Source organism: Bidens hawaiensis, unplaced genomic scaffold (assembly GCF_021521415.1).
Source record: "Bidens hawaiensis isolate Kalapana, Puna unplaced genomic scaffold, B.hawaiensis_p1.1 tig00041188_1, whole genome shotgun sequence".
In the NCBI taxonomy this organism is placed as follows: domain Eukaryota; kingdom Viridiplantae; phylum Streptophyta; class Magnoliopsida; order Asterales; family Asteraceae; genus Bidens; species Bidens hawaiensis.
This window is the reverse complement of record NW_027505704.1, coordinates 1-60,351: the sequence shown is the minus strand read 5'-3', so window position 1 is coordinate 60,351 and position 60,351 is coordinate 1. Positions and strand designations below refer to the sequence as shown.

General features: G+C 34.8%; 4 protein-coding genes and 1 pseudogene across 7 annotated transcripts; 3 read left to right on the top strand and 2 right to left on the bottom strand.

Annotated features, from left to right (window-relative positions):
* Positions 1 to 14,857: 14,857 nt before the first annotated feature.
* LOC143614830 (putative F-box/LRR-repeat/kelch-repeat protein At1g11620) lies at positions 14,858 to 17,924 on the top strand. The gene is made up of 3 exons (XM_077088150.1): positions 14,858 to 15,349; positions 15,457 to 15,585; positions 17,790 to 17,924. The coding sequence occupies exons 1-3, from the start codon at positions 14,858 to 14,860 to the stop codon at positions 17,922 to 17,924; spliced, it is 756 nt and encodes a 251-aa protein (XP_076944265.1).
* Positions 17,925 to 23,764: 5,840 nt separating this feature from the next.
* LOC143614829 (enolase 1-like) lies at positions 23,765 to 28,436 on the top strand (annotated as a pseudogene). Its single transcript, XR_013150359.1, has 15 exons — positions 23,765 to 23,791; positions 23,893 to 23,940; positions 24,050 to 24,136; positions 24,625 to 24,705; positions 24,800 to 24,901; positions 25,572 to 25,652; positions 25,751 to 25,825; positions 25,920 to 25,982; positions 26,238 to 26,315; positions 26,402 to 26,594; positions 27,138 to 27,188; positions 27,259 to 27,347; positions 27,442 to 27,493; positions 27,579 to 27,635; positions 28,083 to 28,436. The product of XR_013150359.1 is annotated as an enolase 1-like (transcript).
* A 3,083-nt stretch (positions 28,437 to 31,519) lies between these two features.
* On the top strand, positions 31,520 to 35,803 carry LOC143614838 (splicing factor U2af small subunit B-like). Of its 3 annotated transcripts, none has more exons than XM_077088159.1 (6): positions 31,520 to 31,798; positions 33,228 to 33,314; positions 33,396 to 33,477; positions 33,557 to 33,683; positions 33,778 to 34,113; positions 35,202 to 35,803. In XM_077088159.1, exons 1-5 carry the CDS (start codon positions 31,562 to 31,564, stop codon positions 34,088 to 34,090), a joined length of 846 nt encoding a protein of 281 aa, XP_076944274.1. In that variant the 5' UTR covers positions 31,520 to 31,561; the 3' UTR covers positions 34,091 to 34,113; positions 35,202 to 35,803. The 3 variants fall into 3 exon arrangements, with proteins under 3 accessions (XP_076944274.1, XP_076944275.1, XP_076944273.1); XM_077088160.1 differs by lacking the exon at positions 35,202 to 35,803 and adding an exon at positions 34,278 to 34,463; XM_077088158.1 differs by lacking the exon at positions 35,202 to 35,803 and having other exon boundaries at positions 33,778 to 34,453.
* A 1,437-nt stretch (positions 35,804 to 37,240) lies between these two features.
* LOC143614828 (uncharacterized) lies at positions 37,241 to 37,924 on the bottom strand. Its single transcript, XM_077088149.1, has one exon. It carries the CDS (start codon positions 37,922 to 37,924, stop codon positions 37,241 to 37,243), a length of 684 nt encoding a protein of 227 aa, XP_076944264.1.
* LOC143614839 (histone deacetylase HDT1-like) lies at positions 37,915 to 41,810 on the bottom strand. The gene is made up of 10 exons (XM_077088161.1): positions 41,756 to 41,810; positions 40,157 to 40,227; positions 39,855 to 40,078; positions 39,697 to 39,713; positions 39,565 to 39,606; positions 39,296 to 39,474; positions 38,681 to 38,749; positions 38,505 to 38,592; positions 38,311 to 38,440; positions 37,915 to 37,962 (listed from the first exon to the last, which is right to left on the bottom strand). Exons 1-10 carry the CDS (start codon positions 41,766 to 41,768, stop codon positions 37,926 to 37,928), a joined length of 870 nt encoding a protein of 289 aa, XP_076944276.1. The 5' UTR covers positions 41,769 to 41,810; the 3' UTR covers positions 37,915 to 37,925.
* Between the last annotated feature and the right edge of the window lie 18,541 nt (positions 41,811 to 60,351).

Here is a 60,351-nt window from a genome sequence, read left to right as displayed (position 1 = left end):
TAAAATGAATGGATATTTGTGTAGGTTGTGGCTGCCATTTTGTAGAGATAACCTATATTCTGTGATTTTTTTTTGTTTTTGGTGTAGTTAGCCTATACAAATTCATGTGTTGTCTACACAGATTTATGTATTACCTACACATATTCATATACAATATTAGTGGTATTATGAATGTGTACGTAAAAATGTTACATGTGTAGTTTATTAGTATGTTTTCTCATTTATTATATTTTGTTTTATGTAAAAAAAAATTATTTTGTTTTGTGTAGGTTTATTGTAATGTGTAGGAAATTTATGTAGTTTGTGCTAATCTTATTTAAAGTATGAAACATGTTCATGTGGGTTGTGTAGGTAATGTTGTGTTTGCAATATGTACAAGTTTAATGAAATTATAAAGGATGACTTGCTTGTGTAGGAGCATCTTCACATGTGTAGGCTTGTGTAGGTTGCCAAGTTTATTGTTTTTATTTGGTATTATGTGTAGGTAATGTATGCGTAAATGATTTGAATTATGTGTAGGTAATTATGTATTATGCGAATATGAATTATGTGTAGGTGGATATTAGTAAAAAATAACTTTATGTTTTTAAACTTAATTAAAATATAAAGAAATTAAAAGAAAATAAAAATTTGGTTAATGTTATTTGTTATGATAATCATTAATTTTGAAGTCAACATGATCTTTATAATTTTAAATGTAACTATAGTTACCAAAATAAGAAAATTAATAACTTTACTAATATGTCCTTCAAATTAAATAATCATAAATTGAAAGAAAAATAATGTGATTGGTCAGAATCATTTCTCACAATAACTTGACTTCTCTCTTGAACTTAAACATATATATATATAGTCTTGTTAATTAATATATTAAAATACATAATATACCTAATTATTTTACATAATTATTAAGTGTTTTATAAATGGTTTTATTTTATATAAATTATTTATTGTCTATTAATTTTTATTTATTTATTCACACTATTTAATTTAAAAGAAATCTTTATAAACATTTACTTAAGTATTTTTATATAACTTATAAAATTAAATCATACTATTTATGTTAAAACTTTGATAATAAAATTTATATTAAATTAATGAGATAAATAGCTTTGTAAGATTTCACCCGGTCATCATCGAATTCCCGATTTCTATATAGTTTTAGCTTCGTTATACAATTCATATTTATCTTCCATAAATATTTGTTACTCAGGATTTCTCGTCGATAATTCCCAAAGAGTGTGGTTTACCACTTCTCTATCTAATCATTTCCCGCTTTGCTTAATTACTATGGTGAGTATTTCACTCCCCTCTTTTTAACTCATTTTTACCGTTTTGGGGACATATGCGTAACTAGATATTTTCGATTATATAGTGTTCAACTGCAACGGTTGTGTGCATATCAGTTTGTCTAACTTGCTATTTGCTTACATGCTTTATTTGAACGCATTTTGGTGAAGTTCCACATTATAGTATGATCATACGACTATCTTTGGCAACCAATGTCCATTTTTATGGCAACGATTTAGTCCTTGCTTGTTAACCAATGTCCATTTATATGGAATTGGTTGAGCCATTTCTTTATGGTTTGATTGATTGTTTATGTGTTATGGCTTAACTGTTTATCTCACAAGAACAGTTTGCACTTTTATTTATTATTAATATAGTGTCTTAAATCTGGTGTTATACTTACTCAACCTAGTATTAACAAAACCTATTGTATCTTTAGCGCATATGCAAGTTGTTTGAAGATACTTAGGATTGTATGCTAGAGAGAAGAAACAATAACTTAAATTATATTTTATTATTATTTGTTCTATTTATGGAATCATGTACTTGATTATTAAATTAAATTTAATAGATATTTCACTTTTAATATTGCATGATATTACCTTGAGAACTATGAGCAATCAGCTCACGGCTCGGCATTTTCGTCTTAGGTTGGGGTGTGACAAAAAGCAACTTACGTATGTATTGCACCTTATGTGGACATGTTTATTACTTTGGTGCCTATGACTTTCTTCCATCTTTTGTGTCATAGCCCGACCAAAGGCGGCTGAACATCCCGGGATGCAACGGATAGCTAAAAAACACAATGACACTAATAAAGTGACAATATTTACTCAACTCATTTATTTCAATTAATAACTCAAATACAACTTGTTCAAAGATGAAATACAAACAATTACAACAACACTAAGTTCATTAAAATATCCTAAAGGTATAATCTAGGTGATGAGTCTTCAATCTTCATAAGCAACCTAAAAGTAAACCTGTAGCATGCATAAAAATAGTTTTGATCAACACGGATGTTGGTGAGCAATACACTAGTTTTTGTTGTATATATATATATATATAACGAGTCAAAAATCACAATTCATGTGTAAATAGAATAAAGCAACAACCATTGTAAATGTAAAGTATACAACTGAGGATCCTTTCTAATTGGTAACAACCAACATACTCGGATAATGAGGCCCTATTCTACTAACACAAGGCTAGAGTAGTTAGGGGTGCGTATGATCATACTTAATGAGGTTCAACAACAACATTAAAATAAACACTCGTGCACGTAATCAGTTTGAGGCATAAACAAAGATCGAGCAAATATTCGTATAAACACATAATGTTGAATTGCGGATTTAATAATGAGGTCATAAAACATGTAAGTTTGAATATGATACGCATGTCACCCCCAAAAGTATAAAAGCGTAAAAAAGGGGAGTGTGATTACTCGCTCGGTTTTTAACAAGTGAATCCGAGAAATCAGTGAGTTTAGGATTGAGGATGTGTCTAGAAGTAAATATTAAATAAAAGTAAAATAAACTAAACTTGAATTCAAATTGGAGTTTTATTTGTAGAATTTTGAGTTTAAGCGAAAGTTCGGTTTTGGTTCGGTCCATGACTCGGTATGAGGCCGAGGTTAGTTGCCACATATCCAAAACATGAGAACTAACAACAACTAAAATAAAACAGAAGCTTGAAAGAAAATACAAGAATTGGTTGCCTGAAACACAACTTGTGTTTTAAGAGAGTGATTTGGTTAAGGCGGGTTGCTTGGTTTATTTAATCCGGGGCTTGGTTTGAGACGAATTCCAGTACCAAATTTCCTTTAACATGAAAATAACTACAAAACATTAGCCAAAAATGGTCAAGCAAAAATATATCACATCTAAGGTGTGAAAACAACCAAAAGAGTATAATCAGTTTTTTATAGAACAGTCTTTGATTTGAATAATACTTAAAAATATAAATAAATTTCTAAAAATTATAAACCTATGCTTAATGGGGGTGCTATAAACATTTTTCATTTAGAAACTTTTCCCAAATTATGACTCGAGATAGGCTGAAACAACCGGTTTCTCAATAGGTAAAGATCTGCATACTAAAACTAAAACAGTGATTGTAAAGCCATACGAATGAACTAAAATGAATTTAAATAACCATTGAAACCAAAACTCAATGAAGTTAATCATAGGCTTTGGCCTTTCACCATTCCAGTTCTTTATGACTAAGATATGGCCCAATCTTTGACGACCAAAATCTATCCATAATTGAAACACCATTAGAACCTATGTTCTTAATGTTTTGAAATGGTTTTTGTTGAAAAAAAATTATGGCATTCATTGAGTGATGTTATTACACGTTTAACATCTTATTACACAAATCCTCATGGTCCAAGATTCAACAAAGAAGTAAAATAAAAATCAGAAACTTTAAACAAGCCAAATCCGAAAGAAGGTCAAACTAGCCTTTAATGAGCAAAAGCATGCCTTAGGATGACATAAACACCTTAATCAACAAAGGTTGAAGATGGGAACAATGAATCATATATATGAGACTAAAAAAACTGAAAACATCCCAAAACATTACTCAATTCGGATTGAAAAGCAAGCAATTGTTATGTTTGACTTTTAAAGTCAACTTAGGCAAGAACACTTTAATTTGCTTTCACAAATCCAAATATTAGAGAGAAAGAAAGAGATGAGCATTTGAAAATGTTGATAGGTTCTGGTATTTGTAGGCAAGGATGAGGGGACAAGTTTGCATGAATGGTTGGACATTAAATCATCTTAGAACCACTTTGCATTCAATGTGGTTGGTTGGTTTTTAAAATAAATTAAATAAATAAATTAATTAAATTAAATAATTAATTAGATATTATTTAGAGGTTGATGAAAATTTTGGTCTTTGTCAAAAATGGTCCTTGTACTTTGGTTTGGGTTGGTTTTGAGTATAAAAAAAGTGAATTAAACACCGTTAAAAATATTAAAACAACATGACGAGTGTGGGACATGATTATAACATGAAGAACATTCTTTTAAAAGATCCGAAATATAAAAAAGTTTAAAACTGGACAGATTTACCGTACACATAAATATGAATCAAACCGAAAATGACGAATGTCACATTTTGTGCAATGGTTGATGTATGCATCAACAATGATTCAAATGTTATATAATAGGTATGGTAGTTGATGGTTAGCTGCATAGTTGGTTATTTATTTTGTGTAGTGGGTCAAATGTTTCCTATATTGGTGCATGTGAATAAGTGTAGTAGTGGGTAGTTACATGCATTTTTGAGGTTATTTCGTTTATATTGAAACTATTATTATGTAACAGCCACCCATAACCTATAAAAGTACACAAGTTGATTTTATTTTGTGTTTTTATGGAAGTGTTAACATAAACAGTTATCAAGGAATGAAAAACATTGAAACAATCACTAATTGTAAATTCAAAAAAAAACATGTGTTACATGTTGTAATCCACCCCGTAAATCTTAAAGCCCGCATCCACATCTATAATAAAAAAACATAAGTTGACCTGTTTGAATTCTATATAGATAAATTTACATGACCTAAATCGGCACGTTGACTGGCTTATACAACATGTGTAAATAATAAACTTCGATTATATGGGCTAAACATTAATGGGGATCAAATGGGCTAAACATTAATGGGGTACCGGTCATGTATTAAAATGGGTCGTAAAAACTGGTTAAAGTTAACTAATGAGAATGGACCATAAATGGATGTTTGATTAAAATTAAGTTATAAAATGATTATAATATCCTTTTAACTATTATAACAATAGTCTCCAAATGTAATATAAGAATATAACAACAAACAAACAAACAGTCAATCATGAACATTAATGAATGATTGTTTGTGGTATCTTAAAGACAAAATGGAAAAAGACATCATTTATGTTTAATCGGTTTTTCAGTGGACGTCCTTTATCAAAACAAATAGCAGAAAACATCCTTTGCGTTTCAATACTCTATCACGTTATGTCCTTTGAAACTAACCGAGTTTAATTTTTCTTGTTAAATCTGGTCATTTGCAAATCATATAAGGGTAAATTCGTCTTTTACTCAATGAGGGACTATTTGTGTAAATAATCATCTTCTTCATCACCATCCAACCCATCACTACCATTCAACACTACCAACTCCGGCCACCACCATCCTCTCTCTCTCTCTCTAAATCCGTCCAAATTAATCCAAATCGGTCCACTTAATCCCTTAAAAGACCACCACCAGCCACTGCCGTATACTACCACAGGCCACCACCGGTTGACCACTATGTATGCTTCATGTTTCTTCTGGTCACCAAACCCATCGTTTTTTTCCAGATCTCGTCACACCCAACACTAGGCCACCGTAACCATTCAAGTATTCCACAGTGTCGTCATACAGATCTGGTTCGAGCCCTAATCCATGCCCACACCATCCTTTTAAAGATCTAGTTCAAAGCCACATTGAAGCCCTAACCCAACCGGGGAAGAGTTTATGTTCAGATTAGGTTGTTTACACACCCTATCTGCATAAAAATCGACTAGGTAATTGGGTTAGGGAACTCATTCAAGTCATTTTTGGTGGTGGCGGCGACGGTTAACGATGGTGGTGGTGGCTGTCAACGCTGGCGGTGCTCACCGAAGACCTGCGTACTGGGTCTTTTTGAGAGAGAGAGAGAGAGAGAGAAGACGAGGAGAATGGTGGAGCTGAAGATTGTGGCAGGCAGAGGAGAATGGTTGGTTGGGGTTGCTGGCTATGGGTGGAGATGAAGATTGGTGGTCTTAACAGCATGTGATGGGTGGTGATGGCAGCAAAAAATGATGGCGGTGGTGGTGGCATGTTGTGACACTCGTCAATTTCAGGTTAACTCCGTTAATTCAAACTCCGTCAATTCAAACTTAAGAATCACTTGATCTATAACGCACATCTCATTACATTTAAACTAGGGTTTTAAATGACGCTTGACAATCACTACACATGTAGTCTTTCGGGATTGCACCGAAACGCAAACGAGTTGACGCAAACCATTGGTGAATAAACGACAAACATCCAAACAATAAGTATTTGAGAATTATGTGTTAGGTTTATGTGTTATTTGATATTCATATGTAAAACATTAACTCAAGATGCAAAAGTCTATGTTATGCTAGAAATTGATTAATTAGAAGCTTAAGGGGGTTAAGTGTAACATAAGTATATATATAAACAACATATTAATAACCTAAACCCTAATCCCCTCTCTCCATCCCCTCTCACCTAGCGGCAGCCCCCCTCCCCTCTCCTCTCTCGTCGACCGAGCCACAAGGCACACACACACACACGTATACAAGTCGGTTTCAAGCTTGATCGAAGAGTTAAGAAGCTAATTAGGTAATATAAACACCATATCTAATCCATTCTATCATTTAATTGTATGATTAAACCTGTAATCATAAACCCTAAGTATTAAATATGTTGTTTGTTGATGATTTAGGGTTACATGCATGATTGTTAGTTCATAGGTTAATTGTTTATTGAGTTTTGATGAAAACTGATGCTGGACAGATTATTGAATTCGTGTTTGGATGGCTGTAACTCGATGTTAATGTTATGTTTTGATACTATTGTTGATTCTACAGTATACTAGGTCGAGTCTAGTTTCTGAAAAGTCCGAGTTTGTAATTTTTGGACGTATAAAAGTCTGTTTTTATTATTTTACAAAATTGTTATGCAAGGCTGATTTGGGAGACCTGCTGTTAGGCTGTTTTGAGACTAAGATATCTCGTAAACTACAAGACCAAATGGTTCCACTTCTGGAAGAAAATACATTGAGTTAGGAACCTAACCCAATTGGTCTTGCATTAATTGGATTTTTCATTTAATGGGAATAACAAATAACATTCTGTTGCGCATGATTCTGACTGCTGTGAGTTTACTGTAATGTTTTGACCATTGTGAGAAATCTATGTGGAATAAAAATACAATAAAAATAGTTATGGAAACCTAACTCATGTGTGCTTTTGTGAAGATTTTTGGTGAATTAATTGATATGTTATGATCTGTTGAATAGAGTAATCTTTCAAGTAGAAATCTGTCCTGATAGAACTAGCTGCTGAACTATATGAAAATACATGAAACGTGCTTGTTGCTAGATAATTGCCATGTTTTTGACTAAATTGCCCTTGTGAGGAATAATTACTAGTAATGTACACTATTAATACTTGACACGTAAGTAGTTGTTCACACATGTAACGTATCACAAATGTGTTTGTTGAGACACACACAATTCACAAACGAAACATGAAACGTATCTTGTGCATAGGTGTTATGTGCCGAGTCTAGAGACTCGATAATAGTTCCAACACTTAGAAAATCTCATTGTTGTTTTAGAACGCTAGTGAGGATTTTCTGTGACGCGCATCACTTGGGTGACTTGTTTTTGAATTCTTCGCAAACAGTGAGTTTCACGTTCCCCTTTTAACTCTTTTAAACGCTTTTCACTTGGGGGAGAATACATACTCCGAAACGCTTTAGATTTTGTTATTTAGTTATATATCACTTGTAAAGGCTAAGTGGCAAACGAAACAACTAAAGTCCTTCACAACATCGAACCGTTTAGTATTGGATAATAGCGAGTCACTGTTGAGTAGTACTACTGGGTTTGACAAACCCCACCCAACACTAAACTCGACTGGAGGTCGAGTGGGTGTAATCTTGGCTAACACATACCATGGTCGGGATAGACATGGTGGCAAGGCAAATGATAAACAGTCAGCTTCGGTGTCGAACACTTAGCAATACTTGCTTTATAGGCTAGCTACCTATAGATATATAATTGATTTAACATTATCTGGTAACGCAAAACGCAAACACAAACGCTTTATTTATATAAACTTGTGAACTCACCAACCCCGTGTTGACACTTTTAGTATGTTATTCTCAGGTAGCCGAGGCGGGCGCGCGGTATAGGATCATGCATTACTTTGAACTCTATTGTTTATGCAAACTTGTTTTTAAACTGTTATTAATTGGGTTTTTAAGTCGTCCTGCGTGACGCAACACTTGGTTTATGGTTTTACGCTTTCGCACTTATTTACACTTAAATGTTTTCGTGGTTTGAAAACTTTACTTATGATGTTTGATTATAACCAATGATTCCGATCATGTTAGTTCACACCCTCTGACGGTAAAACTCCGTTAGTGGATTTTGAGGGTGTGACACATGTGGTGGAAGATGGTGAATGTTAAAGAGAGAGAATGAAGATGGTGGATGAAGAGATTAAAATGTTTTTTAATAAATTGATAATAATGACCAAATTACCCTCATGTGCAAGATACATGGGCAGATTTAACAAGAAAAATTATCTTCGTTGGTGACAAAGGACGTAACATGATAGGGATTTGAAACTTATAGGATTTTTTTTATCATTAAGTTTGCTAAAGGACAACCTTTGAAAAAACGTGCAAACAAATAAAAACTTAATAATATAATTATATTGGTTATGAGTTTGAAAATGCAATAGTGACAAAATTCAATATTAAAATGTAACGGTTACAAAGCTGAAGCGTCAAACAAAAAAGCAAAACATGCATGATAATTGAAAAAACTGATATAAAAACATAAGTCTAGTTACATAATAATCGTACTTAATAACCGCAATATTAAAATATTAAGTGATACGGTCCTCAATTAAGATCAACTCGATTTGCAACACGAGCATTGTTAGTCCTCCTTTTAATAGGCACCCAAACCTCTTCTGACTCAGAACTTGCAATCTCTATCACATCCTCCCATTTCCACTTATCGAGTGCGCGAGACCATTTCTTAAGTCGTTCAACATTGCGATTCTAAGACAAAATATGTTAATCAACTATTAGGTAGTACCCAACGACCATTTATCATTTTTGTTACGGAAAAGAGCCTCTTTAACGACCGTTATTTCTCTCCAAGAATTAGATATGGTTGTATTAATGCAAACCGACTCGCAAACCCCGCGTTTCACATGCAAATATTTGTACTTGTTAGAAGAATCCAAATTGAAAGCAAATGCATTAGATGTTGCTTCGAATAATCCACATTATATATCTCACTAACCGTTTATAAAATTGGTTCAAATTCCCCGCTTATATTTCCTAAATTAAAGCAATCATGTAAATACAAGAAAAATTATATGAATAAAATCACACCAAAACATTAAAGGAATTTAAATGAATATCTTTGTATTAACAACATACAAAACAAAACATAACATAACATAACACAACACAACTGCAAAAGACACAAGTACGTCGCTAAAACGTCTAACAATACGAATGAACTACATAACAACCCAATTACAATATATTAACATTCAAAACATAATGACAAGTAGAAGAACTTAAGAATATGGAGAAAAAAGACTCTCTGAATACATTCACCCGTAAGATGAATTGAAGTATTTGTTAGGAAATGAGCAAGCACAGGCCTTCTTCTCCAAATCAAATTCATAAACGTCCCCCCATTCAATCATCATAAGTAACATCGCAGTTGACTTCACATGAATGACATATAAATTCGGTAACATGGGAATAAAGTCAATCTGGGGAACATAGTATAACTTGGTTCATGTTCACATTCCATCTTCCACATATCAAACGAATAATGAAAAGACCTATAATATATAGCAAATAAGTGAAGATGATCATCAACGTTAACTAACGCACCATGCCAACCAGCTTCACATGAAAAAGATGGAAGACCAACGTTAGTAACGTCTCCAAATTCACATCAAAGCGTAATCTTAACTTCACCAAAGCACTCCAAAATTCACTAACCGTGAAATATATTCCACCCCGATAAAGAGTACCCAACGACTATTTATCATTTTTGTTACAGAAAAGAGCCTCTTTAACGATCATTATTTCTCTTCAAAATTATATCTGGTTGAATAAATGCAAACCGACTCGCGAACCCCACGTTTCACGTACAAACATTTGTACTCGTTAGAAGAATCCAAATAGAAAGCAAATGCGTCAGATGTTGTTTTGAAGAATCCGTTATCATTAGAGGTTGGCAAGTCTCGCTTGAACCAATTAGTGGATTCCAAATTGACATTCGAGAGTTGTTTTTTAGACACACACATAGCATGCCATCCAAACTTTTGATGGTGATAAACTCAAACGGATGCACATTGAATGGTATGTGAATAACTTTATCATGATTAAATATGCTACCATCATAAATGAAGGTAGTAACTACAACATAATGTTCCAGTGTTGCAAGAACCACCTTCTTGGCTGATGACGTAGCACCCAAATGGAGTCTCGCAAACTTTGGCGTGGAAAGAAACGAATACCATTCTTTGCACATGGTCCTACATCGACCTATGTCTTTCGTTGTTAGTCTAGAAACCAGAAGATACGTTATGATATCATTACTGCAACAAATAACATAAGTTCGTAAATAACTAGTATTGCTATCATTAGAATTACAATTTTTAGACATAACAAACAAGTGATGCTAGAGAGTGATGTGGGAAAAAGATATACAGTTATGGTAATTATGAATGACTAATCTTGAGAAAATGTAAGTTTTCCGCAACATCCATTTAAATAAAGACGGGTAACTCTGAAAAAGAAAATAAGAAGTGTTATGTAATAATTAAAAACATTATTACAAAAAATGAGAAATGGTATAGTGGTAAGAACTGCACCCACGTTTTATCACAAGGGTCCACGTTCAAACAAAATCCACTCCACTAACATATAATCACGATACAACGGTTGGATTCTAAATCTCCTTCTTCTACAACTTGTGCACCTACATGTAGGTACATGAACACGATGAAAATATACACTCCACGACCTTATTTAACGACAGTTATATTCCAAACAACATTCTTCTAAAAACAGGGTTTTACAGCCGCATCTAACTCTGCCACTAGATCGCTTAACATGCTTTAGCACATAGGTTTCATTTTGATTCCCCACCGGTAATTTAATTGTTTGTGATTGAAGCCTATATTTATAGTATAATATAATAGTACTGGCGCTATGTGTTGTTTTTTCACAGTCACGGTTTGTACGTGTGGAAGCATGACAAATTCTTTCTTTGTCGTAGTTGAAACTCCTAGAGATCCACTTTTGGTATAGTTTACAATAATTTCTTAAATATTAAGTAAATTAATTAAATATACATTCCATGACCTTATTTAACGACAGTTATATTCCAAACAACATTCTTCTAAAAACAGGGTTTTACAGTCGCATCCAACTATGCCACTAGATCGCTTAACATGCTTTAGCACATAGGTTGCATTTTGATTCCCCACCGGTAATTTAATTGTTTGTGATCGAAGCCTTTATTTATAGTATAATATAATAGTACCGGCGCTATGTGTTGTTTTTTCACAGTCACGGTTTGTATGTGTGGAAGCATGACAAATTCTTTCTTTGTCGTAGTTGAAACTCCTAAAGATCTACTTTTGGTACAGTTTACAATAATTTCTTAAATATTAAGTAAATTAATTATTTATCTTATTAATATGTTAAATACTTTAACATGTTATTTCAATCAATGTTATTATTGCAGGAATCGCCATCAAAGTTAGTAGGACTTGATTGTGGCAGTTTCAAACTTTTTCCTCAAACCATCATCATTGAGCATGACAACCTTTTTAAATGGAACGTTGCATTACTAGAATATAGGAAAAATAAGCGGTGAATGGATGGGACAACATAAAGGAGTTAAATATTGTTCGTAACGAAACTTTTATATTTGTTAAAAGTGAATATGAACTGCAGAGGACAATTAAATGTCCGTGTAAGCCATATTGGGAAACTGCTATTCGGCAAGCTTCAGTATACTACAATCAAGAAGACATGAAGGACATTTGGGTATTTAATATTACTTAGATTTTTGTATTTTTTAAGTTTAATTAACATGTTGATGCAAGTCATAATTTATCATTCATGACAGGCTATATCAATAGAACATGTGCAATCCCACTTTGATGGCCAACTTCAAGCTGGAGTATTTAAGATGTGTTTTGATAAACACCACAGCTGGGAAGTCAGAATCAAAGTTGAAGATGGAGATGTGTTTGTTGATGGATGGAATCAAGTTGTGAAAGAGCTTCGTTTACAAAATGGCAACCTACTTTGCTTCGTCTATAACACTATAGGTACAATTGATTTAAAAGCATATGACAACAATGGTTTTGTACTTACAATATCCCATCTACCACCAATTGTTGAACACAAACTTGCAAAGATCATAGACACTGAAGATGATAATGTTGGTGTTCCTTCTTTTAAAGAATCTTCTGCGTACATTGAGTTTCCTAAAATGATTCAGAAGATTTTTGATGATCTTCTCCTTACAGAATTAGTGATTAGTCATTTGTATACATGTATTTTTTTTAACTTCTAATTATATTTACCATGTTATATGGTAACATTTTTATTGTTTTAGTGATTGTCTGCTAAAGTTTCGTGCGCTGCTAATCTTGGTAAAAGACGCGTGGTTAAGATCAGGAATTTGCTAGGTGAATAAAGTGTGCTCAAAGTTAAAGCAGAAGAGCACAAAAGATACACGCGTTGGTCTATAGTAGGGTGAAAGGATTACATTGTTAAGAATGACCTTAAACTTGGTGGCGACGCACTAAGTTAACCTTTTGAACCATTATGTAGAAGAGCATGAAAGTGCATCGTCTTCCAAGTTTAAGGTCATTCTTAACAATTTAATCCTTCCACCCATTTATAGACCAACGTGTGTATCTTTCGTGCTCTTCTGCTTTAACTTTGAGTGCACTTTCTTCGTCTAACAAATTCCTGACCTTAACCGCGCGTCTCTTAACAAGATTGGCAGCATGCGAAACTTTAGCAAGGAATCGCTAAAACAATAAAAATGTTACAATATAACAAGGTAAATATTATTAGAAGTTAAAAAAAATATGTGTAAAAATGACAAATTACTAATTATGTAAGGAGAAGATCACCAAAAATCTTCTGAATTATTTTAGGAAACTCAATATACGCAGAATATTCTTTAAAAGAAGGAAAACCAACATTATCATCTTCAGCGTCTATGACCTTTGCAATTTTGTGTTCAACAATTCGTGGTAGATGGGATATGTTAAGTACATAACCATTGTTGTCATAAACTTTAAAATCAAATGTACCTATAGTGTTATAGACGAACCAAAGTAGGTTGCCATTTTGTAAACAAAGGTCTTTCACAACTTGATTCCATCCATCAACAAACACGTCGTCTCCATCTTCAACTTTGATTCTGACTTCCCAGCTGTGGAGTTCATCAAAACACATTTTAAATACTTTAGCTTGAAGTTGGCCATCAAAGTGGGATTGCACATGTTCTTTTGATATAGCATGTCATGAATGATCAATTATGACTTGCATCAACATGTTAATTGAACCTAAAAAGTACAAAAATCATATTAATTACCCAAATGTCCTTCATGTCTTCTGAATTATAGTATACTGAAGCTTGCCGAATATTAGTTTCCCGATATGGCTTACACGGTCATCTAATTGTCCTCTGCAGTTCATATTCACTTTTAACAAATATAACAGTTTCGTTACGAACAATATTTAACTCCTTTATGTTATCTCATCCATTCACCGCGTATTTTTTCCAATATACCAATTATGCAACATTCCATTTAAAAAGGTTGTCATTTTCAATGATGATGGTTCAATGAAAAAGTTTGAAACTGCCACAATCAAGTCCTACCAACTTTGATGGCAGTTCTTGCAATAATAATATAGGTTAAAATGACATGTTAAAATATTTAACATATTAGTAAGATATATAATTTACTTAAAATTTAAGAAATTATTGTAAATTGTACCAAAAGTGGATCTCTATGAGTTTCAACTATGACAAAGAAAGAATTTGTCATGCTTTCACACTAAAAAACCGTGACTGTGAAAAATAAAACACATAGCGTTAGTACTATTATATTATACTATAAATAAAGGCTTCGATCACAAACAATTAAATTACCAGTGGGGAATCAAGATAAAACCTATGCGCTGAAGCATGTTAAGCGATCTAGTGGCATAGTTGGATGCGGCTGTAAAACCATGTTTTTAGAAGAATGTTGTTTGGAATATAACTGTTGTTAAATAAGGTCGTGGAGTGTATATTTAGATCGTGTTCAAGTACCTACTTGTAGGCACACAAGTTGTAGAAAAAGGCGGTTTATAATCCAGTTGTTGTATCGTGATTATAAGCTAGTAGAGTGGATTTTGTTTGAACGTAGACCCTTGTGATAAAACGTGGGTGCAGTTGTTACCACCAAACCATTTCTCATTTTTTGTAATAATGTACTTAATTTATTGTTATTACATAAAACTTCTTATTTTCTTTTGGGAGTTACCTGTCCCTATTTAAATGGATGTTGCGGAAAACTTACACCTTATCATTTTAGTCATTCATAATTACCATAACTGCATATCTTTATTCCATGTCACTCTCTAGCATCACTAGTATGTTATGTCTAAAAATCTTAATTCTAATGTTAGCAATAATAGTTATTTATCAACTTGTGTTATTTGTTGCAGTACTGATATCATGATGTATCTTCTAGTTTCCATATTGGAGTTTCATATTTTAGCAAAACTAACCGCGAAAGACATAGGTCGATGTAGGACCGTGTGTAAAGAATGGTATTCCTTCCTCTCCACACTAAAGTTTGCGAAACTCCATTTGGGTGCTACTTCAACATCAGCCAAGAAGGTGGTTCTTGCAACACCAGAACATTTTGCTGCAGTTGCTACCTTCATTTATGATGGTAGAATATTTTATCGTGATAAAGTTATTGACATACCGTTCAATGTGCATCCGTTTGAGTTTATCACCATAGGAAGTTTGGATGGCATGCTATGTGTGTGTTTAAAAAAAAACTCTCGAATGTCAATTCGGAATCCACTAACTGGTTCCAAGCGAGACTTGCCAACCTCTAATGATAACGGTTTCTTCGAAGCAACATGTGACGCATTTGCTTTCTATTTGGATTCTTTCAGCGAGTACAAATGTTTTCATGTGAAACGTGGGGTTCGCGAGTCGGTTTGCATTTATTCAACCAGATCTAATTTTGAAGAGAAATAATGATCGTTAAAGAGGCTCTTTTCTGTAACAAAAATGATAAATAGTCGTTGGGTACTTTTTGTCAGGGTGGAATATATTTCACGGTTGGTGAATTTTGGAGTGCTTTCGTGAAGTTAATATTATGCTTTGATGTGAATTTGGAGACGTTTACTAACGTTGGCCTTCCATCTTTTCATATGAAGCTGGTTGGCATGGTGCGTTAGTTAACGTTGATGATCATCTTCCCTTATTTGCTATATATTATAGGTCTTTTAATTATTTGGTTGATATGTGGAGGATGGTATGTGAACAATGAACTAAGTTATTCTATGTTCCCCATATTAACTTTATTCGTATGTCACCGAATTTTTATGTCATTCATGTGGAGTCCATCGCGGTGGTACTGACGATGAGTGAATGAGGGGGACGTTTATGAGTTTGATTTGGACAAGGCCTTTGCTTACTCATTTCCTAACAAATACTTCGATGCATCTTACGGGTGAATGTATTCAGAGAGCCTTTTGTCTCCATATTTTTAAGTTCCTCAACTTGTCATTATGTTTTTAATTTTAATATATTGTAATTGGATTGTTATGTATTTCATTCGTTTTGTAAGACGCTTTAGCAACGTAGTTGTGTTTTTTATGGTTGTGTTACGTTTTGTTTTGTTTTGTTTCGTATGTTGTTAATACAAATATATTCATTTAAATTCCTTTAATGTTTTGGTGTATGATTTTATTCATATAATTTTTCATGTATTTACATGATTGTTTTAATTTAGGAAATATAGGCGGAAAATTTGAACCAGTTTTATAAATGGTTAGTGAGATATATAATGTGGACATGGGTATGTAGTGGTAAGACAACACTAACTTAGTTATATGCCCTTTATTAGGTGCTCCATTTTGGTTAATTTTCAACTGAGACTACAATATATTTTAACACTTATAATTATTTTAACTATTAAGTTTTATATAAACTTACCTTTAGTTTTTTCATATATGTTATGTTTATAATATAGTATATATTACAATTACATTTTTTTTACTTGAAGTTGTTTCACATTTAAATATAGATTACAATTACAACTTTTTTTTTACCTGGAACTGCATCACCTTTTAAAACCCTTTATCTAATGGTAAGAGAACTATTCAACACATATTGTCGTGGACCTTAAGATGTGTTGATTCATAACTAAATAAAATGCATTAATTTTGAAGAGGCGTGACGCTTCTATTGCGGTTATCAAATAAATAAATGATATCTTGGTTCTTTTAATAAATGAATGAATATAATCAACGAAGTGATGACATGTTGAACAGATGAAATTAAATTTTATTTTATATAATTATACATTTCTGATTGACAACATAATGTATATATTCTTTTAAAGTAAAAAATATGTGTATATTTACTCTATATATAGTTTTTTTTTTGGATTTCATGATTTTTTAATTTTTTATTTCAACATTTTTCCTCGTTTTTGTTCATAAATAACTGAAAAGAAAATCATCTATTCAAAATATATATGCTTTAAATTGGAATGATGTTTCACATATTGGTTATATAATAAATAGTAGACGTGATTGTATAAATATAGAAAGGAATGTGATTTTGGTTTATCATGCTTTAATTATGTTTTGTAGAAATAAATATGTGAAATTATAATGTACCTCATTTGACATCAGTTATGATTATAAGAATTATATTTATATTTAAATAAGATTCAAAGGGAAAATCAGTTCACCAATTGTTCTGGTGGTGTAATTTGAAGTTTGTAATTACCAAGTATGTTATAATAATGGTTAATTGACTTGTACATTATTGCATTGTAAACTTGTACATTATAATTGATAAGTCGGTATTGAATAAAATTTACATCGAAACGTTTCAAAAAATATGCACGTGCAATGGTAATTTCGGTTTTTTTATTGCATAATATATTAAAGAATATAGAAAGAATAGGAATTTTAAATTAAGTTGTTAAATTAAGTGTTAAAGATGAGGGGGCAATCATGTAATAATTTTTAAAATTTATAAAAAGTAACTATTCTTAATTTTGTTCTATCACTCTTACTTTATATATACTAAATATAGAGATAGAGATTAGTTGTTTCTAAAAAAAAATATTGATAACAGATCTAAATTTTTAACATCTTTAACGGTTGCTTCCACACATAATGAGAATGTGGGACAGTATGGGCTGTGGCTAGTGGTGGGTTTAACATTATGGATGATGGGGAAACCTTACATCCATCATTTTTTCAAGATTACCCATAATTTCAATAACTGCATCAGCCATCTTTTTTCCAATATTACTCTCTAGCATCACTGCATCAGGTATGTCATACCTAACAGTTTTTGTTCTAATGTTTGCAATAACAGTTATTTACCAATTAACTTGTGTTATTTGTTGCAGTATTTTTATCATGGCGTACATTTTGGTTGCCATATTGGAATTTCATATGTTAGCAAGACTAACAGCGAAAGACATAGGTCGATGTGGGACCGTGTGCAAAGAATGGTATTTCTGTCTCTCAACGCCAGTGTTTGAGAGACTTCATTGGCGTACAACTTCATCAACAACTAGGAAGGTGCGGTGTTTCTTGCGACATCAGAAAGTTGTGACGCGGTTGCATCCGTCATCCATGATTCTCCATTCTTTTATCAAGATAAAACCATTGAAATATCGTTCAATGCACGTCCATATGAGTTGATAATCTTACGCGGTTTGGATGGCATGTTGTGCGTGTGCGTAAACAACAGTTGTCAAATGTTAATTTGGAATCCAATAACCGGTTCCAAGCGCACCTTGCCAAACTGTAAAGATCATGGTTTCTTCAAAGCAGGTTCTTATGTTGTTGGTTTCTACAAGGATTCTTCAAACGTGTACCAGATTTTGCATGTAAAACGCAAGGGGTTTTAGCCGGTCAGTTTGCATTTATTCAACGCGATCGCATTCTTGGATAGAAATACAAGTGGCTAAAGAAACTGTTTTTCGTAACAACACTGATGATTGGTCACCGGGTACTCTTTGTCGTGATGGAATATATTTTATAGTTTGGAATTTTGGATAAATGGTTAGATGATTAGATCCTACGAACTTCGAAAAAAGAAATTAATTGACATACCACCTCGTCATAGAGAGTTGTCTGATAATTATATTCTTTATCCATGATAAGAGTCACTTAGCAACACAATAAACAATGCACTTTAGAAGTAGTATCTAGAATTCAATATATAAAGTCATAACTACTACAATAGCAGTTGAAACTCCACTACCCAACTTTGTAGGAGATAGTGGACGTACTTATTGTGTGAGAAGTAACCGCTAAAAATAAAAACTAAAACTGTCTAAATATGTTTATTTTTAATAAAAATTCATTTACTTTATTAAATAGAACATTTAAATTCAGTTTATTTGTAGGAGAGCATGGTAGAGGACAATAACTAAGACCTGGTTAAGAATTTTATTTGTAACATTTTACCCTAGAAAAAAAAAGTTAATAAAAATTATAAGACGTATTTAATCATTGGTGCAATTTATTATATATTGTACCTAAATATGTAAACGCGGAAGACGCAGAACGTACCTTTGGATTTGGAATACATACAGCATGATCTGGCAGTTTCTGCAAGGCGTTAATAGCGGCGTGGATCATTTTGGTGCCAAAAATGTCGTACCACCTAAAAGCAGTAATATCATAGCAAGGTTCAGTTGACTAATGGGAAATATACTGCATGGTTTAAACTAACCTGGAGTTTTGTGAGGCGAGATCAAAGTGTGCTTAAAGACAAATCATGATCTAGCTTCAAAACTTCAGCCGGAATATCGCTATTTTCGTATTGATCATCAAATCTATCCGAGGTCTGTGGATTATCCTCCTACCAGTTGTCAAAAAGTAAATCTATTTAATACTATTATTGTTAAGGTGCGCATGAAACAAAAATAAGCGACCTGTAACTGAAATAACGACATAACCAAACTGAATTACCCAACCCACAAAACCAGAAAAAACTAACTTTTTTTATTGAATTTATGGATTATAATTTTTATTTTGAATGTTAAGTAATTTATAAAAAAAGAATTAATGGTGTAACCCAAAAGTATTATGAACAAATGTGTTATTAAATAACAAAAAAATTTAGGCCCAAATTTACTATTTTGACCCTTTTTCCAAGGTTTTAAACAAAACTGCTTGTCGTCTCTTCTGTAAGCTAATAATGGTTTGAGTCGTTTTAACTTTTAAAGTCTACCAGGTGGTTTGGTCATCGCCCAAAAACCAAACGCCTAAACTATTTAGCATTAACTCAATACAATACGTAATGAACATCCCTATACTGATCATGTTATTTTTATTTATAATACTCATATATTGTACATATTACTAAAAATGATTCATACATAATAGTAGTTACCTTCGGTGCTTGTAATGTCGAACTTCACTCCACGATCAGTTTATACAACATCCTGATACATTGTTATGGTATCATACAACTTTCGAGACTTAATGCCATTGCACCTTTGCTCACCTTCGGAGACGACCAAAAGGAAGAGGAACAGTAACAACCGATGTTCGCAATATTTATCCAAGAGCTAAGTTAAAATCTTTGGATCTACATGCTCCATCAAACTTGCATGCACAATGGTAATTAACAAAGTACTAGTTATAATCCTGCTAGCATATTCATTAATCTTTACATTAAAATATGAAAAAAGATATATTAATAACAACAACAACGACTTACTAAATAATGTAGCAACACCATCCTTCACTTGTCATCCGAATAAGAATCCAAATATGCATATCACATGGTGTGGGACACACTCCATTCTTCAGTTCAATTTTGATCTGCAAATAATGTTGATAGATAGGATTATAAGTGGGTTCAAATGAGAAAAACAGGGGGTTTAAATCAACCATTTATGTACCTCACAGTAAAACTACAAATTTCACAAAAGAAAAAAAGAAAGAAACATGGAAAGATTATATTGAAACAACAGCTAAATATCCACATCCAACTACTAAATTTCACTTGAATATACACAGTATTTTGTTTGCATTTCAAAAAGAAAATGCAACTTGTACACAAAAGGTTAAACGAAAGACCGAATATGTCACATAAAAAAACTCAAATATACCTTTGCTTCCATTAAGTTATTGAGATCTAAAATAAACTTTGCAAAGAAACGAACTCCATTATCACACATCTGAGGAAGAAACAACAATAAAAAAGATACATGATTCATCATTCCAGTATATAATGATCAGTTGTGAGTTAAGATATAAGAGTTTTTATGCAATCAAAGCAATAATGTAAACCTAATATAGAAAATAATATCACCTTAGATGCGCTACCATCCAAATTAAATATCCTCATAGTAGTAATCAGTCCCATTACTTGAAGGCATTGCAAAGATTACTCAATCTGCTCCAATGTGGCATCAATGGCACTGACCAGTTTTTAGCGCATTGCACTTAAGTACTAATGATCTGATCACCTACATTTGCAGCATATAATTTGAATAAATACTAAGTTTACAGCTAAGATACAATTAAAACCAACAAAAAAAGGAAATTACATGTAACAGTTGAACAATGATAATTAAATTATGAATGATAATACATCATTAGGCGGAGTTGAAACAAAGTAGGTATCCGGTATCGTGTGATGAAGGCAGCTATGATCGGAATAGCGGAACTATTGTTGGATTGGAGCCATGTTTAGAAGTCTGAAGGGTTTAAAATAAGAAAATCACAACTCCCGATTGTAGTACCTACAATTAAAGCCCAATGTAATGTGATTAAACCTTTGTAGTGTCGTGGTGGCGATGGTACAACTGCTTTCACCTTTCTCTGACCATATAATATATAATTAATACTCAAGCCTTTAAAGATTTTTTAAAAATAAATTGTTTACTGTATTTTACTATTGTTATAATACAAAATAATCTCCCAAACTGCTGTTAATATATTTTACATAAAAAAATAAAAAATAAGAAAGGCAAACACTCAAATATTCACCGACCCATGCCACAATTTTGCTTACATCATTTTGTGGTCGTTACATTTTTTGAATTGTTTTTTGAAGTACATTATTTATTGTTTGTTGTTGGAGTTAAATCATGCCAATGAATTCATATCCCAACTAACATTTCAAGAGTGGCTTCTTTCATCACCCAAAATACTATTTTAATATATGGTTTAGAGTAATTTATTATATCGATTTGTACCTCATCATGAACGCATCAACAGAAACATACACTAATTAGCACCTCATATATATAAGATAAAGCAATACATACATGGAATAAAGAACATCATAGAAACAATTTAATAAAATATACCTGGGCTTGAATATGAAGATCAAGGCAGAATAGATCAATCAATAGACTGATAGAGAGGGACTTCAAATCGATTAGGGTTTAGGAGCCTTTCAAAACTGCGATTAAAACAAGAATAGGGTTTCTTTAAATATAAAAAAAACCCCACATAAATAAATTTAAGTTATGATTGGCTTTTATATATATTTAAGTTACTATTATTAATTTGATATTAATAGTATTAATTAATAATAATATAAGTTTACAACTTGTTAAAAAGACTTTTTCATCACTAAAACCGGAAGCCTATAAATACATGAAAACAACTAGTACAAATACATGCATGCCTCTTATTTCCTCACTTCTCTGCATCTCATTCTCAACAAACAACCATAATTATGGCCACTATCAAATCAGTAATGGCACGTCAAATCTTCGATAGCAGAGGCAATCCTACCGTCGAGGTTTCTTTGTTTGTTTGTTTTCCGCAGATCCATTTCATAGCTCACTCGCATTTCCACGTTGTTCTTTCGAATTTAGATCAATAGACATCTACAATCCGTCTATTGTCAGTAGGTGATAGGGCCTAGGGGGTGTGCATGGTTCGGTTTGGGTCGTTTTGAGCTAAAACTGAACCAAAAAAAACAAAACTTTCGTTTTTGAACTTTTGAAACCGTAGCATTACGTTTTTTTTTTTTTTTATCTTTTTTTGCAGTTTTGTCATTTGATCTTGAAAAATTTTTGGCCGGAAAAAAATGGTTAGACCTAAATCATTTTGCTAATTGATAACTAATTAATTATTATGCATTTGGCCTAAAATATTTGAGTTAAATATTTATTAAATTAGTCTAAATTACTTAAAATAATAAAAAAATGAAAATCTAGGAATTCTGTTTGCTTAGGACTTTTTGGTTTTAATAACATGCAAAACCAAAACCGAACCATAAGTTCAATTTTTACAAAAACATAAAACTAAACCAGATATCGGTTTTGTTTTGGTTTGGCTGAAACTAATGAGACTGTTTTCCTGAAATCTGGATGTTAATTTGGTTTGATACAGGTGGATGTTATTCTAGCAAATGGTACATGGGCCCGTGCAGCTGTTCCTAGCGGGGCATCCACCGGTAAGATCTATTTCTCTCATGAAACAAACTGTTAAAGAATACCTCGGGTTCGTGACTTTCAGCCCCCTATATAAAAGTGCAAGCTTTGCCACTGGTTCCTGGGAGGCCAACATTCGCGAAGTGTGGGCCCCTTTCAGTTTTGTTTATAAGATTTGTGAAATTGAAATTAATTTGATATTTATAGATTTTTTGGAATTTGTAAAATGTTTGTATATATTTATACGAATTTGTATATTTTGTAATTTTCTTTTAAGAAATTGTGAGCTTTTAAAAAGAACTGTAAGCTTTATAAATTTTGCAAAATTTGTAAAGAGTTTTTATAAACTTCTAAAAATATATAATGGTTCTGATGTGTAAAATGTGAGGATGAGTGAAGGATGGATGGATGGATGGATGGATGGATGGTTAGGAAAATCTTTGTGATATATAATGTTTAGGGGTGTAAATGAGCTAAGCAGGAGCCCAAGCTCGAAATCAGCCGTGCTCGGCTCGTTTGTTATTCATTAATTTATTTATGTATACTTTTATCTTTTTATATATCTATAATTATAGCTTTGTTATAAAATTATATACATTATTTAGTTATTTTATCATAATTTTATATATAAAAATTATTATTATTAAAAAATATATTCACTATATTATATAAAAATATAGAAAAAGTATGGTTGTTTAGGCTCACAAGCTACTCAAGCCCGAGTTCATTCATTTAAAAGGTTTATTATTATGCTCGAGCTCGTTTACAAAATGAGCCGGTCTTGAGCTTTTAACGAACCGATCTCGAGTAGCTCACAAGAGGCTTGGATCATTTACATCCCTTCATTATATAGATTGCAGTATTCATACATTAGCAGCTATAATATTTGGCTAGAATTTTAAACATCATAATAAGATATGCATATAATTCTTGTCTTGTAGGTGTCTATGAAGCATTGGAGTTAAGAGATGGAGGCTCAGATTACTTGGGAAAAGGTGTCTCCAAGGCGAGTTAACAGTTTGGATTAATGTCTTTTTATCTATTTACTAGACACGTCATGATGCTGATTAAAGTTTATTTTACATTCTACGATTAGGCGGTTTCCAACGTGAACACTGTTATTGGCCCTGCTATTGCTGGCAAGGTTTGTTTCATCACCCTTAACATCCATCTGAATACTATTTTTTTCGGCTTTAAAGACCATAAGAGTGATGTTTTGATATACCTGATTTGAATGTATGTTAATGTTATAGGACCCAACAGATCAAACTGGTGTCGACAATTACATGGTTCAAGAACTCGATGGAACCAAAAACGAGTGGGGTTGGTGCAAGCAAAAGGTATAATAATTCCAATTGTTAAATCAATTTCTTTTTGGCCTGTAAATGAAGTTAGTGTTCAATGGACTGTTCAAAGATAAGTTCGTTTCTAAGCGAACAAACATGAACACATGTCTCGTTCGTTCATTTATGTTCGCTAGTTTACGTCTGTCTAAGTTTGTTCATTTACGTTCGTCAATATATTAATTTAATTTTTTAGACTCATTACAATTTAGTCTAGTTTTAACTTTTGGCCGAAAACATTTATTATGTATTCTTTTAGCTAAGTTAGGTTAGTTCATTTACATTCGTGTCGCTTATACTTTTTAACAAACGAACACGAACAAGAAAACCTCGTCAGTTTAGTTGTCCGTGTTCCATCCCTTGTCCAGTTAAAGTTTAATGAACGAACATGAACATGCTCGTTTGTGTTTGTTCGGTTTGTTTAATGGCCTAATTTATTTTCTTAATTCTGGCACAAAATTTGACACTAATCATACGTTATTTAGCTTGGAGCAAATGCCATTCTGGCAGTGTCTCTTGCAGTCTGCAAAGCAGGAGCGAGTGTCAAAAATATTCCACTTTACCAGGTAACTTATGCTATAAAGAATCTATATATTCAATCTTTTTGCTCATATTATTTTGAAGCAAATTGATATGTTTTGATTTTGAAATTTTGTTCAGCATATTGCAAACTTGGCTGGCAACAAGAAATTAGTATTACCGGTGCCAGCATTCAATGTTATCAATGGTGGATCACATGCTGGAAACAAGCTTGCTATGCAGGTATACATAGGCCTGTAAACGAACTGAACGTTCAGTGAGTCATTCATGTAATGTTCGGCGAAAAGTTCGTTTTTGTTTAGCAATTGAATGAACATGAACTAAACGAACTAACATGCACACGTATCGTGATCGTTCATTTACGTTCGTGCACATTCGTTTATGTTCGTTGTTTGCATCAGTTCATTTACATCTGTATATATCATTTTATTTATATTCTTCATTTACCGTTTGTTTAAATGCTCATGCAAATTATTTGTTACTGTTATTAATTTCAAACCAAACTGATTTTTTATATTTTAAAACCGCTAAACCGAATTTTAGGAACAATCATTTGGATGCGAGAATAGTTGTCTTTTAAACTTTAATTTGGATATTCACAATTACTTTTAATTGGTGTATCGTTTTTCCGTCTGTGTTCATTTATGTTCAAAACCTGTTAGTTCATTTATGTTTGTGAACTGTTCGTTTATAATGTCAAAAACGAACGTAAACAAGCAAGCTCATTTTCTAAACAAACGAACATGAAGAAGAAAATCTGTGTGTTTAAATATCTGTGTTCTTATATTCACTTAAAGTTAAACAACCATTTACCAGCCTAGGTATACATCTTGAAAACATATGGTCTTTGTGATATACCGAATGTTTGTTGAAAACAAGTCACTTTTTTTAGGAATTCATGATTCTTCCAGTTGGTGCTTCAAGTTTTAAGGAAGCCATGAAGATGGGTGTAGAAGTATATCACAATTTAAAGGTTGGTTCAAAAGTTGAAACATATTTCTCGATATCCAATTGTAAATTTATATACTGCACCTTGGCTTGTGAATGTTAATCTTTTACACGCGTTTGCAGTCGGTTATTAAGAAGAAATATGGCCAGGATGCAACAAATGTTGGTGATGAAGGTGGCTTTGCACCTAATATTCAGGTAATCATGGTTGCAAATTGTTATATATCATCTTGTAATTTAGTCTTAATTTTTTAATCATATTTTAACATGATATTGTCTTTTTGAACTTTAGGAAAACAAGGAGGGCCTTGAGTTGCTCAAAACCGCCATTTCTCAAGCTGGTTACACAGGAAAGGTGAATACTTTAAAAGTTAAAAAGTTAATATCACTTGTTTGCATTAAAGTTTTTGGATGGGTGATATTATGCAAAAGGTAACACATCAAACGGGTTGAACTCGCCAAAAGTGTACTTTTTATGCATACAATCTTTTTAATGGTTTTATCCAAAAAAAAAAAAGTAGTCATATTTACTACATAGCGTGTATCGGGTCGACCCAGCCCGCCTGTTTTGTCCCGCACATATAGATCACCAATTTTGACCCATTCGTAGGTTGTGATTGGAATGGATGTTGCTGCATCTAAATTCTATGGAAAAGACAAGACCTATGATTTAAACTTCAAAGAAGAGGTTTGTTTCTCATGCATATGCATCATTATTATTATTCTTTTATTTAATAGTGGATAAATTTTTGTTTCATTGATACCTCTATGCAGAACAACAATGGGCCTCAAAAAATTTCAGGAGTGCAGCTAAAATATTTATAAATCATTTGTGAGCGACTACCCTATCGTGTCGATTGAAGACCCGTTTGACCAAGATGATTGGGAGCATTATGGCAAGATGACTGCAGAATGTGGTGATAAAGTGCAGATTGTTGGTGATGATCTTTTGGTCACTAATCCAACGGCTAGTTTTATCGTTTTTACATTATAAGATCGATTTCATGCATATCCTTACAGTTTGAAAATTTTCATATACATCCAACCAAAACTAAAAATATCACATATACCCAACTTTAGTAAATTTACACTTAATGACCATTCTACCCCTTTCCATTAAACACTATTTTTTATTTAGTTTTTGATTGATATTGACGATAAGCAAGCCAAGCGAACTGTCATCTCTCCTCTTTTGTTCTATCAATGGCAGATAATCAAACAATCGAATAGGTAAAAAAAAATAATGCTAAACATTGGTAAATAAAAAAAAATGAAGTTAAAGACGGGCGTATAGAAATTTCAAAGTTATATAAAATAAGGGTAAAATGGTCATTTATGAAGTTTTTATTTTTAATGAGTTGGGTATATTTGATATTTTAACTACTTTTGTTAACGCATATATGATATTTCTATATCTGCATGGGTATATATGATATGATATTTTTAAAGTTTGTATACACTTTGACCGTTTGACCAAAATATTTGTTGGATATTTAAATTGTGATTTCAGAGAGTTCAAAAGGCAATTAGTGAGAAGACATGCAATGCCCTTCTTCTCAAGGTATACCTTTAATTGATTTTATTATTTTTGGGTTATTCCTTTGTTTTCTCATATTGTTTTGTAATTATAGGTTAACCAAATTGGATCTGTAACTGAGAGCATTGAAGCTGTGAAAATGTCAAAGCATGCTGGTTGGGGTGTGATGGCCAGTCATCGCAGGTATATAAATAAATAATTAATTATATATGCTTTTACAGTTTATTTTCTAGCTTCATTTTTTTGTTTATTAATAACTTTGCATTTGGTGTCACAGTGGAGAAACAGAAGACACCTTCATTGCTGATCTATCTGTTGGTTTAGCTACGGTAATGATTTTGATACGCGCGAATACATAACATAATGCATACATATAAATATAGATGTAATTATATAAAATAATTCACTTATCAGGGCCAAATCAAGACTGGAGCCCCATGCAGATCAGAACGTCTTGCCAAGTACAATCAGGTTTGGCTTGTTAAAAACTCAAATCGAGCTTAGCTTAATTAAGGCTCATTTAATAAACAAGCTAATCAAGCTCGAGCCGGTTCGCGAGCTTAAACGAGTTTTTTTATTTGTATAATTTTATTATATATCTATATATTAAGTATTATTATATATAAACATATGATAAAAATTAATAAATAATATATATTGTATTATATACAAAATTATAATTATGAATATATATATGTGTGTGTGTGTAAATAATTATAGAAGTATATAAATAAAAATAATAAAATAATTAATAAATATAAACGAGTCAAGCTCGTGCTCAAGCCCTCTTAATATAAAACAAGCCGAGCTCGAGCCTAACTGAGGTCGGGCTCCGCTGGGCTTGGCTCATTTACACACGTAGTTTTATATATATACACATAATTACATTTGACTTTGACTTAATCAATTTGTGTTCAGCTCTTGCGAATTGAAGAAGAACTCGGGTCAGAAGCAGTTTATGCCGGAGCCAACTTCAGGAAGCCGGTAGAGCCGTACTAAATTTGCGTTGAATACAATCGAAATAAACGCCTAAGGGAAGAGTAAAATAGACCTGTTTCTCATAATAATTGTATTTATAAAGTGGATTTTGTTTTGTGTTAACTGTTAATTAATCCTCTTGTCCATGGTATGTGTAGTCTCTAGCTGCATAATATTCTATTAATACTTGCAGTGTTTTTTGTTTATCTATATCATGATGATTCTGTGGGATTAGAAAGTAGTTAGTTTTTATATGTATAAAGAGTAAAAGAATTTGTGAGATTATGAGTCTATGACTCATAAAATGCCAGCAATAATCAAAGAAATCATGTATTTCCAGTCTCATTTATTGAAAATAAAGTGTAACTAAAATGTACCTAAAAATTGTATAAACTTAGGAATACAATTGAGCTAGTCGAGATCGACTCGTTAAAGCTTGAATAAAGCTAATGTTAAACAAGCCCAAACTTTATGTATTAATTTTGACTAGGCTCGCAAATCCATTATCATATAACTTTATTGAATACATTAAACATATAATTACATAAAACGAGCTAGATTCAAAACTGTTTAGGATTTTATGTCATGATCATCAAATTATGATAGGAGGAAGGGGTGTGTTATGTATAAACTTCTGTTTGTTTTTTTTTGTTTTTTCAAGTATATGGATAAAATGATTATTTTACGTTAATTTGGGGTGTGCAAGAGTCGATATGTGTTGATTTTGTAATCAGAACGAAATTTTGGTTTTTCATATTATGGGAATGTCCGTTTACAGATTTAAGTATGGATTCGGTTGGGTTACGAGTTTGTTTTATTTGAAATGTGTGGGATGGAAAAAATGTCCAAAATTAATGAATTGGGGAACAAGAAACATTGTCCAAAATTGATGATTTGTGTAACAGCCCACCTACCGTCGCATTATAATAGTGTTAGTTTTGGTTGGATGAACCACCATCACCTCATGGATTTGCTTTTGGTTGCCCAGGTAGAGAGACTTCGGAGGAGGTCACTCATCCTGTTACCACTCCCACCTGAGCACGATTAACTGTGACTTCTATTGTCATCCACTACCAGGAAGCGCCCAAAACGCGTTATAATGGAAAGGTATCCCACCTGAGCATGTCCTTGAACCACAAGAGCATCTCAGTTCCAATCGATCGTATGTGTGTGACCTCGATTGCGTCGAAGATTGAGACATTAGGGCTCCAAAGATGGAGTGTGGAGGGTTAATCGAAGACGAGGATCATTGTGGGTTTAATATTGAAGGTCAAGGGCTTAGTAGATCATTTAACTACTTAGTGCATGAAAAAATAGATGACATTGACGAAGGGAGACCTGTTTGTCTGCTTTCAAAGTACAGGAAGCAACGTCATTTTGACTTTTGACCTTTGAGGTCGTAGTCTGCACCCGTTTTATAACCACATGAATGCAAATAGGAATTCTCTCCAAATAAAAATATACAAATTTGATTTGACTCAAAATCATTTACGTAAACGTCCATGTAATAAAATCCTTTATATAACCAAAATATACAACCCACGATTTTCTTCTTCAATTCATCACTTTCCCCATATTCACACAAACCCTAACCCTAGCCTCTCTACATGAAACCAAAATAATGACGAAGCATTTAGCCTATTATGTACATGTATTATTGGCTATGTGTAGGTATTTTGTACCAATTTAGAATACGTAGAGATTTTATTAAGATTCTCCATATTTAATATCTAAAATAACTCCAACTATATAAATAATCATCAACAAACGTATTTTGAACCTATCATTATATCAATTATAACATCGAATGACTAATCAATCATTATGGCGTACTTTGAAATTATGGTTATTAGTTTTACTTTTGGATTTGGCTTTATGTTTTGGTTATGGTATTACCAATACCAATCCTAATTTAGCTAATTTTATACATGTCACTAACGTGTACATGTACCCGTACGGCCCGAGGGCTGGAAATTGGGTACATGTTTAAGACACAATAAAACCTATTAAATAATAAAAGTGCGGTATGTGATTTTTTTATTTTCTTAAATAATTAAAATTAGTAGACTATGCTCCATCATTTTACCATATTGGTATACAAAACTTAAAAGTGTCTTATAGTTATGACATATAAAATAGTTAAATGAGTCGTATTCATGTTTAAAATTTGTGTTACGCGTGTCGCTTCATATCTGTTAAACCTGTTTAGGCACGACCTAAATTTAACGGTCTTGCCAATCCCGGATGACTCAACTTATTTTTTTTCTCTATCCGTACCGTACCAATAAATTTAATGCATGTACCCCATACTCGTTTTTGTTGATTTTCGGTAACGTTCTCGACGTTCCAAATCTTACGTCCTTCACGGCCACGTAATTAATTGAGGGTGTGTTTGGCAAAGGGCTTTTATGAGCTTTTTAGGGGCTTTAAGTTACAAGCTTTTAGAAAAAACTCCTATCTAATAAAAAGTATTGTTTGGTAAGAGGATCTTAAAGCTTTTAGAGGATGAGAAAAAACTCTAAATTAAAACGCTACGTTTGAGAAAAAACTCTACAAGCTTTTACATTTGAATTTACAAGTTTGGTACTTGAACTTATATCAATTTTTGTTAATTTATATAATAGTTAACATTCAACTCTTATTCAAAATTAACCACCCCATGACTTTTTAGGAGCTATAACTTTTTCACACGTTAATAATTTTTTAAACAAATTACATCATAAAAACGAGCATTTTATTCTATTTAATTTGAGTATGATATTGCTATACTTCTTTAACTTTAAAAAATTAACATACTACGTGATTATCGGTTAGGATCGGTAAAAAGTCGAGTCAGATGAGCTCGAGTCATGTGTAAGACCAAATTAGGAGTCGAGTCAGATGAACTTGAGTCATGTGTAAGACCAAATTAGGGTCAGAATGAGTCGATACAAAAATGGTTAAATTAGTTCGATTTGTGTCGGTACGCTTTTGAGTCGAAAGGGGTCAGGTCAGAACATATTTCAGATTAAAACAGTGCATGTTCAGAAAGGGATTCATATCAAAATATGTTGGTTTAAAAAAATTATCTATTTGAAAATTACTGTATATTTCAGCTTTGTTTCTTGATTTGTACATCATTTACAAGCTTGCTGCTTTTCCATGAATTACACGTCTACATTTAGGTTATTTATACACTGTCATCAGGTGAATCATGTACCGACACTGATTATGCTGCTGATGTTAGGTTGTGCGGCCATTCCGCCGCACCACGCGGGCACCCAGCTAGTTTTATTAAAAGCTTCTGCTACTCTGCCACCAGCTTCCGGCTTACGGCTAACTAACGGCTACCGGCTAGTTTTGCCAAATTAACAGTAGTCGTCACTTTCCTTATTAACACAAACCCTAACCCTAACCACCTGCTCTGAACAATAACAACAATGGCGGAGCATTTAGCTTCCATATTCGGCACCGAGAAGGACCGAGTCAACTGTCCATTCTACTTCAAGATCGGAGCTTGCCGCCACGGCGACCGCTGCTCACGGCTCCACACTAAACCTAGCGTCAGCCCTACGCTGTTGCTGTCAAACATGTATCAGCGGCCGGATATGATCACGCCTGGTGTTGATCCGCAAGGCCAGCCGCTTGATCCCACCAAAATTCAAGATCATTTTGAGGTGAATTTATGCGTTTTCTAGAGATTGTACGATTGATTGATTATTTTGAAACCCTAGGTCTGTTTTAGGAAGAATTTGATTATGTTGCTTATTAGAGAGAGATTCATTTGGTTATTAATTTAGCTGCTAGTGAATAAATTAGGCTTTGAATGGGGCTAATCGAGCTCGGCATTAGCTTTATTGAGCTGAAAAATCAAGCTCGAGCTTGGCTCGTTTTAATTTCAAGTCAAGCTCGTTATTTTTTTACTTATTTATTTATTTATGTTTATTTTTTACAAATTTTGATTGATGTATAAACAATAAAAATAAAATTTTTAACATCGATTTATATAAAATTTATAAACTAGATGATTTATAACATTCTGTTTTTTATTTTGTTAGTTTTGTAATGTTTTAAAGCTATAATATATTAAAATGTATTACTTTGGCATTATAAATGTATATATATATTGTTTTTATTTTTTCTTAATTTCGCATACTATATTATTACATGTTAAAATGTGCGGTTTAATCTAAACGAGCCGAGCCGGCTCGTTTGGATTCAAGCTATTTTTGAGGGAGCTTCAAGCGAGGCGCGAGCCACGAACTTTTTGATCAACCCTAGTTTTGAGTTTTTGATTTTGAAACTACCGGCTGTTATTTCAGATGCTGTTTTGTTCTGTAAACTGTGCGGTGGTAATAAGGGGTGTTCAACAAATCAATTTTTAAAATTGTAATTAGGGGTTTTCATAATTAGGGGTGTTCAACAAATCAAATTTCAAATATCTGAAGTAATCGAATCGAGTTTTTCAAGTTTTGGTTTTTTAACCTGGATTCGAGTTTGAAGTAGATTCAACCAATTTGATTTGAGTTAGAAACTCTAATTCGGCCAAAAAGTAGTTGGACTTTGTGCTTGGGCTGGATATTGTATTAGTAGCCCAAGTATGATTAAAATCATTAGAATCCTTAATATTTGAATTCTAACTGAATTGAACTCTAATTTTGTATAATCGAATTCGAACGTTCGTTTTCGAATTATTTGAATTGAGTTTTGAGTTTTTTAAGTCCAATTCAAATACTAAACACCCTTAGTGGTAATGGTTTCAAAATTATATGTTAGATATGTTATTGATTTTTTTTTTTGAACGACTAATAATCTTCTCCTAAATCCACTTAGCCCGCCTACTAGTTTATTTAGAACTCCAATCGCGTTTGAGTTTGTGTATTAGTTTTTCTACTTCTAAATAAATGTTAATTTATAACCATAAGCATGATCTATTAATGTATGCTTCACTGTAAGTGTGACTTTCCTATGTAACCATACTATTAACAGGTGTTTTTATTGAACTATTCTCCATTTGTTTCAAATAATGAACCAATAAATGCAGAACCAATGTTTTTTAACTGTTTATTTATGTCTGTTTACCTTCTAGTTTATGTATATGTGCAGGATTTTTACGAAGATCTGTTTGAAGAACTGGGAAAATACGGAGAGATTGAAAGCCTAAACATATGTGATAACTTGGCTGACCATATGGTATGTTCCTTTCTACACATTAAATCATTTGAATATTTTCACATTAAAACATGGAAAATGATTTATCTTCACAATTTGCAGGTAGGAAATGTGTATGCACAGTTTAGGGAAGAAGAACATGCTGCAGCCGCTCTACAGAATCTGAGTGGAAGATTTTACGCAGGTAAATTTATTAGTTTCATGTTAAGTTACCTTAAAACAACAATATTGTTGTCTAACATAAAATCTAAATTATTTTTCAGGTCGACCCATTATTGTGGACTTTTCTCCAGTAACCGATTTCCGTGAAGCTACATGTAGACAGTATGAAGAAAACGTATGCAACCGAGGTGGTTATTGCAACTTCATGCATCTGAAAAAGATTAGCAAGTGAGTTTACTTTTATACCCTTCACTAGTTCACATTCATCTCTCAACTTTTAGTTTTCACTAATCACTAATTTATATATTGCATATATATTTAGGGATTTGAGGAGACAGTTATTTGGGAGGCGTAGTAGGAGAAGTAGAAGCAGAAGCCATAGTCCACCAAGGCACAGGAATCATGATGACCGCCCTTCAGGTGGCGGTCGTGGTGGCGGTTACTCTGATCACCGCCACAGTGACAGAAGCAGGAGGCCTAGAAGTAGGAGCCCGGGAAGACGATCGGGCCGGAACAGAAGCCCGGAAGGGAAGAGGAACCGGAGCCCAGTTAGAGAAGGAAGTGCTGAAAGAAGGGCTAAGATTGAAAAATGGAATCGAGAAAAGGAAGCAAAATCGGCTGCTACAACAGATTAAAGTAGCATCAACAATGATCATGGGTAAGACTGGAATTATCTAAATTTTTTTCTTTCTCTGTTTTTGGTTAAAGTGTGTTTTTATAAACTAATTTAAATTAATGTGAAACAAATAAAGAAGACGAAAAACTTAAAAAAAAAAGGTCAAATGGAAAACAGTTACTTACTGCCGGCTTTTCGCTGTGCAGGAGTACAGGTTGTCCGGTCAACCCACCCCAACCGACTTGACTCGCTTCAACCCGTAGTTATATGACCTGTTTTGATCCGTTACACGACCCGGTCCATCTTGCCACGTCTATATATTGCCTTTTCAAAACAGGATAGTGTTAGGTTTTTCGAGTTTCGCGGGCCGGATTTTAAGAGTGGATTTTGGTTAAAGTGTGTTTTTATAAACTAATTTAAATTAATGTGAAACAAATAAAGAAGACGAAAAACTTAAAAAAAAAAGGTCAAATGGAAAACAGTTACTTACTGCCGGCTTTTCGCTGTGCAGGAGTACAGGTTGTCCGGTCAACCCACCCCAACCGACTTGACTCGCTTCAACCCGTAGTTATATGACCTGTTTTGATCCGTTACACGACCCGGTCCATCTTGCCACGTCTATATATTGCCTTTTCAAAACAGGATAGTGTTAGGTTTTTCGAGTTTCGCGGGCCGGATTTTAAGAGTGGATTTTGGTTAAAGTGTGTTTTTATAAACTAATTTAAATTAATGTGAAACAAATAAAGAAGACGAAAAACTTAAAAAAAAAAGGTCAAATGGAAAACAGTTACTTACTGCCGGCTTTTCGCTGTGCAGGAGTACAGGTTGTCCGGTCAACCCACCCCAACCGACTTGACTCGCTTCAACCCGTAGTTATATGACCTGTTTTGATCCGTTACACGACCCGGTCCATCTTGCCACGTCTATATATTGCCTTTTCAAAACAGGATAGTGTTAGGTTTTTCGAGTTTCGCGGGCCGGATTTTAAGAGTGGATTTTGGCGAAGGAATTTTTTTATTATTCATTATTTAAATTTAAAAAATGTGATCTTACTTAATTTACTAGTTTTGCAGGTTCAGGTATTCTGGACGGGTCCTTAATTTTTGCCGTTTGTTATTATCTTTATACAGGTTGTCGACATCTTAACCTTCATCTTCAGGACAAGAGGAAGTAAAGATGTCTATTGCTACAGAGGTTTATTAATGTAGTTTTGTTTTTATGTATTTTGAATATTATATTTTTGTTTTTTCAGAATCTATGTCCTTTCTGTATTTTGATTGAGAATCTTTTGTGCATTTAATTTATGTTTGATATTGAATTTTTTGCACATTTTTTTGTTTTTGCTTGAAAACTTGGTTTTGAAAACTGGACTGGAATTACCTATAATCCGGAAATGTAATGCCACTGATTTAGCTTAGTTTGGACTGATAGGTTGGTTTGTTTGGTTGAACTAGTAACCCGGGTTTAGAGCCATGCTGCCTTTTGGTTCAACTATTGCTAATTTTAAGTCAGCCCAAATCAACTGGTTGTATAATTTTAATTTATTGATGGACGGAACATGATTGCAAGGCTTTATTCGACACAGCTCCTTATTTTTGGAGTTCGTTTAGGAATGTCACAAAATCCCCCACGATCGCAGATGGTTCGATGTCAGCTAATGATGACATTATATCTCTAATCCGATTTATTATTAATAAATTAGGACAAGTTAGTGCATGATTTTGAGACCCTTGATGAGGACACCTCCAATATGTTTGATTACTCAAATGGCTCAAAAACATGTTGATTTATTCATTTGTGTTGAACCGAAAGCAGTTGGCTGTCTCGAAGTCTCCAAGAGCTCGATTGCAGTATTCTTTTATCAAAAAACAGTATACCAAAATCTAAAACCTGTAATCCCTATTTATACTAATTAGATAAACTAGTTTTATTGTTTTTTTTTGTAAACTCAACCAGATTTTTGTATTCTTCATTTGATTGTTTTTAAATCAAAGCAGTATTTGTTTTCTTCACTAGTATTTCATCTTCATTGCTAAGTTGAGATATCTATTCTCTTTGTATCAGTATAGCTTCATTGTATGTTTTTATTAAATAATGCTTTTTTAAGTAGTTCGAGCTCTCTGTGTCCAACCTTGATGTGTATGCGACCTATTTACAACGATACTTCTAACATTACAGTGGTGCCCCCAAGCAGTTGTGACGCCTGAACATATTCTTTTTTTAGAGTATTTTGCGATTGAAGTGTCTTTCCTTATCTAAGAACTGAGAGGGGTTGAATAAGTTACTTTTGATTTTTGGAGATTTGGGTGTGAAGTTTCTTTGTAGTTTGAAAAGATAAACTAGACAAGCTTTAAGCGACGAGTTTAGTTAGTTTTACTTCACTGTTTCGGATGACACTTGAAAATGGAGAGAGGATGTCGTGGGAGACTTTTCGGCACAGTCACCTAAGAGAACCATGATCAGGAGGGGAGACAAGGTTGTGTGCATTATAGGTCGTATACATGAATGATCAAAACAAATACACTTACACGGGAAACAAACAAAACGGCAAGATTAAACCAATAAAGAGTTAAAGTCATAAATGAAGCATTTTCTGGTTAGAAAATACACAATTTTAAATAATGGTTGCGCAAAAGTAGCAATTTATTGAAAGTCCATAGGGTTTTGATATGCATACAAGAACCAATTTAGCACTCAAGTTTCTTTATTCGTGGATATACCAGTAAACTCTAAGGAAGGCATCAAAACTTTCACAAAGCTATATAACTTTTATCTCATATTTGCAACCGGAAACCGCTATATCAAGAATCCACATACTATTAGATGTTGATCACGTAAGTTATACAATCTAAATCTATCAATGCCCATTACATAGACATCTTACCTCTAAATTCATGGTAACATATATAATAACTTGAAGCGGTTTTTTATGACATGTCACATAATGTTTCCTTGCAAATACAAACCTGTCAAGTGGGCATTCCCTATGTAAACCACTAAAGGCTGGTAACATCAACTCGATATCAACAAAATATTCATTATAATTTAACATCATAAAGACTGAACTAACAGACAATTACACAAAGCTAATGTTTACCTTTCAAATAACCAAAAGGGGTATATCTTAAATACCAAGTAATTGCTCCAACACTCATTTAGTTAACGCCTCTTACCGATCAAGCAAGAGTAAAGATTCCGTGTATGGACTCACGCTAAGTGTAGTTGACCACCCTTTAATCCCAACTTCATTAAGTTGTTCTGAGAATGGTGTACAAGCTACAACTACTGCTGAATCATGACGCCAATCTATCATCTTCATCACAAGTTCACCACTCCTCCTAAATTCCAATGGAACACATAATTTAGCAACCGACTTATATGGTTTAAAGGTAAATCGATTTATAAATGATCCCGAATCACCATTCTCCATCATCCACACTTTACAAATATCCTCTCTTTTAAGATTCACACTTACCAAAGCAAGAGAATCATTCAGCTTTAACAAAAACAAATAATCGGTGTATAACTCATTTGAGAGGCGTATTTCTTTAAATTCTTCGGTTGACAAATCAAATGAAATAATAACGTTTCCCACAAGCCAATTAATAGACCCGTCTATGGTTACCGAAGGATCACCGCAACCGAATTCAACAGAGTTGCCAGGCAGATTACCATACGAGCTTCTCCAAACCCCTGAACTTAAAGTAAAAACTTCAACTTGCCATCGGTTGCTACAGCTTACACTTACACCTTTCAATTTCTTACGCGTATCATGAATATATACAATCTTAGGGTCACAAGTTACAGGACAAACCCCAAAGCCGAAATCAGTTCCATCTCCCTTGCTTGGCATATCAATGGGATTGAAGAGCGCCATCCGACTTAAAGGTCCTGCAAAACAAAACACAAACAACTCAATAAATTAAATCAGGGTTCACAAAGTCAAATTGATAATTCAACAAAATAAAACCTGTATGCATGTATATATACATACATACACATATACATGCATATACAGTTAACCCTTCAAAATAAAACCAAAAAGACTTGATAAATTCATGTAAAAATGACAGGTCAAACAGGTGACTCAACCACGACCCATTTATTCATTTGGGTTAACAAGTCTCAGGTTAAATTGATTATGTCACAAAGCCCTGTATGTATGCATACACACATGTAGATAGATACGCACACACATACACACGTAAACATAAGTTACATAACAAAAACAGAACAAACCTGTTGCATGGCTTGCAAGAATGTGCACCATCAGTGGAAGCAGAGGCTGAGCTTTTCTGGTTTGAATTGTTAGCTGGAGTCTTGGTTTCTTTTTTAGGGTGCGGTGTTGCCACATGTGCCTTTTTGCCATCTGTCAAAAACATATCATTGTAAATTCACACTTTATTTAAATCTTAAATGCCACAAACTATTACCAGTCTTCTGGGGTGTCAGTTTTGCCTTCTTGTCAGTTGCAGGGGTCTTCATTGCAGATTCATTAGGTCTCTTCTTTCCAGATTGTTGCTACAACAATAAAAATAATTCATCGTAATGTTACATTATTAATAACTAAAATAAAAGTAGAAAAACAAGAACATAAAATGTAACTAACCTTCTTTGGTGTCTCTTCATCCTCATCACTGCTGGCTTCACTATCATCAGATGAATCATCTTCATCACCCTAAAAAAAAGTACCAAGAGTTTTTTAACAAAGAATCACTAAACTGGTAAGCTCATTTAAGTTTGTTTATTTGTTCATTTAGTTAACTGAACAAACATGGACACATGTCACGTTCATTCATTTAAACTCATTTAAGTCGATTCATTTATGTTTGCTAATATATACATATAAATGTTTTAAACCCATGAAAATTTAGTCTAGTATTAATAACTTCTTAGGCCGAACACACTTATTCACATTTACTTTTAAATAAATGGATTTAGCTCAGTTACGTTTGTTTATGCTATGCTTACCTATATTCAATAGTTTACGTTCGTGAAGCATTTAGTTGTCCGTGTTCCACCGTTATATTAAACAAACGAACACAAACACAAACACACTCCATTCGTGTCCGCTTACATGCCTAACTAAACAGAAATCAAATATACAAAATTAAGATTTGTAAACTGGTTTAGGTTGTTTCAGCTCAAACAACCTTTAATTAACACTTATCAAAACAAAACGAAAAATCATATACATAAAAATTTCAATTAAAAAGTTGCATACCTCATCTTCATCAGAATCTTCAGACATTGAATCACCTTCATCAGAATCATCTTCATCAGAATCTTTCTTCGGTTCTACAATCTTCACTTTCTGCTTACCATCTTTCTTCTTGGCAGCCACCGTGTTGTCTTCTTTCTTAACTTCCTGTTTGACCACCGCAGGTGTTTCTTTCTTTACCTCTTGCGTGCCTGCAAAACCAGCTTAAACGTTAAAATCAAGACTAATTCAATAACGTATAAAACAAAAAACAAAAAAAAACAAATTTATACCATTAGAAACTGGAAGTGGAATAGCATCTTCGTCATCAGAATCTAAACAAAACAACAAACATTCAATTCAATAAAAAACTAAAAAACAAATAAAGATTAAATAAAAAAATAACATAATAAATGTACACTAACCAGACTCGTCTGAATCAGTGATCACACAGCACAAAGGCAAGCCAGTCAAGGATGTAAACAATTGAACAACACTCATATTCTATATTAAAACAATTAGAACATAAAACTGACAAATACGAAAACATTGGTGTGTGCATGTATCTTTGCATAAAGGATATGTCTTATCTCCCAAAGGTTGGTCAGCTTTGTATCCATAGAAGTAGACACTGCCATTTTTCCAGCTATGTGACAGCTGGAAATCTCTGTCAATCACCAAGTCAAATAGCTGCTGAGGCAATCTCTCAGAGTTAAGCGTTCCAAGAACAAGTTTTTTGTTGTTGATGGTGATATGCAAGTAAACAGAATCACTTGCTTTGTTATTCTTGATTTCTCCAAGACAAGCCTGCAAATATAAAAATTTTGTTTGTTTAAAATAATCAAAGCATAAAAACCAATAAAATTAGTAGTATGGAGAGGTTACCTGTGAAAGATGTATGACTTTGTCTTCCCCGAGTGTTACATCAAGTGGCTGACCACTTTTAACCTCAGCACCTGCGAACAAAGCAATATAAGATTTTGCAACCAAAGGGTAACAACAAAAGTAAAAAAAAAATCGGAATCACATAATTAATTTGCAGAAAATACATGTTTGGATTTCATATGATGCCATAGTTCATATGTAAAAACAACCTAATGCATCATTAGTTTAAGATTACTTAATATGCAGAATTCATATAGATAGACAAAAAAAACATCCAAGTAACTACAAACTTTAATACCCAAACAATAGTTCATGAGTAAACATTTATCATGATGGATATTGCAATAAATAAAAACAGCTGCAAACTACTACTCAATGGAAAACTAAAAACAAAATCTAATGTTTCATTACATTAATGGTGACTTCAAATGAAGAACGATATCAAAAATCACCCAACTAAATTTGGTTTCAAATTCACAAACATATGTTCATCAGGCAAAAATAGACCTGTAAAAGAACCAAACAAGCACGAACATAGGCATGTTTGTTCATTTGAGTACAGAGCAAATAAACAGATATAAAACACTATGTATCCACTCAAACACTAACAGTTAATGGAAAAACGAACGAACATATATGAGCAAACATAAAGGAACACAAACAGACATAAAATTAACATAAAGAAACAGATATAAAACATTATGTATCCAGTAATGTCTACCAAACAAATCTAAAATAGCTTTTTAAAAGTGCATGATTCATCCAATTTAGTAATTAAAAAACTATAAAACTGCATAGTTTAGCGCACATACATGAGCAGACAGGAATAAACAAGCATAAATAAAACCAAACAGAAATGAGCAAACGTCAACAAACTAAACTCCAGCATTGTTCACTGAACCTTCAGTTCATTCACAGGCCTAAGTATACACAGCTACAAAATGCGAACAAACTGAACTATATCTAAACCATCACTTAATAAATCATTCTCACTTCAAATTTTCATTTAAAAAAAACAAAAACTCTCGTCACATGAACACAACTACACTAAATCAAACAAACAAACAAACAAGCCGCACTATCCTCCAAATAAACCCTAACAACACCACCATATCCACAAACTCATACATTCCTACTGATTCCACAACGAAAACAAAACTTAGGTAACAAGTGCCACTGTATACAAGCAAGCAAGCGTTTGCAATATACAAAGCCTAACATCTATATAATAATAATAATAATCCAAACTCATACACAAGTCGTGTACATTCCTACTAATTTCACAACGAAAACATAACTTAGGTCACAACTAACAAAATCAAAAGAATAATAATAATAATAACACATTAGAAAAGCATATCACGTACACAATATCACATTCACAAACTGACACATAACTCGTTACTGACATCAGACAAGCAAATCATGTACACAAAATCACGAATCGAAGCATAGTAAACCGATAGGTGAATAATATAAAGACTCGTTATCGCGCATGATTATAAGCTACAAAAATGTAGGGAATTCATCCGGAAGAGAATAAAGGAAATATATACATGAAGATAAGATACGATTGTATAATAATATGTGAATTGTTACCCCAAAACTCCATAGCAGACGGTGATTTTGAGCGGCAGAGAAATAAGAGTGAAAATGAGCAGAGGAAGAAAACGTTAGGGTTTGGAGGAATGAATGAGTGAAAGCGGGATATGGATACGCTGCGTCGCGGACCACGGTTGCTTTTCAAACACCCGTTGCCACTAGACAAGCCGTATAAGCCAAAATTATTATGTCATATTGTGTCTCAGTTTATAGAGGTCTATACGGCTTGTATAAACTAAAAAGTTGTTAAAGTACATTTGTCAATTATGCAGGGCTAACGAGCCGTATACGTTTATTAACACACCATGAGAGTGGTGTTATAATATAACAACCCTTATTTTTGGCATAGGTTATTTACTATTTTGTTGTATACATACATGTGACACTCAAGGAATTAGAAAGGTCGGTTTCTTTGCAGGGTTTCGACAACTTCATGCAAGTGACGTGCGTATTGATCCCCAATTCTAGTGTAAATAAGGATGTCATTGATGAACACGATAACAACTTTATTCAGAATAGGCCTCCTACACACGTGATTTATAAGGTACAACTTGATCTTTACCAATAAACGAATATGGGATGTTAAGAGTGTGGAGATGATCAAGAAAGAAGTGTTGCTTGGGTTAAAACTAGATCTTTAGGTTTACTTTTGTTGTAATTGTCTACTTTTATTTTCGTATATTGTTTTGTTTGGTTTCGGTTCCGTTAATCGGGTATTAGAAAAACCCGGGTTCGGGTATGAAATCGGGTTAAGGTATGATCGGGTATTAGCAATAACCGAGTCAGTTTGGGTCGGGTATTGGCTTGAAAAATCATACCGTGTGTACCGGGTCCAGGTTGGGTATTGAATCGGGTCTTCAATACCCGGGTATTTGAATACCTTATTTTCAGGTATTAAAAAAACTTGTTTTATGGGTTTTGAATGCTCTATTTCCTGGTATTAAAAAAACTCATTTTCTACATTTTTCTTCTATCAACGGGCCTACTTCATTTTTTTATCCTAACACCATTTTTATTTCATACAAACTTCAAAGTTCATTTAAACATATATAAACAACTAAATAGTGATATAAAAACATATATTGTACTAGTTTGAGGCCTGTGTATTACACGGGTAATTGATGAAAATTTTGTACTTTAATCATTAAGTGAAATATAGTTAACAAAATGATCATATGTTTTATACAGTTACAATTTACATTAAAATTACAGAAATTACATAACTTAGATTACACAAATCTACCTATACTATTAAAACAACATCTTTTTAGATACATGTCATCATTTTATTGATCCATTATTAATAGATCGTTCATGTACCTTATCTACCATTTGAAGATCATGTATGCACAAAGTATTGTTGTTATATAACTATACCTGAAAGTCATAGTAAACAAATCATTATATTTTGATGCATTGGTATGAAGTTTTAAATGCTTGTAAGAAATAAGTTTTTTTATTGGTTAGAAACCATAAGTTCATGTACCTTATCTAACATTTAAAGATCATGTATGCGCAGAGTGTTGTTGGGATTTGCATTGAAGTAATCTCCATGGAAATTGTGTAGTTGTAAAAATGATGAACATCTATATATTGATGTACCTTGTGCTACTAAATCTCCTAAACAATATAAAAAATAAATTGAATATCATCATGTTTACGTAGATGCATAATGCAAAGTGGAAATTAAAAATTTACCAAAAGAAGTTAGTTATTATTGAAACAAAAATATGAAATCTCAACACATCAAGAACTAATAAACTGGTAAAAATGAGTGGCTCGTGCCTGTGATGGTCGGGTATTTTGTATATATATTAGTGTATTAATTATGTAGTTTTATTGAGTATATTGTTAGAACTTTGGTATTTCATACGTGCTTTTGTATTTCAGGTAATTGATCGTTAAAGATGCTAAATGCGAGACCTGTACGAGCATGGAATGATATCTCGGGAAGACCGAAGCATGATTTGATGTCTTGGGAAGTGTTACAAGGATTCGGGAAGAGTATGGATGAGAAATCATAAGCCAATGCTAAAACTGAACAAGATGGGTTGACAAAATGCGACCTTGAAGTAAAACGAGCATATCCTGAGCTAGAAAATGAGTTACGGGAGCCATAATATATGAATTTTGGGTTTCTCGACGAGAGGAATCCAAATATGAGGTTTTCTTAGGTCGCGGTACGCGACGGGTAGGGTTTATGTCCATCGCGATACGCGATGGTCTTAAAAAACGTGAAAAAACGGATTTTGACCTATATCTTCTATTTTCCGAACCCTAATCAGGATTGACGACCAGCAGCAGCTATTAAGCAATTTTTGGTGAATTCCAGGGCTACCAATCATCTCTTGATGAATCCTAATGGCCTTCCTCATCATAATTGAAGATCCATCGATGACGATGCTCGGCTAGTCTTCTCCGAATCATACCTGGGATGTAAAGTTTGTAACAGTTTCAGTTTCCTCATGTGACTAAGAACATTTATGTATAATTGTTTATGGTTAATCTATGATTATTGATGTTTAGTATTTCTGTGTGTTCAATCGGTTTAGGTTTACGTTGATCTGAACGATTAGTTACCAGTTGCTATAATAATTGATCATAGGGTTGTTTGATTAGGTTGAATACGACAAAGCATATAATTGCCCTTAACTGAGTCACACTGGCAGGGACTGTTTGATAACCAGTGTCGTGTGTAAAGCAATTGTTGTTGCCTAAGTTTTTGTCTAGTTGATTAGTCTGTAGTTAATCGTTAATGATTAATCTGTTAGGTTGCATGAGATTACTGTAAGTTACCTACTTGAAGTCCCAGGTGTGATTTGCTTTGTTAATTGATTGAAAATCGTTTACTTGTTTGTTTTATTAATTCTCTAAAAATTCAACTTAATTGCTTGTGTGATCAGCACTAAATATGTTACTTCATAACTTTAGAAATTTGTTACACGATTACATTGATCACATACTCCTGGTGGATACGATACCTTACTTACCCTATCTACTTAGGTTAATTAGGTTTTTGCATGACTCAAACGATGGTCATCAAAATGACGCCGTTGCCGGGGAGTTAGTGCGCTTAGTGTTTTTCGTGTTATTTGATTTTTGTGTTTAATTTTAATTTTAGTCTTAATTTTTGTTATCAGCTTTTTTAATTTTTAATTTTATTTTTCTGTATTTTACGCGGGTTGTGTTAGTTGTGCAGATTATAGGTTTATGCGCACCCACCATTCGGGCCGACAGTATCCATTAATTTACGAGCCCGAAATCGAGAGGTTAGCTCGGCAGAACCGAGTACAAAACAGAAATTCAGAAATGGAATACCAGAACCGGAACCAGAACCAGAACCAAAACCAACACGAAAACCAGAACCAGAACAATAACCAAAACCGAGACCCACTCCCGCAAAATAACGCGTTTCACCCAGACAACATACCTGACCCACTAAACCTCAATAACCAAAATGACTAAAATCACTCAGCTCGTGCTTCCAGAACCCGACATCGAAACCGCAACCTAAACCGAAACCTAAACTTAAACTTTGACCAAGCCGGACCATCAGCTCCAAATAATAACCCCAAGCGCAGATTTCGGATAAATATTGATGATGTTCAACCGAGTATTCCGACAGAAGATGAAGAAGAAGGGGAAAATAATAATGATGGGAACGAGGGCTTTGAAGTTGAGGATGAGGTAGATCGGTGGGTTAGAGGTAATAGAGCATTTGAGCCCGAGAATGATGTTGTTGAGCCGGAAGATGTGGGTGATGATAATGGGGATGAAGAGGTAGAAGAGCCAGTTAATCGAAGACGGGCTGAAGCAGTTAACAGAAATGGAAGGGGTCGAGATAGGGTGAATCAAGCGAAACGACCCGAAAGAGTTCGTGGTATTCAGGTTAACCGGGGCGGTTTGGGAAACCCCGGGGGGCATAGGAGGAATTATATGGCCCCGGTTTATGGTGTTAACAGTCGGTTCAGACCGGCTATCTCGGACGGAGCATCCCTGTTGGTCCCACAGGAACGAGTGCAGGGACAACAAACTTTCAAGTCCCGGCATCTTACATTAACATCGTTCCTCATTTCCACGGGTTGGCTTCGGAAGACCCGTATTCGCACTTGACCGATTTTTCGGCTATTTGCGGGTCTATTGGTGATGGTACATTTGATCAGGATGAAGTCCAGTTGCGATTATTCCAGTTATCCCTAAAAGACAATGCAAAACTCTGGTTTTATTCACTGCCGATGCATAGTATAAGAAATTGGGCCGAGATGCAGCAGGTGTTTCTAAACGAGTTTTATTCACAGTTGAAGACTACCGAGACCCGTTCAGACATTCGCAACTTTTCACAGTTCTCTGGTGAGTTATTTCATGAAGCTTTTACCAGGTATAAAGACATGATCAGGAAATGTCCACATCACCAAATCGAACTATGAGAACTGATAAAGTGCTTTATTGATGGGTTGACATACGAGGACCGAAAGCATCTTAAGGCCTCGTGTAATGGTTTGTTGCTGAATCAGCCTGAGAAAGATGATTGGGATTTTCTAGAGTTTATGTGTGAAGATTCGAAATCTGAAGCAGCAGCTGAAAGACGAAGACGGGGTAATTCATCAAGGTCAGTTAAGTCAGTTGCAAATGAGTCTGAAAGAATTACTGAGTTGGAACGTGAAATGGCTGAGTTGAAAAAGGGTAAGAAAAAAGAGGTCGGGAAAGTTGGTGTTAAATTCCCGGTTTGTGAAGATTGTGGTGAAATCGGGCATAAGGCAGGAAATTGCCCCGAGTATTATGATGATGTGGAGGATGACACCGAGGAAGTTAATTATGCTTACGGGGATTCCAAAGGCCAAGGGTTCAATTCGAACACCTATCACCCGGGCCTGAAGAATCACCCGAAATTTCGTTACGGGAACGCATCTTCCCAGTTGAACTCGAACTTTCAGGGATCGAGCCAGAACAGATCGCAGGGTAATTACCGCCAGAGCGGTTATCAGCAGGGTTCGAGTAATTAGAATCGGGGGTATAACAGAGACGGTAACCGGGGCGGAAATTCTTCGGGTAATCAGGATCAAAAGAAAGGGTACTCGGGAAATTCGGATGAGTCGGTGCACTCAAAGTTGAATGCATTATTGAAAGTTATGACTGATCACAAGGCCGAGACGAAGCAATAGTTCGAGTTACGGGATAAGTCGTCAGAGGCAATGATGAAGCAGATCGTTCAGCTCGCTGCAGATGTCGCAAAGCTACAGAAGAATGCGGGCCAACTCCCGAGTGACACCACAGTCAACCCGAACCATTACTGCTCAAGCTCCAAGAAAGAAAACAATGTGCACATCAACGCTGTAAGTCTTTTACCTCATTTTGAAATTTCTGTTGTTGAAGTTGATTCACCACCACAGTTTGTTGAGGGGGTGGTGGAATATGTTAGTGGTGAGAGTGATTGTGTCGGTCAAAATGAATCAATTTTCCAAAATGAATCAGAACCAAAAACATATGAAATGTCTTTTTGTGAAAATTGCACATGTGAAAAATGTTTAAATGGTAAATTGACCAATATGAGAGATGAGGATGTGGAGAATAATACCACCTCAAGTAAACTCCAAGACCCGGGAGTGCCACTTTTATCAATTCAAATTGGGAAATTTAAAACTGATCAGGCACTTCTAGATCTTGGAGCATGTGTTAGTATCATGCCTGATATTTTATATGATCAGTATGAAATTGGCCCATTAGAAAGGGTAAACACCACCGTGGTGTTGGCGGACCAAACTCATACACTTCCCCGGGGCATGGTAACTAATGTAATGGTTCAGGTGGAGGAATTTTTCTACCCAGTTGACTTTCTTGTACTTGACTATGCCAAACGTGTGAATAATACACAACCGCAAGTCATATTGGGTAGGCCATTCCTTGCCACAACACATGCGGTAGTTGATTGTGCTGAGGGGATATTGGAGATTAAGTGTGGGAATCGTGATAAACGGTTACCATTGTTTGAAAATGCTACTAACCATGTTGTTGACAAGTGTGAATCCTTGAGAAAGGATCACACTAAAGAGAAATTTTTTATGACTGACAGGAATGAGCTAAGGAGTAGCATGAAGGAGAAAGGATGGAATGAGATGTTGCATGGATTTAGAGATGGTGAGGAAGCAACTACAAGAAAGGGAAAGAAGACGAAAAAGAAAGATGTAAAGAAACCGCCAGACGTAAATGAAAAATGGCAGGATCATGTCGTTCCAAAAGGTTGGGAGGTATCTCTTGAGGAGCGTGCATGTAACGAGAAGGCTGCACGGGGGCAGGCTAGACGCCCACCTTGAATGTCATAAAATTTTCAAAAGGGTGGTATTTGTACATTTTGTATATTTTTAGTTTGCATTTTTTATTTATTTATTACTAATTGTATTTCAAGCGTACCATCATAGCAAAAGCTAAGTGTGGGGATACCGCTCCACGAAAAAAATGAGGTTTCAGTTAAGCGACCCAGAGTGCTTTCATGTTCATTTTGCTGTGGTTAATCCAGGTACATGTATATTATGTTGTAACCGAACTTTGTGGGTGTAGTTCACTATAAACCCTCACGAGACCCCACTCATCCTCCCGGGCTACCAGGAGGTTTACAGGGCTTGTTGCATATGCTAAATGCAATCGTGATTCCTACGAAAGTGAGTTAGGTCTTTTATCGTTTTTAACTTGTTTAACAAAATTTATTATGAAATGACTTAATTTGGCTCGGTAATTGTTTTAGTAAAATTAACAGAAAATCATTTTCATAACTCGTAAAAGACCTATGTCTTACACTTGTGAGAAGCTTGCTTCTACACGTCTCGAGATTTTGCAGGTTCGGTTGTCAGTTTGGTACTTGGTCGAGACGAGAGTATACGAGTGTTTATGAGAGTTCGCGAGCCGACTGGTCCTTTTCCAATCTCATTGATATCAAGTGATTTCGGTTTCATAATTTATTTTGTCTTATTAGTTTAAATTTTAAAAGTGTAATTGTATATTGCTAGGAGAACCGTCACATTTGAGCTCCGAATTTTTAAAATTGTTGAACAGTCAAAAAGTCAATTTCAACCCCGTCCCTCAAATGTTCATTAATTGTTTAAATATTTTAACATTGAGGACAATGTAAACCTCAAGTGTAGGGATGCGGGAAATTTGAAAATTTTAGCCCGATAGTACCTCGAAGAGTGTTCAGAAACCAAAGTTATTAACTGTTAATTATTGTCATTAATGCCAAGTTATAGGTTTCTGGTCATGGTTGGTTTTTCAGCTTCTCGATAGTTTTACTCACGAATGTTTTCAAAAAGAGAAGTTGAAAATAGGGTCGTTTAGGCGGGGATAACGAGTCAAGGGGACGGGTATACATGTTTGATATCGGCAGCCCATTATTCCAGATATATTGTGAGATGGCCCCATATACTTGATACATATATTATATAATAGATATAAAACATGTCTTACACCATTGATTGAGGGAAACCGGTATGTTTTACAGAGTTAGAACTTGCTTGTCACATGCTTATCGAGATCTTAATACCATCACCTGTATGGAGATTAGGACTTTAGAAAACCCTTTCATACACTATTCCCTCACTAAATAAATTTCCTTACCCAACATTATTCCCTAGGAGCCCGTTTGGACCATATTCCTTTTCATTTATTAAACTGAACATTACACACCATTTCAGCCTTGGCCTTCACTTTATTTTAACCATGTGTGATGAAATCCAGTTCGTTATCGAGTTGTATATAGTCAGTTGTTGAGCATAGTACACAATTTACTTATGTCTCGGTTGAGTTGTAAACATGTGTTTATCAGAGTTGTATATTTATTTGCTTCAATATTTAATCTATCAGTTTAGTAAAATAATAATAATAATAATAATAATAAAATAAAAAAAATCAGCAAAAAGCCAAAAAGAAAGTCAGTTCTTATTCAGTTATGTAATTAGCAGTCTGTTTGTTTTAGATTAGTTGTCAGTGTATTTGTTTAACTGGGTTTCATCCACCTTAGTCACTAAATATGCCTATTCCACACCCAACCTAAGCCTCAGCAAAACCTTAGTCTGAGTCTTTATGCAACCGGTGGGTAATGGGTGGAGATAAGACTGGCCTGCAAGCTTATTAAGTTGTAACTCATATTTGGTATTTGAGGGCAGAGACATATACCGACACATCTTTTGCTAGTCCAGATATTAAACCGAGAGGAGTGTTGATAGTGTGAGGGGTATGAACATGTATGCCTTAACCGGAAACAAAGTACACTCATCTGGGTGGCTCTATTGTTTTTATAATATCATTTAACCTTATTTGTGGGATGTCAATCTAGAAAGTGTCAGTCTGGGAAACTGGGTGTGACCTTAAACCTTACTAGTATTAATGGCGATAATCTACATACCTATGATGGAGGTTGATGTTTGCTTTAGAGTTTTACTTGAGGGCAAGCAAAAGATAAGTGTGGGGATGTGATGGTCGGGTATTTTGTATATATATTAGTGTATTAATTATGTAGTTTTATTGAGTATATTGTTAGAACTTTGGTACTTCATACGTGCTTTTGTATTTCAGGTAATTGATCGTTAAAGATGCTAAATGCGAGACCTGTACGAGCATGGAATGATATCTCGGGAGTCGGGAAGACCGAAGCATGATTTGATGTCTTGGGAAGTGTTACAAGGATTCGGGAAGAGTATGGATGATAAATCATAAGCCAATTCTAAAACTGAACAAGATGGGTTGACAAAATGCGACTATCAAGTAATGGTAATTGGATACCCCAAAGAAAGGGGATCGGTACATATATATAACAACAATTACACATGATGTACAAAAGGAATAGGAAAAAAACAGGCACTACCATAAATGTAATTAAAGTAACATTAAATTATATTAACGCCCCCCCCCCCCCACCCCGCAAGCGAAACGGTGGTGGCCCAACGCGAAGCTTTGCTCGAAAGAATTCAAACTGAGGCCGCAGAAGACTTTTGGTAAATATATCCGCTGCCTGAAGCTTGGTTGGAACGAAGGCATTGTGAAGCTTACCGGAAGCAACTAGCTCACGGATAAAATGATAATCCAAGTCTATGTGTTTAGCTCGTTTATGTGTGACCGGGTTTTGAGTGAGAAAAAGTGCACTTTGATTGTCACACAACAACGTTGGTCGAGCAGGAGGAAGAGCATGAAGTTCTTGGAGTAAATTGGTGATCCAAATTATCTCGGCTGCAGCATTGGCCATGGCTCGGTATTCAGACTCACAGCTTGATCGAGACACAGTCGGTTGTTTCTTTACACTCCAAGAAACCAAGTTACCTCCAAGAAAAATAGAATACCCATATGTTGACCGACGTGTTTCAAGACATCTTGCCCAGTCTACATCCGAATAACCAAGGATGTGATTTGTTCGTGGGCGAAAGAATTGAAGACCGTATGTCAACGTGCCCTTTACATATCGCAAAATTCGTTTAACATGCTGAAAATGGGTAACTGTAGGAGCCTTTAAAAATTGGCTCACTTGATTCACGGCATATGAGATGTCGGGTCGGGTTATCGTCAAATATTGAAGTGCCCCAACAAGGGATCTATACTGAGTAGGGTCATTATATGGTTCACCATCAGTACGAAAATGTTCATTGGCGGCTAAAGGGGTATGAACTGGCTTTGAATCAAGTAGATTAGCACGTCGGAGAAGATCACAAGCATATTTGGATTGACTCAGAAAAATTCCATCACCGGTGCGAGCAACTTCAAGGCCAAGAAAAAAATTTAAGTCCCCCCAGGTCCTTGATAGCAAACTCACGGTTTAGGTGGGTTATAAATGAGCTAATGACAGTGTCTTGGTTACCTGTTAAGATGAGATCATCTACATAAACAAGTAAGTACATAATACACGAGTCTCGTTTAAAAATAAACAATGATGTGTCCGACTGGCTGCATGTGAATCCATTCTGTAAGAGAAACGAGCTAAGTCGGTGAAACCAAGCGCGAGGTGCTTGTTTGAGGCTATAAAGAGCTTTATTTAGGCGACAAACATGATTAGGGTATTTGGGATCAACGAAACCAGGGGGTTGCTCCATAAAGACAAGCTCATTTAAATTCCCATGTAAGAAAGCATTATTCACATCAAGTTGGTGAAGCTTCCAATTACGAATAACAGCAAGAGATAAGACAGTTCGGATGGTAGAGGGTTTGACCACCGGACTAAAAGTGTAGGAATAGTCAATGCCAGGCATTTGAGTGAATCCTTGAGCAACGATTCGGGCCTTGTACCGATCAATAGAGCCATCAGAACGATATTTAACTCTAAATAGCCATTTGGAACCCACCACATTATGCAAGGTTGGGCGAGGCACTAATGACCAGGTACGATTGGTTTGTAGGGCAGTCATCTCATTGTGCATGGCTTCCAACCATTTGGGATTTCTGGCTGCTGATTTAAATCCCCGAGGCGCAGTTACGGAGAATAAAGCAGCATAAAGACCATGGGAGCGAGTGTGAGAAGTGTTGGCCGGATATTTAGGTTTGAAAATACCAGCCTTTGCCTGAGTAGTCATGGGATGGGTTGATACAAGAGGGGGAGCGAAGGCAGTGGATATAGGGTGTTCGGTAACAGGAGGTGGATTAGGGGCGGTGGGTGAAGTTTGGCCAAAATTTAGAGGGGTAGTGGGCTGAGGAGTGGGTTGGGTTGAGGTGGTTACCGTGGGTTGAGGAGTGGGAGCAAGGTTGTTGGTCTTAGGAATATGAGACTCATAATCATCACAACATAATCCACAGTTTGTTGTGTTGAGAGGTTTTTTTTCGGCTGAGTAGGAGATGAAGTGGTTTTTGCCACATTTTTGTGAAATGAGTTGTCATCCAAGAAAGAGTACAGAGGCAACATAGACAAATTGGTAATGGATTTATCTCCAGAAAAAGGAAAAACATGTTCATCATCAAATCGAGCATGACGGGTAATATAGACTTTGGAACTTAGTGGGTCAAGACAACGGTACCCTTTGTATTGAGGGCAATAACCCATAAAAATGCACGGAACACTTTGCGGGGCAAGTTTCTGATCCGCGTAATCCCGAATATAAGGATAGACCCGACACGCGAAGGCACGAAGGTTTTGATAACATGGCTTTTGCAAGTATAGTAATTCGAAAGGGGACTTACCACCAAGCACATGGGTAGGAAGTCTATTAATAATGTAGGTTGCTGTGCTAAATGCTTCTACCCAAAAACGGGGTGGAGTGTGCCCATTAAACAACATCTCCAACCCAGTTTCAACGAGATGACGATGTTTTCTCTCAACACGGCCGTTTTGTTGAGATGTATAAGGACAAGAAATCCGGTGAACGTGCCATTAGCTTCAAAAAGTTGTTTAACATTGTGATTTAGAAACTCCGTGCCACCATCACTTTGAAAATTTTTAATTTTTCTAGAAAATTGGGTTTGCACAAATTTCATAAAAACTGATAAGATGACATGGAAGTTAGATTTAGTTTTTAATGGATAAAACCACGTGAATCGAGAAAAATCATCAACGAATATAGCATAATACCGATAATTATCCGTGGAGATAATTGGAGAGGGTCCCCACAAGTCACAATGTATCATATCTAGAGGATGAAGTGCCCGTTTTTCATTAATATCAAAAGGTAGGCGATGAGCCTTGGATAATTGACAAGATTTACACAAAGTAGGTTTTGGTAGAATGGAGGTGACATATAAATCCCCCATTTTATTTAAACGTAAGATAGTGTCATAAGAGACATGACCCAAGCGTAGATGCCACAACTCAAAAGAAGCTTTCAAAGAGGAATCGGAATTCGCCAAAAAATCTTTGGGATCGGCTTGAAGAACATACAGACCGTCTTCAACTTTTCCCGTTGCTAGGACCTATTTCGTGGTGCGCTCCTGAATATAAAAAAATGGGTGTGAAAAAAGAACATCCACATGATTATCAGCAGTTAGTTTACTAACGGATAACAAGTTTTTAGTAAGGTTGGGGACAACCAAAACATCGTGTAAATGAAGTTGAGGTCCAACCGAAGTATGACAAATATGAGAAACGGGAAGAAATTTACCATTGCCCAAGGTGACATTGGCATCTCCCGGATGAGGAGTAGCATTGGTAACATGAGCCGGAGAGGAATCCATATGGTCAGATGCACCTGAATCAGCAACTCAAGGAGGAATCATGGTGGACACATTGCATTGTGCAAGAAAAGCTTTGGCTAAATCCGCATCAGTAGGTTGGGTTTTAGGAACCAAAGAAGCAATGGTAGGACAAGTATTAGCAAAGTGACCTGCTTGGTTACACAAATGACAAGGCGGAGACCGCCGACCACGGCCCCGACCCCCATAACCACGACCACTATTGAACCGACCGCCCGAGCCCCGATTGCCCGAAGGACTGCCGCGATATTGATGGGCATTAAAAGCAACATGAGGTGTGCTAGTTCCATGTAGTGAGCGGAGAAACAATTCATGATTCTCGGCTTGAATGAGAAGGTCATGAAATGGAGGAGGTGGATTAGTGTTACGCACAAAAGTTGAAAAATTTTCAAACGCGGGTCCAAAACCGCATAGAAACCAGTGAAGCTTGTCCGCCTCTTCAACCGGGTTACCGATGGCGGCTAATTGGTCACATAGACCCTTGAACTTTCGACCAAAATCAGAGACAGACGAGGAGCCTTTTGTTGTCAAACGAAGTTGATCACGCAAGTTTTGAATGCGTTCAATGGAGGTGTTACTACAGGCCGACTCAAGAGCGAGCCAGATCTGTCGGGCAGTGGAGAGGCCGACGATTTCGGCAATAGCCTCTTCAGAAAGAGAAGCTTGAAGGATGATGATAGTCTTTTGATCAGAAGAAATCCATAGTTCATACAGTGGATTAGGGGTGGTTTTGTCTCCTTGAGCAACTTCCGGTGGCGGCATCGGGGAGGAGCCGTCCACATGGGATAAGAGATTCTGAATGCTTAGGATAGGGATAAGTTGATTCTTCCAGTATAGGTAATTTGTGGAAGTTAATTTGATTGTGAGCACGTGAAGGACCGAATTCATAGTGAGAGAACCGTCCATAGCGGATGAGGAAGAGGAAGACATGATGAAACAGGGGAGGAGCTTATGGAAGGAGAAGATGGTGAGGAAAAAGATAAACAGGTCTAGAACATTTTGGCTGATACCATATCAAGTAATGGTAATTGGATACCCCAAAGAAAGGGGATCGGTACATATATATAACAACAATTACACATGATGTACAAAAGGAATAGGAAAAGAACAGGCACTACCATAAATGTAATTAAAGTAACATTAAATTATATTAACAGCGACCTTGAAGTAAAACGAGCATATCCTGAGCTAGAAAATGAGTTACGGGAGCCATAATATATGAATTTTGGGTTTCTCAACGAGAGGAATCCAAATATGAGGTTTTCTTAGGTCGCGGTATGCGACGGGTAGGGTTTATGTCCATCGCGATACGCGATGGTCTTAAAAAACGTGAAAAAACGGATTTTGACCTATATCTTCTATTTTCCGAACCCTAATCAGGATTGACGACCAGCAGCAGCTATTAGGCAATTTTTGGTGAATTCCAGGGCTACCAATCATCTCTTGATGAATCCTAATGGCCTTCCTCATCATAATTGAAGATCCATCGATGACGATGCTCGGCTAGTCTTCTCCGAATCATACCTGGGATGTAAAGTTTGTAACAGTTTCAGTTTCCTCATGTGACCAGGGGTGGATCCAGCTTATAACTAGGGTGGGCCGGTGCCCACCGTCCGGCTGCCGGAATACCGCGTTTGCAGGTAAGTGTTTGTATATTATGACTCAACACTAGTCCATGACCACCGTCCGGCAACCATCCGTGCCCACCGTTGGTTGCCGTCATCATCGGAATTACATGGAGACTTCCGCTGCGGTGGTCCGGCAATACTCTTGAAGAATGTGAAGACAAAAAGAGAAAGGAGGAAGAAGATGCAGACCACATGTTTTCTTTTCTTTTTTTCCTTTTTTTTGTCTTGTCTTAAATGTAAACATGAATTGTACTTTTATAATATTATTTAAATATTGTTTTTCTTTTTATAGATGAACTCTTGCTTTTCTTTTATGTTTTAAGTAACAATTGTATTACTTTTGATATATAATTTTAATTTAAAAAAAAAGTATTATTATATGTAAAACATATTATGCAAAAAGTACGTTTTGGAAATATATTTGTGACCCTTCTATCATTTCAACTACTTTAAATAAGTTCACGAAACATATATAAACAAAAAATATATTATGATCTTTCGATTAAAATTTTATGGTTACGTCACCGATAATAATGACTGCAGAGCTTGGTGATTATTATAATAAATAAACAGTTTGGTCCAAAATGCAACTTAATTATTATATTTACATATTATATAAAATATAAAACGTGTTTCAACTTTCAAATATGGAGTGTAAAAAAACCAAATTTATCCACACATGCGTCCCGGAAGTTCATTCCGCTTTGTGCCTTTAAAATGATTGGCCGGCCCTGTTCTCATTAACCCGGCCATTTTAACCCGATCCATTTTGTGTCCCCCGTAGCGAAAATTCCTGGATCCGCCAAGGCATGTGACTAAGAACATTTATGTATAATTGTTTATGGTTAATCTATGATTATTGATGTTTAGTATTTCTGTGTGTTCAATCGGTTTAGGTCTACGTTGATCTGAACGATTAGTTACAAGTTGCTATAATAATTGATCATAGGGTTGTTTGATTAGGTTGAATACGACAAAGCATATAATTGCCCTTAACTGAGTCACACTGGCAGGGACCGTTTGATAACCAGTGCCGTGTGTAAAGCAATTGTTGTTGCCTAAGTTTTTGTCTAGTTGATCAGTCTGTAGTTAATCGTTAATGATTAATCTGTTAGGTTGCATGGGATTACTGTAAGTTACCTACTTGAAGTCCCAGGTGTGATTTGCTTTGTTAATTGATTGAAAATCGTTTACTTGTTCGTTTGCTTAATTCTCTAAATTCAACTTAATTGCTTGTGTGATCAGCACTAAATCTGTTACTTCATAACTTTAGAAATCTGTTACACGATTACATTGACCACATACTCCTGGTGGATACGATACCTTACTTACCCTATCTACTTAGGTTAATTAGGTTTTTGCATGACTCAAACAACGGTCATCAGCCGGTTGGTCTGTGAGTGAATGATGAATATAGTTTCATAAATAAATTATCGTCAAACGCGAATTTTTGATCCAAACATGAGTTGACAGTTGACCCAATCGAGAAGTTCAAAGCAATTGCACGTTTGATAACAGAAATCATAAATCTGAGGTTTAACTACTTGAGTATCATAATAATAAAAGTTAAGTATATTTAACCCAAACATTCCTTTAGTTAATAAAAATAACAAAAATGCCCTTCTGCTTAACTGAAAAATCTAACAGAGTTATTCAAGTGGTTATTGATCAGGCTGGGTACTAAAGTAGTTAAACCATAGGGGAAAAAAAAGTAAATCTAGCTCTTAAAAAATAAGAAAATGCTGCGGTTAGGTTACCCAACAGAATGAATATCGGGAATGGATACTCCACGAAGCTGATCAACATCAGATTGTTAATTGCCATTGCTGTGAATCCACATATGGATAGTCCACTCACCAAAATCCTAAGTCCTGATTATAGTTATAACTTAGATAACTTTAATATTAACAAACATGATATCATGATGACAAAAAGCATCAGAGCGCACACTATATACATATTAATTAAAAAGATATGTGAAGATAATATATTAATTAAAAAACATATTCGATAACAATCAACATCAACCAAACATTTAGATAACACCACCGAATCAAATTCAAAGGTCCTTTTTCTCTTCTTTTAATCCACCCCATGATTCACTGTAGGCACCAACAGTTATAAAGTCGGGTTGTGTAAATTTACCTAACAGCAAGAGCCAATGGAACGATCTGAAGCAACGGTGGAGATGACCAATAGCAGCGGTGGAGATGAACAGTCCCGTAGGTTTTAATCAGATGAGGGAGAAGGCAACGAAGTAATGGCGGATTGTCTACGAAGGAGTCACGATGCCTGATTGAGGGTCTGTAGCGTAGGGTTTTTTTATTTGGAAGGGAAAACAAATTGATTGAAAAATATAAGGATCCGGATAATATTAGTTGGGTGGGTTAATCTGAATTAATACCATTTTAGTGAATATGGGTTAAATTGGTAAATATTGGTTAAAAAAGTGAGGAGTGATGAGAGGATGACAAGTGGCAAAATATAATAGCCTTTTATTAGAGTAGTAAGATGTGTTTTCAGTTGTGTTTTATATCAAAAGGGCTACTCTAAACAATATTTATATCATATATGTGCTCCAAAATAGATCCGCTGGAGAACGACTATAGATCTGTGGGCAGCCACACAACAACAAGTGCACAAACACTGATAATCCGGGTATGCAAAAAACCCAGTTCGAGTATACAAAAAACCCTGGGTTTCGGGTATAACTAGGACCAGGTTTCGGTATAACTTGAACCAGGTTTCGGGTATTATCGGTTTAGATCAGGTACGAGTTCGGGTTTCAACATTGAAAGTCATACCCTATCTGTAACCCTACGGGTAGGTTCGGGTAATAAAAACACGGGTTTAAAAAAACGGCTCCGGGTTTTTTTCGGGTCCGGTTCCGGGTTCAAGTTTTTTGTGCACCTCTAGGCTAGGCTTTACTAGATTAGCTTGCGGACTTTGTTTATAATACATAGCCGTTAGAAAAGGAAATTTTGTTGATATCCCAAACTAGTTGCCACTCATTAGATACTTAAACTAGCACATTTAATTATATTAACCCTTAACATCATCTTTATAACTTACTTAAATAAAAATCAAAATAATTCACATACGTTTAATATACCTTTGAAATTTATACCTAAAAGGCTAAAATGAGATGTTACATTTTCCGGATGAGATTGAAATTTCAGGGTAAGATATTAACATTATCGTCTGTAGTAGAGGTTTTAACCAAGTGATTGGGTATATGTCATCAGTCATTGTCAATTTATAGTTGTGTTGTACGTTTGTATATGAATACATTTATCTATTTATAAGGTGTTGAAACTTGTTATAAAAATGGTGTAAAAGCTCTAAATTTGATATTAGGTTATCTTAGGAAACTTTTGCATACAACCACAACATATACAAGTTATAATCAACACTAAAAACATGAAGCATGTTAGTATTCCAATTTATAAAGTTTGGAATTGGGTTGTTATGTGGGTCATGTTCTTGTACTTCAAATACACATTTTTAATGAATCATAAAAATCAAAGTGGTTATATTTGCTTTTGGGCGATTTCAAATGTGTGTCTAATGAGATGGACTTTCAACCAATTTAACCTTATAAGTCAGTGGCGAAGCTTGGACAAGTTTGTCGGGGGGGGGGGGGGGGGGGGGGGGGGGTGGGGGCTCAAATTTTCGACCAAAAACGGGTAATGTATTGTGAAAATCATAAACTCAGGGGGGGCTCAAATTTTCGGCCCAAAACGGGTAAATTTTACACTACGTATACAAATTTTCGGTCGAATATCGGAAAATATACACTACTAAGCGGAAAAACGGGGGGGGGGGGGTGGGGGGGGGGGGGGGGGCACCCCTGGCCCTTGAGAAGCTGCGCCCCTGTTATAAGTTATGACGTTTCACTAAATTTCACACCACAATACGTATATGGTATGTCCACAAATATATTTCTACAAAGCAAACATAATTTCGGCTTATTTTCTCAAAAACAATAGCTTGTTCTTGAGTCTTGACACATGCAAACATGCGTGTATGACGCTATATACTGGACAGTCGTTACTGCATAACGGAACTACAATGTACAATTATCATTTTGAACTCGTAATGTGTAATATCACAATTATAAAACCTATTTAAACTACTTTTCATAGATATAAATGCTACCATTAAATTGAAAACGATAAAATAACGATTTTCATTTTAATAGATATATATACTACCAATAACGACCATACTCAGCAAAATCTCACTAGTAATTGAGTTATAGGTAGGGCCTGGTAGTGACGCTTGACGAATCCAAAGGATTCGTATTCCTAAAACTATCATCATAAACTCTGGAATTCCGGTAACTCGCCACCTTCGACACCAAACTCCGCCAACTCATAGTTTTCAAAATCACTCCATATATCCTCTTGTTTCACAATAATCTCATCAACATCCACCACATTCTTTCCTTTTAATTCACCATCTTCATACTCAAAATTTCTTGATGACCCACCACCCCGAAACATGATTCAAATCATCGCTTGATGTTTAACAAACTTCTCGCTAGTTCTTGGAGACAAGATTCGAAGCATCTGCTTCCGTTTTTCTGTCAAAGATGACATTAATGTCGGGTTTTGAATCGCTTTCCCCCAAAAACAAAACCATTTGCTTGTGTTTCTTCTCAGCAACTTTGAGTTTTTGGTTTATTGATTCCATATTTTGACGCGTTTCAAGGTTTTGGTTATTTAACTCGGTAACTTGTTGCTATCATTTCCGTCTTCTCTTTGTGTAATCTTTGTATCTCAACTTCTAGGTTGTTAACTTCTTCATTAGCTG

What these genes read in the sequence shown, in the direction of transcription:
- LOC143614839 (XM_077088161.1), bottom strand. An exon ending in AAGTCATACATCTTTCACAG is followed by an intron (nt 40,079 to 40,156) that starts GTAACCTCTCCA and finishes TTATATTTGCAG; the next exon opens with GCTTGTCTTGGAGAAATCAA. An exon ending in ATGAAGAGACACCAAAGAAG is followed by an intron (nt 38,593 to 38,680) that starts GTTAGTTACATT and finishes TTATTGTTGTAG; the next exon opens with CAACAATCTGGAAAGAAGAG.
- LOC143614838 (XM_077088159.1), top strand. Translation starts at nt 31,562, where the DNA reads ATGGCGGAGCATTTAGCTTCCATATTCGGCACCGAGAAGGACCGAGTC. An exon ending in AAATTCAAGATCATTTTGAG is followed by an intron (nt 31,799 to 33,227) that starts GTGAATTTATGC and finishes GTATATGTGCAG; the next exon opens with GATTTTTACGAAGATCTGTT. An exon ending in GAGTGGAAGATTTTACGCAG is followed by an intron (nt 33,478 to 33,556) that starts GTAAATTTATTA and finishes ATTATTTTTCAG; the next exon opens with GTCGACCCATTATTGTGGAC.
- LOC143614828 (XM_077088149.1), bottom strand. Translation starts at nt 37,924, where the DNA reads ATGCCAAGCAAGGGAGATGGAACTGATTTCGGCTTTGGGGTTTGTCCT.
- LOC143614830 (XM_077088150.1), top strand. Translation starts at nt 14,858, where the DNA reads ATGTATCTTCTAGTTTCCATATTGGAGTTTCATATTTTAGCAAAACTA. An exon ending in AACGTGGGGTTCGCGAGTCG is followed by an intron (nt 15,350 to 15,456) that starts GTTTGCATTTAT and finishes ACTTTTTGTCAG; the next exon opens with GGTGGAATATATTTCACGGT. An exon ending in ATATGAAGCTGGTTGGCATG is followed by an intron (nt 15,586 to 17,789) that starts GTGCGTTAGTTA and finishes TATTTGTTGCAG; the next exon opens with TATTTTTATCATGGCGTACA.